We start from the raw sequence: 60948 nt of genomic DNA on the forward strand, positions 1-60948 counted from the left end.
TACCAAACGGACAATTGCAACAAATGTGAATCCAGAGCCACTCTGGAGCATATATTATGGGAAGGCCGAGGGATATGTAACAATAACGAGAACGTGGCCTCTAGCAACAGCGTTCGCGCGCGCTGGGAGGCCGCGCTGCTCAGCGCTGCCTTCGAGGATCAACTGCGGGCCTTCCAGTCGGCCGAGGATGTCGCCAGGATCCACGAACTCCTGGCCGCCACCTGAGCGGGGCCTTTGGCCCTCCCCACCAACTCGCAGGACACATCTTAAGGTTATTTCCTCCTCCTCCTCCTCCTCCTCCTCCTCCTCAGGCAAATTCAGGCGCTAGTGCCTATGGGAGCTGCAAGCATGTGGGTTCACACAGTTCGTGAATAATGGTTCGTACATGCATTTGCCTACTGTTCATCCTTGCTACAAACGACCTTATAACTTCAGATTTTGATAACATTAAACAAACTGTTGCATTACTAGTGTAGCAAGTGCCAATGATCATGTATATGCACGAAGTTTTATTGCTTTCGGCGCTTGGAGAATAGGATTGCTTGAACATTTAGGCCAGTAAACGCAGATTTGGGTTCCGCCCAAATGAGCACATCGCCCACGTAAACACGCACCCGGTAAAGGCCGTCACATATTTTGTTGAGCGCTTTTTGCAACACTTCGCTCGCTGATGAAACACTCCGAAAGTGATCTTAAAACGATTTTGACGATTTTGTACAAAGCACCCATTCGTTCAAGCATGTCCTTCTGATCAATAATTGGCACACGTAAGTATAGTAGGTCTGGGGTATGCTCCGGAGATCTTGACATCGACCGTACACAGCGCCTCCACCAGAAATGTCACCCAGCTATTACAACTAAAACAGTTTACCACGGACAGACCGGCAAAAAACGTCTGCCTTTTGCGATGGCTGGTCCTCGGAGAGCGCGCGCGCAACCACGAACTTCGTCGTTCTCGCCTTAATGGTCCCGTGTCATCAGGTGCAAACATATTTTGCGTCAATATTTATTTCCGAACGTCGGAAATAATGTGATTTTAAAGATAGCATGAATATTTTATGTAGCATGATTTTCAAGACGTTGCCATGTGCTTAATGAAATTATTGAATCAGTTTCTCTATGAGCGAAAAGACAAATCATTGTGCGCCCATTGCTGTTTCTTCGGGCTGTTATGCAGATTTAAATCGAACAGTTGCCTTGTTTATGTGTGAGTACCCTTCTTTCTTTGAAATCTGAAGTATGCTAAGGGAACGGACGCATGCCGTGATTGTGTAGCAACATACAAAAAAATAAGCACTTCATCCGAGAATCGAGTCTGGGTCTGTCGCATGCGAGATGAGAACTAGCGTCATAGCTAGGAAACTTGAGTGCACATATATCCAGGGTGTCCTGGTTAACTTGGACCAAGATTTTTTAAAAACCCAAGAGCTCTAGGGAAATCGTACCGACTACACAGTGGCGGCAGTGGTATGTACTTAGAGCCGGTATTTTTTTCATCGTGAAGTATTATTTAGTTAATTGATTTTAATTAGCGAACTTTTAATTATTGCTTGAATCGCAAACATATTATTTACAACGTTGTAGGGCGCCTTAACTAACCTCCGAACCAAGCATTTATTTCGTGTTGAAGTGGTCCTGGTTGTTTTCTTCCACGAAAAAACAAAAGCCCGCGAAATACGCGAAATACAAAATAGATGCGCACTCGCACGCCGCTCCTCAAGCGCCTACAAGCAACCATTGAAACATATACGACTGCACTCTCTTATCGACGCATCGTACAAGGCTTCGCTACGCTTAACAATGCCTCAGTGGCGTGTTCTCTTGATGCCGCGACCATCACATAGCGTGGAGCCCTGTATCGTGCTGCTGCCGCTAGTAAAGCCGTGTATCCTTGGCTATTCGCTTGGGAGCGCTTGAGTAGCGCGCGCGAGCGCGTATCTATTTTGTATTTGGGATGTTTCGCGTGCTTTTGTTTTTTCTCAAAAAAACCAACAAGGCAAAGCTGAGCACTAAACAAATGCTTGATTCGGAGGTTATTTGAGGTGCCCTACAACTCTGTAATTGATATGCTTGCGATTCAGGCAATAATTTAAAGGTTAGCTAATTAAGAGTAAATAATTATGTAATACTTGGTGATTAAAAGATACTGGCCGTAAGTACATACAACTACGGCTGCTATGCAGTAAGTACTATTTCTCTAGAGCTCTTGTGTATTTTTAAAATCATGGTCCAAGTTAACTGGGACACCCTGTATTTATAGCTCGGAATAGCCTATGAAGGTGCGTAGAGCTTTATTCATATAGCCAACATGCCTCCTCTGCAAAACTTGTCTCGGAGGCCAATGATCTTCGGTGAATGCTACGTGGGTATCGCTGGCGTCAGCGATGCTACACTTCATCTTTCGCACTGTACTCGGAGTACAGTGCAAATGATGCGAGCAAGGAAGAAGGTTAGTCACAAATTGCGTTTGCGGTTTCTGCTATCTTGCCGTCCTTGCATAACTAAAATTGTATTGGGCAGTACCCGTTGGCCATGATATTTCTTTTTTTTTCCTTTTCCTTAGTGCATAAACAACAACAGTTTTACGGTGACACGAACCTATGTACGGCAAAAAAAAGTCAAACTCTGAACCACCTCGAAGTCTTGCAGACTTTTTTTTTAATTTGTTCATATTTAGAAGGTTATGGACATGCTAGGCGTACTCAGGCACATTTCGCTGGAAGATGTGTGCTTATAAAACTGAAGATACAGATCGGAAAGGGTAGTCTCGAACCGAGTATCAGTGTTGCGCATCGCTAGTCATAGACCGCCATCTTGTGCCGGCCTAGTAACGTCGCTATTCTAGAAGGTACTGGCTCCCAATTTTCGCTTGGGAAAAATTTAATGACATGGGGGCCGCGTGTCTCCCTCATGGCAACGTCAACTGTTGCTCTTTTAGACGACTACCGCGGCGTCACGTAGCAAGAGCCACACCATGCATGCGCACGTTAGTTTATATCTTTCTCGTGCGTCACTAGTGGGAGTGTCCAAACTGCAAACTGCACTGGGCCCGAATTCGCCAGTCGTACTTGCGTAGCACATCACACTAGCAAGATGCTCTGCTGGGTTCAATCCATAGTCGAGAAATTGTAACGCTACCTTCGACTGTACTCTCGGCCACGCTTATCATCTCCCATTCACGACTGGCTGAATCCCACTGATAACGCAGGCGGAGCGCCGTTTTGGCCACCGACGAAGCACGAAAACGAGGAAAAGGAATAGCATCAAAGAAAGCATCGCTACAAAATTGACACCCGGGGCGTAATGGAATGGGTTCTAACGCTTGCTTGCGGGATTCAAAACAGAATTGTCGGCATGGCGTCGCCCTCACGCTGTACCATTCGTCTGGCTTCTGTGGTAACACAGAGAATCGCGTTAACAAGACACACGCACACACACACACACACAAGCACCCACGAAGACACACATGCGCACACACGCAGGCGTACATACGTTGCTTGCTTTATGGAGACACGTCGGTTTGTCTGGCAAGTCATGAGGATACCCAAACAGCGCTGGACACCTACTTCTCTGCAAAGTGATTTCTGCAGTGCGTGGGTCTGCATTGTTGTCATTTTTCTGTTTGTTTAAACGTTGGTTTCAATATTACGTTTCAACATTCTGTTTTTATTTGCAAACAGAATCAAGGCGTTCCTCCAAGCAAAAGTGGGCGAGAAATATTTCATTGGGGTATGTTAGCTAAAGGTGCTCCATTTTTCTATGCATGCTCGACCGCTGATCACACCCTGAAGATTTGCCTATATGGCGATCCTTCCTCGTGCAAATACGAGCAAGCACTAGCCCTGGTGAAGCAGGCAACAGATCATTCTCCAAGTTAAGCAGTGCTCAGGCTCAGGCCGTGCTTTTTACCAATAACGGGCCAAAGGATGAAAACAGGTTGTCTTACTGTGTTTAGAGCAAAACGCAAAATTCGTCTCAGACTCTCCACAGCAAGATTTGCTTACTCTGGGCAGAATGACGATTTCCTTCGAGCATTGCTGCCGAGATACAGCGACTTTACAGCCTTCCTGTGTTTCAAGAAAGGCCACTAAGATTTCGAGGAAGTTCTGCATGATGCTCCTAAAGTTCTGAGGGTATCAGCTATGCGGATATAGAATTTCGAAGTTTTAATCCCTTTTTGGATTGAGTCGTCCACATTCTGGGCAAATTAAATGCACATCGATTATCTGCAATTGTAATAAGAATGCGTAAAAACATTCAACATATTTTTGCCTTTCGTTTTCTTTCTTCGGCTGATATTACAAATTGAGAACAAACATTCGTGTACTTATTTTAATGTAATCACCCCTAAATTGCGCATGCGCAAGGACACATATTCGTAAAATGCAAGAATATTGGCCGAACTTTCAAATGCAACAAATTTGGTCATGCGAAACTTAGGAGACCCGTCATCAGTGTTTTTAGTATCAACAGTCCGGAAAATATTTTTCTCTTTATTCAATACGGCAAAAAATTATTTTCGAGGTAAGTTGCAATATATATTTTTTGACAAAGGAATATATGCCATTTTATAACACCTTCCTAGACCTACATCAGAACTCTAGCTTTGCACAAAAGTCCTTAATTTTTTTGCCCTTATGGGCGCAGAGCACAAGCCCCCGAAGAAATATTGACAACCTAAATACATAATTAGAAATTAGACATTGAGGACTATATCATAAATAAATGATTTATAGTAGGCTTTCCCAAATATATAAATTGGTCTCTGCAGCCCATCTCCCCTAAGCCCGCTTGTTTGAATCGGCAGCGGGATTTCAATGAGTAGCTCTAAAGGATGATTGATCGGGAGAAATTCCAGTACCACGGTCGAAATGAGAAAAGTGACATCCCATGCGCCATCAAACTTTTACTTTCCTATAGGCTACACGTAACTATGAATTTTGTACTTCTGTTCAATCATAAACAGGGTTCTCACACATTTCAAGATCCGCCTTTTTTGTATTCCTTCGCTACCCTCTGCCACAAGCTGATGGAAATGTTTTGAAAGAGTGCCGGCGCTTTCTCCGGTTGACTTGTTTACCTTGAATTGAATTCTGTAGTTTTACGTGCCAAAAGCACGATTTGCTTATTAAGCAGGCCATAATGGGAGACTCCGGATTAATTTAGACCACCAGCGGATTTTTAACGAGTCCACAATGCACGGGACACGTGCCTTATTGCATTTCGCCCCCTTCAGAAGGCGGCCACCGCGATCGGGATTTGATCCTGAGATCGTGCTTAGCAGAGCGTTACTATAGCCACTAAGCTACCGCGAGTCGATATCAGCGGCCGAGAAACTTAACGGTAACTTGTGATCCAGAAACATATACTACGGTGTCTTACTTACAGTTTCCGCCTGCCATAAAGTATTATTAGAGAAAACTGTGTTTGGCATAAGACCTCGCTTAGAGGCCGTGTAGTTCTCTCGTGCAAAGGCGGATGCCATCGCTGACACCTTTTATAACTAAGCGTGGCGCTTGTTTATGCTGCTGTACCGTATGTACCCCCTATGTTTCGTCCACTTTGACCAGGCTGCCAAAGCTGGACACGACACTTATAGAGAAATGCACCAGATCGTTTTCTCGAGAAAATACGCGGCGACATTGGTGTTTGCACACGCTTGGCGTCTCCAGCTATCCCTGTGGACAGATGCCAGCTACCAGTACGGACCCCTATGCAAAATGGATCTATGATGCCACTTTTACATTCCGCGAAGCCTCAACAGAAAAGACCAAGCATGCCTTCACCGCATAAGACTCAGCGTGGCTTACAAGAACTACACTCTTAAAAAAAAAAAATGGAGAAGGCTTAAGCTTCGCCTTCAAGAGTGGAACGCGATAGCGTTATCGCACCCCGTTCGCACCGCCTACTCAAACGCGCTACGCCAGCCAAACGTCGCGATCGGCACAGATAGCCGGGCCCCGACGCGCCATGAAGGCGGACGCGATCATGGGGCGAGTGGCGCGCCACGTGTCGGGGCAGCGCCGTACATTGCGAGGAGGGGGTCTTCTCTGTTTGCCGCAAGATGTCTCTGCGTGTGCGCAGAGCGCAGAAGAAATGTAGCGGAAACGTACTTCGCTACTCGTGAAACTACGACTTCTGTAAGTTACATGGTCATAATTACCAATATACACCGCAGTACAACTTTCTACGGCACGTTTCTAAGGCAACACCGCATTCACTAGAGGCGATTTCGTCCCGTTTTGAAAGAACGAACTCGTGGCTGAGTGGTAACGTCTCCGTCTCACACTCCGGAGACCCTGGTTCGATTCCCACCAGCCCATCTTGCAAGATGTTTTTCATTTATGAAGTTCCTTCTTGGATTTATCGCTCACGGCCAACGACGCCGGCGACACCAGTTTTTCTGCGACACGAGCTCCTTAACGCTGTCGCGTTAAGAAAAGGAGCGAGAAAAGAAGAACTCGCCGTTTTCCTCGTGCAGACCGGCGAGTTCCTCCTTCACATGGATGGATGGGTGTTATGAGCGTCCCCTTTGGAACGGGGCGGTGGGTTGCGCCACCAAGCTCTTGCTACTATGCTGCATAATATCCTACCTAGGTTAACCAATGAAAAAAGAAAAAACAGCACTATGAACTACCGCGTCCAAACTTTCTGATCCCCTATTGCTAATTGTGCTTTTGTACGTCTCCGTCTTTTGTCGTTTCCCTACTTTTCTTCCACCAATCCTCCAATCGCCTCTTACTAATGTCTATTGCGGACCTGTTTGCTTTACCACTGCTCCCGCTGAACCCAAGGGCTTCAAGGAGGCCAGTGGTGCCTAAATCAACCATTGGGTAGACGTCTTCACATTCTAATAAAATATGCTCCGTCGTTTCCCTAGCTTTACCGCAGCAAGCACATGCTTCTTCTTCCTTCTTATATCTCGCTTTATAGGTGCGTGTTCTAAGGCATCCCGATCTCGCTTCGAAAAGTAATGAGCTTCCCTTTGAGTTATCATAAATGGTTTCTTTCCTGATTTCGATTTTTCCTCTTAAGTAGTTATTCATAGCAGGTTTCTTTTCCATTGCCGCCACCCATGAGAAAAATTCAGCCTCTCTGACTTTCCGCTTGACCTTCATTGTTGCTGTGTTGCCCACCCCACAGGCCGCATACTTGCTGGTAAACTTCCTAGTTCTTTTCCTCCACTGTGAATCAATGTTTTGCCTGTACAGATACCTGAACACTCTCCCAGCCCAAATACTTTCTTCCATATTCCTCAGCCGTTCTTCATACTCAATTTTACTGCGAGCTTCCCTCACTTCAAAACTAGTCCAGCCCATATCCCCCTGCACAGCTTCATTTGTAGTCTTCCCGTGAGCGCCCAATGCGAGGCGACCCACTGACCTTTGGTTCCCGTCGAGTCCTGATTGTACACGCACTTCACATGTCGCGCCCTCTTGTGGCAGTCAAAAGGGGAGGAACGTTTGTCCCTTGCGTGCGTATTTTTTGTAGCCGCCGCCGGTGATACGAATGTCGGTTACAATGTCTTCTTTTCGACGGAAAGTAATGCTAAGAGCATAACCTGAGATCTCAACCTTACATGACAAGCGACCAGCAGTGTTAAACCTCTAACTCGAACGGGAGCTGCGATACGTGAATAATTCAACTCAAAACAGCGCCCGGCTGCTGACGCACAGCGAGACAAGCCCGTACTGAGGCATCTCGGCGTAGACACCGCGCATGTCAGCGAGCCTTTCTCGCTTTGATGCGTGAAATTAGGATGAGGAGAAGGTTAAGCTATCTCAAATATATGTGTTTGTGGCCGTTTTGAAGCACCATCCGCGACGGCTTCGAAGCGAAAGCAAAATACGTTTGCTGGCGCCGTCGGCACGTTGCTGGGCGGTGTGAGCGCATCACCGACGCAAGCGACGCCGTCAAATCCACAGCTGGAACACAAACCCTGCAACCAGAGCAACGAGGCGGTCGGGCGCATCTTGCAACCAGTTATACAGCTGTATAAGCAGCGTCACCTGCGTGCCGCTTCGCCTGAGTCTCCGCCCGCCAGCGGTGGCTTCTCCGTGATACATTGTGTATCGCGCGCGGCACTACAGAGACAGGAAGCACCGACCAACAAGAGAACACTTATTTCTTAAAAGACGTGGTAGAAGCAAACATACAAACAAAAAGGTTCGAGAAAAAAATTTTGAAAGAGCATTTACAAATTGCTGACTTCCGCACTGCAGTTTTGCGCATACGGCTGTCGGCGTCTCGGAAGAAAAGGAGACACTCTCGAAGATAACATCTAGAGGGACAATTAAAGCTACAAAGTACGAAAAGCCTAATGAAAGGCACTAGGGTACGGGGCAAACGGATATGCCCAGACATGAACGGGAGACCAAGTTATTGGGACACGCATGGGTATGGCAGTGTTGTGCACTGTTTCGAGTGCCGGGATTCTAGAAAGCTGCAGGGCACTGTCGAACTCGAACGTCGGTACAAAGTGAAACCACCCTCTCTCTAGCAGAAAGCACGGCTAGCACTGCACATACACAGCTTTGCACTAGAGGCGTTCGGAGAGAGACAGCATACTCCAAAGTCGGAGCTATCCATCCCGGTCATTTGTCGCCACGGTTACGCTTGAGCCACTGAATTTACACTGTGGTTACAGTAGTTGTAGCCTAGTAGACTTTATCGCAACAATCTTCGTTACCACGACTCTCCTGGAGATGGATATGACACAACAGACAGCAGCAGTTAGCCTTCTGGCGTCGTCAATGGTGAGCGGGGCCAGTCACGCCAACCGTGTTGAGTGATGTTGGGTTCTCGTATGCAGTAGTATCCTGACATCATGGCGAGTAACTTCTATCATAGCCTCCTTGGATGATATGCTAGTATTTACGTCCACTCTGCTCCAATATCCTTACAAATTGCACGCAGCTGCTGAGCGTGTAGAAGCGAACGACGTCCTCGACGTAGAAGAATACAATTAGTCTGTGGATAGGCAAAACATGATTTAGAAGGCGTGGTCGAAAGCGGTGGCTTCAGCGTCCCGGTCAGACTCATCCCTACACTATACGCGCGGCCGGAAGTCCAGCCGCCGCCGGCACACCGCGCGCCGGCTCACACGTACCTGCTTGCAGGGGCATACGGAGGCCGCAGATACCAAACTGTTTGCCATTTCTGTATGAAATAAGGTGACGAAACGTTGAAGCAAATTAAACAGAATATATCTTGTAAACCTCAGTGCTTCTTGAAGCGCCATCCGCTACGGATTTGAAGTGAAAGGCTTAGATAATTTAAAGACGCTAGTCAAAAGCATTCATTATAGTGCGGTTTTATATGAACAGGTATTTGTGGATTTGCAGTGCCTATCAGGTGACTATACCAAACGTTGGATCGTTCCCCCCCTGTGGGAAGTTTTTTTTTTTCATCCACTTTCATCGCCTATAATTCATCTTTTCTTTAATTCATTTTGTAAGTACGAGAAATTTGCTCCATGTTGTCATTGGTATCTTTGTTTCCTGGCTTCTCATGATATGATAAACCAAAATTGGGTCCCTCAGTTGCCCCCTTTCTCGTCATATAATAGAGTCACTCACTGGCACTACAATGAAGCTCGAAACATCATGGAAATATGAGAAGGTTCCAAAGCGTATTAGCATGTTTGGAGTCGGGCATGAAATAGATGGTAACTGGCCCATGCCGTCGTCCAACTTATCCACGCTGAGGACGCTGTTGAACGGAGGGACTTGTTCTCATCGAGAACGAGGAATATTAGATTTATTTACCGTATTCACATGAGAACGTTACAGTTCTTAAGTCTAACATGAGTGAAAGAGGAATGCACCCTGGAGAGTCCAAAACAGCTGCTTATAAACACTCTGTCCTCCCTAGATCCCTAGGTGAGGGAAAACGGCCGTTCGACCAAAGCGAGCGCTCAGACATCGTCCTCAACCCGCCTTTGAGGGGGAGGATTTACACACTCACTTCCGCACAGGTTTCCCTGAACACACTGAAGTGAGAGGGTTTCTTGCAGACAGGGGTCTTGACCCGAACAAGCTCCTCTTGATCCAAGAATTGACTGCGTATTCAGTGGCCGCCGCGTCTGCCCATTGTCCGACGACTTCTGGCGCCCATCAGACAGCAGTTGCAAAATATCTCTTTCCAGGAATTCCCCTGCCCCAAGCAACCTATGGCGCCCACGGCGAATCCACTAACAATACTTGGTCCGCCGACCGCGTTCAGTCATAGCGGCGCCGAGGGGGTGTTGACGCGACACATCGTCGTCCCTACAAAACCAGTCACCGCAGCAGGTGGCGAAGGGTTCCAAGGTCGCTTCTGGGAAGCTCGCCACCCTCGCAGCAGATGCTGGCTGGGAAAACTTTGTAGGTCGCTACCCTTGCATGCCGTTTGTAACAGTATGGATGTAGGCAGCTCGAGCAGTGTTTTTGTAAGTGCCGTGTGTTGGGTGCTGCGGTTGATCTGTTCTGCGCAGTATGTGTGAAAATGCTCTGTGTTGCCCCGCTGTGCATAGTATGTCCATGAAAGTTCTTTTTATTTTATTTTTATTGTTTTAACACCATACTGCGGTCGAAAGCCCCAGCAGGGCAACGTAACAAAAGTAGTGGTCAAAAGATTTTCAAAAAACACAAAAATACATAGTGAAACGGTAGAAGACCCCCCCCCCCCCCCAGTATACTACATTATTATAATCAAAAGTCAGCAGGACAGAGCAAAAGTGCAAAGCACTACCAAACAGATACACAAAATAAAAAAAAGACAGTTCGTACCGCATGGTTACAAACAGAAAGGTACACACATCTCAAAATCAGGATTACCCCTATCACAAAATGCTTCCATCGGTAACGCATTCCATTTTTTTATGGTCCGAGGAAAGAAGAACACATGAAAAAATTTGCGCACGCAAAGTAAGGTTCAAGAGTATGAGCTGTGTGTCTAGTTTGCCTAGAAATTCGGTTTTTACGTAAGTTTCAGGTTTAATGTTAAATTTATGAAAATATAGGTAGTGGAGAAATTCCAACGTAGCAATTGCTCTTCGGTGTTGCAAAACAGGAATGTTATTACTAGCCATGAACGTTGACGGCGAGTCATTGCTCTGGTAAGCATTAAATATAAAACGGACCGCTTTCCGTTGCAACATTTCGAGTTGCCTAATATCTTTCTTGAGACATGGATCCCAAAGGACACTAGCGTAATTTGATTTAGGTCGTATAAATGCGTTATAGGCCATCAGTTTTATTTCTGATGGAGCTGTCATTAGTTTGTGCCTCAAGAAACCGAGCTTTTTAGCAGCGGATGAGCATGTTTTAGTAATATGACTTGACCATGTTAGGTGGTTTGTTATCCTAATACCTAAATATCTATACTCATCAATATCCGATACAGGACCATTATTTAGAGAATACCTGTAATTAAAAGGGCATTGTTTGTGTGTAATGCGCATCACCACTGTTTTATCACTGTTTAGTTTCATGGACCAATTCTTACACCACTTGGGAACGGTACAGAGGTTAGATTGTATGCATTCTTGATCTCACTAGGAGTGATAACGATTTCAAAAAGTATGTAGTCGTCTCCAGAAAGCTTTATACTTATTTTTGACGTATCCACGGAGGTAACAATGTCATTTATGTATAGTAAAAAAAAGAACAGGTCCCAAAACGCTACCTTGACCGACTCCTGATTTTACATGTGGAACGGCAGGCGCGCAGGCCCTCACTTGTACGTATTGTTCGTCATCCGATTGGTAGGAACGGATCCAGTTAACCAGGTAAACCGGTAGGCCTATGCCTTGTAATTTCGAAATGAGTTTGCTATGCGTGACGAGGTCGAACGCCTCACCAAAGTCCAAGAATATGGCATCAATTTGATTTCCCGTATCAAGCGATGCGGAGAACTCGTGAATTGTTGTGACCAGTTGTGTTGTTATTGATAATTGTTTCCTAAAGCCGTGCTGGAAAGACAACACAAATATTTTCTTCAAGAAAGGAGGAGATGTAATGTATGACTATGTGTTCTAATAGCTTACATGTCGTGCAAGTTAAAAAAAAATATAGGCCGGTAGATGCCAACATTCAGACGATCGCCTATTTTAAACACTGGCACTACACGCACCGTACCATACGCCAATCATCAGGAATTAAGGAATTTTTGGAGGAAAGACGGAAAACATGTTTTAAAACATGTGCAACCGGTTCGGCATGCGTACGCAAAAATGTGCTCGGAAAAATGTGTTCTGTACCAGCTGAGGATCTCGTTTTTAAGTTAAGTACCAAACACAGTATAACTTCATAACCTTCATATGTTATAAAATGGGGAGACATTACTGAAAGACAGTTATCATGCGTTGCCTCGTGCTCGGATGTGGCAAATTTAGAGCAGAAGTAATGGTTAAACTGCTCAGCAATTTTTGGGGCATCATTCACGAGACAACCGCCAAGGAATATTTCACGGGGTACAGCATTTGTCTCTTCTAGATATCGCCAAAATTTATCAGCACTTTTTATCAAGAAGTCAGGCCATGATGTAGTGAAATGTCTAACTTTGGCTTTGTGTTCCCCTGCGTGACTTTGCCAAGCGGGAAGTGCAAAGTGGAACGACTGTTTTTTTTTTTTTTTGATGGATGGATGGCTAATATGAGCGTCCCCTTTCGGAAGGGGCGGTGGGTTGCGCCACCAAGCTCTTGCCACTATAGTGTCGAATGTCCTAGCTTGATTAAAAATGACAAGAAAAGAAGAAAAACCCCAAGGAATTCCCACCACCAAAATTTCTGACCCCCTATTGTGAACTTTTCTACGTCTCCCTTTTTTGTCGTTTCTCTACTTTCCTTTCAAGAATATTTCTTTCGTCAGCGTTTAGCGCCATCTATCGGCCCCCGCAGTTACTAATGGCTTAGTAATTTGAAGCATCTCCAGGTGGCACTAATCGCGCTGTTTACATTGTTTACATTGCATTAAGCGCGTTTACATTGCTTGCTGCGGTAAAGCTAGGGAAACGATGGAGAATGTTTTATTAGAATGTCAAGATATCTGCCAGCGGTCGATATAGGCACCACTGGACTCCTTGAGGCCCTTGGGTTCAGCGAGAGCAGGGGGAAAGTAAGCACAATGGAGATTAGTAAGAGGCCATTGGAAGATTGGTGGAAGAAAAGTATGGAAACGGCAAAAAAACGGAGCCGTACAGAAACAAACTTCGCAATATGGGGTCAGAAAATTTAGTTATGGGAATTCATCGTGCGTTCTTTTTCTTTTTAACCTAGGTGGGCCATTAGGCAGTATAATAGCAAGAGCTTGCTGCCGCAACCCACCGCCCCGTTCTAAAGGGGACGCTCATACCATCCATCCATCAACACGTAAGCGTGTGTGCGTGCGTGTGTGTGTGTGTGTGTGTGTGTGTGTGTGTGTGTGTGTGTGTGTGTGTCCCTATGTTTTCGTAAGTTCAATGGCACGATGTTCTAGCGATGCCATTCCTCTTCGCGCTTCGATAGTGGTTAGTGCGTTGCTCCACCCGCGTTATTAACAGGATCAGTCGGCCGTGAACGGTGGGTGATAAGCGTGGCTATCGAGCGGAAAGCACTCGCTAAAAAATCATGTCGTACTTGGACCTGGTTCCTTGTATGCGCCAAAGAAAACTTACCGAGATTATTTGTTTTTCTTTTTTCGCAAATGTCATAACGTACACTATGCTTATGACGCGTACGTTGTTTTCCAGCTGTGAAGTAGCACAGTTCGCAGGCCTAGTCGCATCCGTTGCTTCGCTTGCCTGGAGTCGGCCACATTGGTTTTGAAGAGAGCGAAACCGTTGCTCTCATGCATGAGGGAGAAAATTCGCTCCATTTAAAGACGAACATAGGGGACATCGCCGTTTCTCGCTTTATGGAGCGAGGGTCACTCCTTTTTTCTTAGAGTGTACTTCAAGTGTAAAATTCAACTCACCGATTCGCCAATGTGCTTTGAATGCGACCTCCCTGAAAACCTGCAATACGTTCCGTGCGACGGCTACCGCTACGCGTCAGAGATTCTCTGAAGGCATCACTGCACCTTGAACGGGACTCGAGCTTGGCACTACTGCACATTCTACGTCCACGGGAAAGCACCACCTGCGTGCTATGCACCACAAAGATGCCGCTGACGTTGTTGCGGGCTAGCAGCCTTAACAAAACTTTGTAAATATCTCTATAGTGTATCTGTCCTTGTGTGTGTGTGAGTGTAGGTGCTGTAAAGTGTTTATCACTGTATATATCATAATCATCACCCAGATCCTAGAGTAGCATGTCAGGCTAACAGCCAGGCTAAATCTCCAGCATGTCATTAAAAGCTCGTTTCACTCTCTTGTTTCCTGTTTGACGCGAAGATAAACAGAGATGCTCTTGAATTATTAATGCATTAGCATAACAACACGTACAGACCCACCAATCTCGTGGCGAATGGGTGGGCCTTCAGGAACAGTGACGTACAGATGCTGCCACACCACTGTCTCACCGCTTGCCGCTTAATGTGTTCGCGCCGGGCGAAGTGAATATTAGTTGATATCAAATCGCCGTAGGGCGACAAATAAACTATAACAACGGTTACCTTCGTCCTAACAGCTTATATTTAGTTTAAACTCCACCCCTAGCACGTGTATGAACTCGACGGGGCCAGGCGTAACCCAAGCTGCGCTAAACATGATCAGCATTAGCTCAAACTTCATGTGCACGGTTTGAGAGGGCTGAAGCTTGTGAATTTCCCCCTCAAAGGCATGTCGACGCATTTTGAGCGCGATTAATTAAATGCAGAAGTGAAGACGCTGCGCATATTACCTTGTGGGTTCGATGACCATTCGCGCAGCATTCGGTCTAGCGATCATGGTCACCGCAGAGATTTTGTCGATGCCACCGCCAGAAAGCCCGTCGCGCTAAGACAAACCGCGCCCGTCGATTGAGTCGTTGTCGGCATACTATGATCAAATAGTCTCATCGACACACTGTGCGGAGTAGTCGCCCAATTATTGACGTCTATGTTTTGTTGGTCTCTTATCGACCCAGTGCTGCCGCGCCTCAAACGAGTACGTGAGGTCAGGCAAGCGTTGCCATCACCAGCAAGAGTGGGTCGAGGCTGGAAGAATTCATCAGCAACGTGGTGATTTTGAAGCGTCGCAGAAGTGCAACGCAGCGTTTTATTGATAAATTTGTTAGCCATCAAAGCAAGGCGGCAACTACGAGGTTCCTGGTATATAGTGTGGCGAAGCTATGGCCGCTTTCTGTTTTAAAGTGGAGTTGCCGTCTTACGCTACACCCACTTTGAGCAACGCATCGACGCAGAGCAACATATCAGGGGATACCCAATGCAATACACGGCATGTGAGTGTTTGCTTCCGTGTGCGTCCGTGCGCGTCTTCTTTGAAGGAGGGGGGGGGGGGGGCGAGGGAGACTCTTCTCCCATATAAATCCCATTCGCTGCGCGCGTATCCCTTTCGAGGCGTTTCGCAACTAATCGGCTAGAGCAAAACACATGCGCCGTCGTGCCGTGAAAATGGCGGATTATAACTACGGCGCCTACGAGACCAGAGCATTCAGTTCTTCGTTTTTTTTTTTCTGCGCGGTATACGCGCACATGGTGCGTAGCCGAAATTGCCCTGCCACCTGCGAGGGAGCATTGAACTCTAATAAGGAAATCAGCATCGTGAAATGTCCTGCGTGGTGCAACCTATGCAGAATGATAAATAGCCGATGCGCAAAACTACGGGGGGCACCGCTGTACCTGAATAATGAGTACCCCATGCCTCCTGTTGCAATATAATCATCGTGCAGTGTGGCTGTCTGTTTCTAGGGCTGCTAACAGCGCTGGACGACGCTTCTTTGTTAGAGGTAAGTACGCAGAGACGAAAAAGGTAGTTTGACCTACTTAAACTAAAAAAGAAAGAATACAATGGTGGAGATGTCTGGATCAAGCAACAAATATTTCGCAGTAATAAAGGAGAGCTTCATTTCTTTAATTTCTAACAATACAAACCTCGTTTGTGAATCCAATATTTTTACAGACACTAAATTTTGTGTTATCATCAGCAGCAGAACCAAACGCCCGCAATGGGTAGATAAATTTTGATGAAAACTTATCTACGTTATGCAACAACAGTAAAGAGCCGTAAGACCGCTTTAGTATGGCGTAAAATGCTTGCGCTAGCCCTAGCTTGCTCTCCACGGGAAAACTGTGCAGGACGCAATTTGATAGAGTTTTAGTATATGTTACCTTCAATGGTCAGGTGGCGCAGCAATTGGCTCAGCCGTCAGCGTCACCGTGTCAGTTCCGCGAAACAGCAGAGGGGCCGCTTCTACGAACGCATGCTTCTATGGCGCTCTTTTGAAATATGTCAGTCTTTCTAAATTGTGGTTTTGAGGTACTCGAAAATATCGAGGCCAATTTCGATCACCAACGCTTGAGAAAGGACGCCTGCTTTACGACTGCAACCATGTATATCGTGTGAAAGAAGTAAACAGCACAGACATCGCAGCGAAGTGCTTACACTAAAATCAATTAAATAATGGGGTTTCGCGTGCCAAAAGCAAGACGTGACTATGAGGCACGCGGTAGTAGGGGACTCATGAATAGTATTCGGAGTCCAACATCATAGCAGCCCAACATCCTAGTCACGGGACTAAGTCACTAAGCAACCACAGCAAGTCGCGAATGTTTGTCAAAGCAAAGCAAGCATGCTCACGACGTTGAACTCAAGGTAAATAAAAAAAATCATTATTTTATTCCGCTTGGGTGCGCAAATATCGCCGTAAATATTTTTCAGCTGTCATTTGTAGCTTATCACTTGGAGAGTGCCTTGCACCTCACAATTGTAGAGGTTTTGGTGGATTGAGAGGTAAGTGCTTTTTCTCCGTTGACAAAGTGCCTCGAGCGTATTATGGTATTGTTGTTAGGGCTCCAATGTGAGAGGTCATCGCTGCTGAAACATAATAGAGGGCAATCAGCTGACACTAAACAACGCGAAGATTGAACAAACGTGTGCTAGTGTGCATTAGAGAAATACTAATTTTATAATACTTGATGTGTGCTGCGTTGCACTCCAGCCATAGTTCTGTTGTGTTAAGGGGGAGAAAACATCGGCATGAATAAGCCCGGTTCCAGCCGTCGCGCCTTGATCATGGCGCAAAAAACTCAAAAAGAAGCTGCAGGTTGACTTATTGAGGCACAGCAAAATGTATAAATCTCCAGCACGGAGAGAGAGCGAGAGAGAAGCTTTATAGAGCAAAATAAATTTGAGGTCCCATGTTGGGGCCCCTAGTCCAGGGCACCACTGGTGTGAGCGGCTCGCTGGGTTTGGTCCAAGAGAGCCAGTTGGCTACCCTGATCCTCGCCCGCAAGCTGCGCTTCCCACTGCCAGTTAAAGTGTTGTGTTTTAGTAGTGTGGAGTTTATATCTGTCGGTCTGTTTGGGCAGATCCACGTGATGTGCGGTGACGTGTGGGTGTCACCGCACCACGGGCGTTCGTCATTGTATCGTGTGTGGTGAATACGGCAAAGTGTGTGCAGGTTGGGGTACGTGCGTGTTTGAAGTCGGCGCCAAGTCCTCGCCTTTCGGCGGTTTAACATCGGGTGCGGGCGTCCATATTGCCTCCGCTCCTCTCTTTGGCGTTCGAGGCTGTCGCGCGGTGCCGAGGGGGGCTCGTCACTCGGGTGGTCCGCAGCTCGGATGCTTAGTAGGCGAGCTAGCCGGTCCGCCCTTGTGTTACACTCCATGCCCTCGTGTGCGGACACCCACTGAGGTCGTGGAATCTGGTAATTTTATTCCCCAGAAATTTTATTACTAAGCGCGGCGCTGTCCCGGAGAGATCCAGGCGACAGTCTGTTTGTGAGTCCGTGAGTATGGCCGAGATTCATCAACGTTACCTCATCTTCTTTGTTCGCGAAGGTTAAGTCCGGTGAAGTATCTTTCGAGACACTATTACGGACTCTAGTGGGTTCGTCAAGACGATTAACAGAGTTAAATCATATCTCTCTGTCAAATCGAGCAATAGCTTTCCTTTCGGAGAATCGGCCGCGTATCCCCATTCGGAGTGCTGCGCATTGAAGTACCCCAAAATCAAGACTCTGTCCCGCCTAGACGCTAAACGCATCGCTGAGGAAACCACACCCTCAAAGTACGCCGGTCTCTCTCTGGGAGGGCTGTATGTGTTTACAATCATTGTATTCGGCTTGCCGCGCTTATTTGGCCATACCGTAATTATTTGATGTTGAATAATCTCTCCATGGATGTATTCTACACTTAGCGTGACACCCTTTTTGGCAAAAGTCGCAAGCTGTGGGTAATCGGGCTGGGTGTACAAGTCGTACCGTTTAATGTTTCTCGTGTGCTTTCGTATTTCCTGCAGAATAACGATGTCTGGAGGGATCGGCACTGACTCTACACATTGTATGAAGTTAGCGTGTGTAGTACGAAGGGTGCAGCTGTTCCACTGCCACACATCTAGACTTTCTTTGACGCGTTTTCCTCGTTTAGCCTCGGTTGTTGCCATCGCTGTCGGTTGTTTCCATACCCTTTGGTCCCCGTGTCGGCCCGCCTGGGCTTAGGCTCGTGCGCTGGCGGACTTCCTTGCGAATTGAGGCAATGGAGATCTAAATGCATGTCGCCTGAGCGTGGGAAACTCAGCGAATAGCCTCCGTCCATTTTGGGCTATCTGATCTAGCGTTGTCGTCGGCAAGCTCGTTTCAGCCTGTGTGTGCGCTGTCGGTGTGATCACCTGTCTGTTTGTGTCGGCCGTGTGCGTGCATTTCCAGCGCGGAGTACGTACAAAATTAGATTAGACGGTAACAACCACTGTGCGTTTGTGCTGGAGTGAGACGAGCTAAACGAATATCTAAACTAATTTACAAAAGTGGCATTCAGTTCGCGTGTTTTTATTCAGTTGTTGCTTTATTTGCGTTTTTATGGAGGCTGCATGCTGGTTCAGTTATTTTTTAATTGTTTTTTCGCTATTATGTCTCAGTTTATTTAACACAAAAGGGAAGATGATACGTGCACCCAATAGTATCAACTGCTCGAGCGCTACAACTCTCTCATCTTCCTTGAATTAGTCACCTATCTCCGCCTTGCAGGCTCCAGCAGAACTATTACGTCCAACTCTTGTCTTTTCTTCGATTTGCTGATAAATTCGACTTCACCCTGCTATCTGCTAGCCGCCTGGTTTGGTCAGATGGTAGAGCGGCTGCCCCGGAAAGGCGCAGGTCCCGGGTTCGAGTCCTGGACCAGGACGAATTTTTCTTCCACTGCGAGGCTTTTCTTTCGAGGAACCCGTATGGGTTTCCTTTATAGTTGTTGCTACGATCGGGTGGACGTCTCATCTTCTCTTAATTAATTACTTCTCTCGACCTTGCAGGCTTCCGCCGAATTATTAAATGAAACAATGTCTCATGCTACTATCCTAAATATAATGCGATGACAACGCATTACAGCGCGGGAAGAAAGTCAGACCCAAACAACGGTACTACCAGCACTCATTTTCACCTATTTTTGTGTTTTGTTCAAATAGACGTTACAAGTGTGTAGTCAGACAAAACAAACAGAAACATCAGAAAACATCAGAGATGCAAACTTCCTTAGAGATGCCGTACCGGGTGAATATGGCTCCCACTTGTTTTCATAACACATCTGGTTGTTGTATCGGTCAGCAGTTCCACTTCCGGCAAGGTCGGCATTGAGTCATACGCAGGCAGGTAACGTTTACCGCCGTATGAAACAAGTAATGCCAACACTACACCAAGCTTGTGTGGATGTTGTGCAGAACATGAAGGGTTTCGACTGTTGCTTTGCTTGTACGCATGTGCATGACATGTTGGACATTTCTAGACTACCGTTTCAATGTCAGAGTTTAGGTTGCGCCCAAACACTGTCTTCTTCTAGCTTTGTATTTCAACGGGCCGAAGGTGCCTGCGTGGCCTTACTTTATTGTGTACAGGTGCATGCCACTTGTCACCAGAACCTTCGTTCCACTTAAGAGTATACTATTTACCACAGACAGTTTGGAAGCCAAGCGGCTTTAGCGGTACTTCCATACCACAACAATTCGCGCGCCTTTGTAGTTCCTGCCACTGCGAAAACTCAAATCCAGGGCGCGTCATCGACAATTTTTGTGAAATTTATGGCGAACAAATGTTCTTCGCTACACTCTAGAAGCTAGTTAATTTCTTTCTATAAAAAATTCGCAGTTCCGCCCCAAAGGGGAAGCACCGATTGCAGTAGCAAACTAGTTAATAGCTGTACGAAGTAAGGATAGTAGTTTTTTCGGCCGCATAATCTTGTAAACATTCGCTTACTAATTAGATTAACAATGGCAGAATATGTAAGCGTGACTCAACGAGAACATAGAAAGAAACAGACACACGGAGACAGCGCTGTCTCTGTGTCTGCTTCTTTCTACACCCTTGTTCAGTTGCGCTTACACATTCTATCATGGATTCAAATCAAATAGCCAGTCAACGGGTTTCAACTAAATTAACCAGCACGTCGTAACGCGCACAGGTAAACATGAACACACGTCGCTCGATCACAGCGGAAACAAGGGAGTTAGGAATCGGAGCAGCAGTCGCGAGCCAATTGATCTCCGTGCATCCGTCACTTCAACACGTACGAAACGTCGAAAACACAGCGCATACGAAGCTACCGGCATTACGCGTGTTCTGAAAGCATTGCAAATCGCTTTCAAGATGAGGTCCGCGCGGCCGCGCACTTTAGTCACGTCGCAGACCGCTTTCAAGACACACGAGCGCCGGCGGTACCTCCCTACGGCGTCAGTCAAGGGCGTCAACTACGTCGCCCGCAATTCGCCTGGCCAATGCCGTAGTAGACGCCGTAGCTGAGTCCACTCTGTACGGAGCGGCGGGCGAGGAGGGAATCGAGGCACCGCCGCAGCCACCAGCAGAGAAGAACGCCCCTCCCCCGCCTCACCCTTCTGCCTAGCGCGCCACAAGAGAGGGCACGCATCCAGGCCGCGTTTCTCTCGCGCAAGCAAGATTCAATCGCGTTCGCCGGCTCACCCTCACCCGCTTTCACTCATGCGGAACCTCACGGCGACGGTGACGGTAGAAAATACATCTTGAGTGTCCACATAATTGAGATAGCAATAAAAAGAAAGTAGCAGAAAGAGAATGCACAAGGACAATTTATCACTACGCTTAAGGCTCTCGGCACGCAGCAACTGTCGTCTGCTTGTGTTAGAACGTGCTCTGTGTTGACGAGAGCTCCGCGGACAGTGTTTATATCGATCTTTCCTTTAGTGTGTAGCCCAATTACATTGTGGGCTGCAAATGTAGCGACTAGCAATAGGTCCAGCTAAGACATTGGGTCCCTCGGCAAGTCCGCAGACACGCGGAGTGCCTGCATCGCACCGGACTGCCGGTATCCGATCGGCGCCAGGATTTGCGCATTTGCCGCCGCCGCTTTCTGCGGGAGGATTACTATAATTACAGTGTTTCGCTTGTCCGGTATTCGAGTAAACGCAAGCGGAAGCGGACTGGGCTTGGGCGTTCGACGGGATGTGCGGAGTCGCAAACGTGACCGCTCTGCACCTTGCAGCCACCTGGTGGTACAGAGCACAACCATATAAAGACCTAATATACCAGTAACAAAGTGTGTTCCGCTTTGCTGCTGGTGTAAATTTTTTTGAGGAGCGTAATCGTGAACACGCTGTTTCTCTAAATGCTTAGAATGCTTTATACTTAGTCAAAGTAGTATTAGCTCTAACCAGAGTATCATAGTCGTCGGTCAATTTTTTCTTGGGTTCATACATGACTGCAACGTGTTGTCCTCTAAGGTTGATGACGACTGGGCTTACTCAATCCATGGGTTACTGACCTTTTGATATATTCCTTCTGCTTCCATTCGTTGCAGTTCCGCGTGGAGAGCTTCTCGAAGCGACAAAGAAACCAATCTGCACAACTGAACGACGGGAACAGAATCATTCCGAAAGTTTATCTTTTTCTAGTTTCTTAAATAAGGTACAATTTCTCGATGATGGCTCCCGTGCTGCTCGTTTACACAGCTCAAACAGTCCGCTTAAAGAGCCCTGGATCCTCGCTGGCTTTTAGACCCAGAAGGGTCTTCCGGTCTTTCTTAAGCACGCAAAATTCAGTGCAGATCTACCGGTGGCCAATCGTCACGTATGCTGAAAAATTTCCCAGGTGTTTTCAGGCGCTGCTGCTATACGACCGCAGAGCCGCATGACTTGTCTTTAGTGAACCGGCTTTTAAATTTAAACGTGAAGTTTAAATTCGACGTGAAGTTGTGAACTTCTATAGCCTGTTCACTCGCCAAGATGAACAAAAGTGCTGTCTTCGCTGCCTCGAACCTCAGTTTTTGGGGCACTCCGTGGCAGCCACACAGATATGAAAGTGTTGCCTGAAGAGCTTCGAGGTTCTTCCTCCGTTCTTCGCGGCGCCCAGAGTGTCCGTTGGCTTGACGTACACCACCTCCTTCGTTATCTGTTGCAGGATGCCGTGCAGTTCCTCTTGAGGAGCTTGCGCCATGCTTTATTATTCAGTATACCACTTCTGATAACACGTATTGTCACTGCCGCGGTGGACAGAAGTCAACAGGTCCTTTGTCAAGAAAACCGTGAACACGTCTGTCGATTGCGTCCAATATTTTACATCGGAACAAAGGAAAGGGGGATATTGGAAATATAGGGCAAAAAAGACGCGCGCAGGTCTAGCGCATCGATAGCTTGTGCTCGCTTATCTGATGTTACAGGTTGGCTAACACCGGCGGTTTTCTGCCGGTCTCATCTCGTACATTATTGAAGTGCGACGCCTACAACGGCTTTCGTGACGCTCCTCATCACAGCACTGTCGTGAGATACCTGGTAGCTGCTTATTTCCTTCTACCCAGCAGCCATTGCCTTGCGTGCAGGCTCGCGTGAAACATGCCGCATCAGCGTGCAGTTAAAATGCAACGCTTGCGATTGCTGATAATACTTCGCTTTCAGGTGAATGTTTGCGACGTTTTAAGGATGTTCTGTGATTCCATTACCAAGTTTCAGAGCATATCTGCTGCTGCTGCTATTTTCGGCAGCCCTGTAGCTTGAATTTGGACAAAGCTGAAGTCGTTAGATGTCATCGCTGGTCATGTATTTTCCCCTCACATTGTTACTTTCTTTCCATGTCTTACCAACAAGCCGAAAGTCATGTTTTACGTAATTATGTTGCTTTAAACATCCTAAGAAAATTTTCAAGCCGGGAACACAGTGTACAGGGCAAAAATACCAGAAGTCACTTCTTGTTCCATAGAAGCAACATTGTTCTACGTGTAAAAACAGCTAAGCTCTGTTTTCCTTTGCAGAAAAGTGCAAATTGAAGACGATGGGCCCTTTTCGCACCGTTTCGTGCGTCATCTTGTTCTACGTAATGACTCTCTGCTCTGGTGAAGGATTTGTCAGTAGTTTGCTGCCGGAACTGAGCGTCTATCAGGATGCCACAGAAGTGAGTATACATTATGGACTGCTGGAACGTATGTATAAGTTAATGTGCATGAACATTAATTCATGATGAATACAAGAAAGACAACTATTCCATAACTAGTTGAAGAGAGCAAAAGAACTACAGCTTCCAGAATCCCCAACAGGGATTCTACAACGACTAAAACAGTGGCTTATTCGCTTTTCCAGTGATTCCTTTCCAAGTTTCTAATGTTGCAATAAACAGAAAGATGAAGTGTGCAAAGAATATGATGACTAGGTAGTTTTTATTTGCATATTCACTTAAGGACTATTTCAGGCCACACCCTTCCGAGAACTCCTCGGACTTGTTTTTTACATTATTGACATTTAGTAGGTGTAAATAAATTTACTCCCAAATTATTTCGCGCTAAGAAAATAGTTTGCCACTGGGTCTTTGGAGTTTTGCCGACAAAAGCAAAGCACGGTCTACACAATATGCTTCAATGTTTAAAACTAGCGCCAACTAGTTCTCTTCCTCCGTTTCACTCCCCCACTCTGGGCGGCCAGCGGGGCCTTGACAGTGGCGCCGCCTAAGTCCACCCTTCTGCAGCAGGCGACGGCTAACGCGCTACCGGAGGACACCCGATGTCGAAACGTCTCTTCGGGCCTACAAAGGAGTGTGTATGCAAACTAATAACCCTTTTAAATCCTGACACGTCATTTACGCTTTTTTTGTATTGCAAATGATGTCCTTTTTTATTCGCAACTGTTGTGTCCTGTTAGAACTCCTCAACGCGTACAATGGAATGGCTCTGCTTGGGCCCGTCCCAACTCCGACGCGCCGCGTTTTCCAGCGGGTGTCTTTCTGCGGGGAGCCCACAGCTCGCCCTCCGCACGGGTGGCTGTTTAACCTCCGCCTCGAGCGATGTTCGACGCAATAAACAAACCTTCAATCATTTTCGGCAATGTATGCCTTCTTAATTTTTTTTTTAATCATGGGGTTTTACGTGCCAAAACGACTTTCTGATAATGAAGCACAGCGTAGTGGGGGCTCCTGAAATTCCGACTACCTGGGGTTCTTTAATGTGCACCTAAATCTAAGTACACGGGTGTTTTCGCATTTCGCCCCCATCAAAATGCCGCCGTCGTGGAATAACCTTTATGACCTGGAAGATTGGTTTCGTCGTTGTTTCTCTCTGTAATGGAAGCTGCACATTATCAGCTCCATATCAGCACCTTATCAGCGATATCACTTCGCGTTCTGGTCAGAGACATGCATGGCGTCCTGGGTTTTGTCATTGCCAGGCACTTCTTATTTATTACGTTTACATTATCATTGATAGGACACTTCCACACTTTTGTGCTGCTTTATTCTTTAGTTATCGCTTTAGAGCGAAGCTGTTAGACTCTAGCTGGTCGGGATGTTTCGCGGCGCGTCCTCAAGAAGAAAAGAATAGCTTTAGGGATTGACGCGAAAAGTTCGTACAGTCTTTGGCATAACACATGCCGCATTCAGCAGAGCATTAGCTTTGATAAAGGACAAGCACAAAACAAGCATCCATATCACATAATTGATGACAAGGCGTTCCTGATAACAATGCTAAGCATGTAGCGCTCGCCGCATACGCTTTTCAGTAAAAATTACTGTTGCGCTAGCTGCCTCGGTAACGGCAGCTTGCGACGTGGGGAGTGACGTCCTTGGCCCTTTATATATAAAAGAACTTGCCTAGAAACTGATTTTATTGTTGTTGCAGCACCGCTATGGGTAGGCAACGTATAGTCAGGACACCCGAGGAGCAGCGCGAATACGAGGGATGGCAAATGGAAAGCAGCGAGCTGTATAAATTATCATTACTATAAATTGCCATTACTACCACTACCGTATAGCCATAAAAGATTTCATACCTCCCTCATCGGTTCTAGCGGTTGTTTTCAGCAGCTTCCGTGGACATCCACTTTCGCAGGGCTGCGATGGCGAACCCAGCTTTTTTTTCCCCCATCATATCGCTATCTACGTGGCCAATCTTCTGGTGTGGGTAATAACCCTTGTTTGAGAATAAAAAAAGTGTTGCGCACAGATGAGTCTTTTACGTCACACTAAATTATCGATACCAAACTAGTGATACACAAAAGTACGCAAGTTTCGGGGATAAAATACTATGTACGGGAGAATAGGACAGCCGCTGGGCACAGGATACGAAGAGAAACGCTTTGATACTAGTTATCTTCTTAGGTCGCACGCTTTATATTAAGTCCGCTATTCTACATACGACCCACATATGCAGGCAAACAAACCAACCAACTAGCTGGTACGTTTCATGCTTAGCAAGCAACGCTGCGGATGCAGTGTTGGCCGTGCGCTCGTAGAAATATGCTCACTCCGCGCGTTTCCTATAGAGAACTGTTTTCGAATTGTGACGTCTTTAGCGGCGAACTTCTCGATGCATTATAACTCTAGTAGTATAGAGTTGATCATAGTGTATCTCACTATAACACCTAGAGGGTAATCTGGCGCCACCGTCTATGGGAGTTTCTTAAGGGGGCACCGTGCCGTCATGGGAATGACGGTATATGTGTCTGCGAGGCTCGAGTTGGCTGGTGTTGTAAGAGGCTTCGTCTAAAACGTGGATATGGCTACGCAAATAGCGCGTTCTCAAAGTAAAATCTTCATAAAATGTTTCCATTCACGCATATTACATCTTTACTCATCCACGGCGCATGACCAAGCGAAGAAGAGCAAGAACAGACGACCAACTATTTCAAAGTGAGCGCGAACCTTGTCGTCTGTCCTCCAACTTTTGCGGCCCGCTGATACTTTTTACGTAACATGCAGTCGTACACACAATAACAAGTTCTCATAGTTAAACAAAACATGTTTTCGCGTAATAATAAAGCTAAAACAGCTTTTCACATGCTGTTATAGTAGAAAATGAATCATTGTGACAGACGGAACAGTACTTGCCAAGCGCGTCTTCAAGGTGTCCTGTCTCTACGAGAACGATGCCAATCCGAATCCACAATATACCGACATTCCCATGCATACCACAGCGCAGCAGCGCCAGATTTCCCTCTAGGTAATGTAGTGATAAACTCTATGGAGTTGATGTTACGTAAGATAGCCGTATGCATATTGTTTGAATTCCTTCAGCTTTCAGCACGTGGTCGCGAATTCATATATTTTTGTGTGACCAGAGAAACGTGTCACTCTGCTCGCCTTGGTTTATGGGCTCATATACAGGGTGCCCCACGTAACTTAATCCAAACAGTAAAAGTATGCAAATGCCACCTAGCCGGACGGAACCAAGGTAATGTTTGCCGTCGTTTGGAGATACTCAGATAATCTTTTGTTTATACCTAATTAGACAATCACTCTTAATTAATTATTCAACATCCTAAGTATTATAATTAGATGAAAACTGTCTATGAGATAAATGCACTGCAACATGAAAGACTCCCGATACAGACTTTCTCTCGCTCAACACGTGCTACATAAAAGTGCTTCTCCGAGCGGAAAAGAAGCCCGCGAAAACACGCAATGTGCCTCCAGCCGCCAGTCACGCGGCAGTATACTTATATATATATATATATATATATATATATAACACTAAAAGAACCAATAAACCTCGCCATCTAATTTCTATGTATACGCATGTGTTACTGTTAGGATTCGACAAACTATCATTCTGTTTTAACATCAAAATGTAGGCAATGCTTCATCTCCGGCACGTGCTATAGTTTTTAAAACAACAACAGCAGGGTCTCACGGAGCACACACTGCAGTTGAACGTGGAATGCGCGACGCAGTCTTAAGACGGAAACAAGACAAGGACGAAGGGGAAGTGCTCATCGGAAATTTAGTTTTTATGATCATTTCTTATATCTACCTTTGTTTTGCTCAATAACCTATTGTACAGTGCGATTTGGGACAAGACAAGTAAATATAACAACGAATAGCGCGCAGAGGACGAGACACTAAAAACCACGAACACGGGAACACATGAAACACACGAACAATACGAGCGCTAACGTCCAAGAAATTTTATTTTTCACACACAACATTTGACACGCCCGAAGAACATATTGTTACGTTGCAGAAGTCAGATATAAATAAGTATTTACGGTGTCTACAAGAGAGACGACGATGCATATAGAGGGTTGTTGTCGAGGCCGATTCCACACCTGCACGTCAAATCGTCTTTGTCTGACTGGCGCCACTCTTGGTTGCGCCGTAACATAACACGCGCCTATAAAGGCGCAGCCTCGGCGCTTCATATAAGAGATGTGAACTCGCGGCAAAGTAAGGCTTCAGCCGGCACACATGGACAACGTCCGTGGGAACACGCGAGTCCAGCCGAGCGATTTCGTAGTTGACATCGCCAAGCTGACGCAATATCGTCTAGGGCCCTGTGTAGCGCGGCTGCAGCTCTTCAGACAAGCCGAAGCGGTGACATGGCGTCAATAGGAGCACAACGCATACAGGGTGAAATCAAACATCCCGATGTCGGCTGTCATACCGGATATTTTGCGCGGTCCGAGACTCAGTGAGACGAGAGCCGGCAATCTGGCGAACCCTGCGAGCCAGGACGAAGGTGTCTTGAGCGTATTCAGGGGAAGTGTTCCTCTAGGAAGGAAGCAGCGTGTCAAAGGACAAAGAAGGGTGGTGGCCGAACAGAAGACAAACGGGCGGAAAGTCAGCAGTCTTGTGGCGGGACGAAATATAAGCGAAGGTCACGAATGGTAACGTGCCGTCCCAATCCCTGTGGTCGTAAGAAACGTACATAGACAACATTTCTGTCAACGTGCGATTGAGCCGCTCCGTCAGTCTCTTTGTCGGCGGTTTGTAGGTGGTGGAATGCTTGTGGTCGGCACAACAGGAGCGAAGTAGGTCCTCAACTACTCGGGACAAGAAAGTGTGGTGATCAGTGAAGAGCTGCCGTGGTTCGCCGTGACGGAGGGCGACGGCATGTAAAAGGAAATCTGCTACATCAGTTGCACAGCGTATGCGTGATCACGTACCGGCTCGCGTAATAAGTAGCGAAAACGACCCATTTATTGCCAGATTTCGATGTCGGAAAAGCATCGAGAAGATCAAGACCGATGGGTGAAGAATCGTTCTGAGGGCACATCGATGTGGTGAAGGCCTCCAGCGCGCAGAACAGTAGGTCTTTTGTGGCGCTGACAGAGTTCACAGGCCGCAGCGTAGCAGTGCGCAAAGCGGTAAGGCCTGCCCAACAGATTTGACGCCGTACGCGGTCGTAAGTATGCGAAATGCCGAGGTGGCTCGCCGTAGGGGCGGCGCGCAACTGCTCAAGAACAGATGTCCAGAGATAGCGTGGTAGAACGAGTAAATATTCTGGTACTTCAGGGCGTAAGCTGCGATGGTAAAGAACGTCGTCGAAGAGCACGAACACGCGCAGCATGGGCCCCGAATGTCCAAAATTGAGACGATCGATGAGAACACGTAGGCAGTCATCACGCCGCTGTTCAGGGCGGACGTCACGCAGATCAGAAATGGCCAGGACGCTAGAGTTGGTGTCATGCGTATCATATTCAGGGTGGTCGACAGGATCACGGGAGAGGCAGTCGGCGTCCTGGCGCAAAGGGCCTGACTTATATAAAGCAGGAAATTATATTCTTGTAGCCTTAGCGCCCATCTACCCAATTGTCCAATGGGGTCTTTAAGCGAGGAGATCCAGCACAAGGCGTGGTGATCGGTAACCACTGAAAATTTGCGGCCATACAAGTTGCGGCGCAATTTGGCGACTGCCCAAACTGATGCCAGGCACTCCCGTTCGGTAATGGAAAAAGTCCTCTCGGAGAGTGACAGGAGGCGGTTGGCTTATGAAATTACGCGCTCTGCGTTACGCTACCATTGAATAAGTACAGGCCCAATTCCATGGCAACTGGCATCCATGTCGAATTCATGGCGGCAGATTGATCATAATGAGCCTGCAATGGGGGAGTCGTGAGCAAGCGTACGACGGCGGAAAAACTTTCGCTTGTGCAGGGCACCATGTTGAAGCTACGTCCTTCTTAAGTAAGTCGCTCAGTGGGCGAGCGGTTCCGGGAAAATTCTTGATAAAACGACAGAAATGTGACCATAGCCCAACAAAGCTTCTTACGTCTACAGGTGGAAGAAGGAACAGGAAAGTTCTGGGCAGCGCGAATCTTGTCAGGGTCGGATCGAACGCCAACGGTACTGACGAGATGGCCAAGATCGATAATTTGACGACGTCCAAAGTGGCACTTGGATGAGTTCAACTGCAGGCCGGAACGTCCCAAAATAACATTAGCCGATTTACGCGTTTGATGACTCATGAAAGTTGGCTAAAAGGCAATGACATCGTCTAGATAGCAGAGAAATGTGGACCATTTATAGCCACGATGTAAGGAGTCCATAATTCTTTCGAAAGTTGCCGGTACATTACAAAGGCCGAACGGCATAACCTTTAATTGAAAGAGGCCACCAAGTGTAACCAAGGCAGTTTTCTCACTGTCCATGTCATCTACCGAGATTCGCTAATATCCTGATCGGGGGTCTATCGGTGAATAGTGCTTGACTCCGTGGGAGCAGGGGACGACATCCTTGCGTGTGATTTTGTTGAGGTGTCTGTAATCCACGCAAATGCACAAAGTGCCGTCCTTCTTGACAAGGACAACAGGGAACGCTCACGGACTGCTAGATGGCTTGATGACGCGGTGAGTCAATATCTTATCTACTTCTCATTGTGTCACTTGTCGTTCAGCACGAGAAATATGGTACAGCAGGCGGCATATCAGGTTGGCCTCTCCAGTGCAAATACGATGGGTGAACGCCGACGTTTGGCCTAAAGGGCGGCCATGCAGGTTAAAAATGTTGCGGTAAGTTTCGAAAAGAAAGGCGGAGGCCAGTAGCTTGAGCGGGAAGAACAGGTGCAATAATCTTGCTAAGTTCATCTGTGAGAGTCGGTGAATCGGAGGTTCCTGTAGAGGGTGGCGGGATTTTGGCGCCGGAAGCCGATAGCTCGCAATCGTTCACAGGCGAAATATCGCCCAAAGACATGCCTCTATGAAGAACTTGAGTCGAGCAGTTAAAATTAAGGAGAGGGAGCGAAGTCTTATTGCCTGTAACAGTGACCATAGTGTGGGGAACGGCCATATTTCTTTCAAGCAATATGTCAGCGGTGGGAAATACACACATAGACGCCGCAAGGAACAGATGGGAATGACAGTAGAGTGAAATACGTAGTGGCTGCACGCTATAGGCAGATGTGTTCGGGAAAGCATAACCGTGGTTGTGTGTCTGGTGGATGATAGCAGCCGTGGGGCAGTTGAAGCTGAATTAGAGCAGACGCGCAATGAAAGAGGGCTCAATGGGACGATAAAAAGTCTATGTCAAGTGTTATGTCATAAGAGCACTGTTCCCAAACTGCAAACAAAACCTTCGTTAGGCGCCCCGCGATGCCAATGCGAGCGGTGCACATAGCAAGCAGGGCAGTCGTTTCTTCGTCTGCTACGCGAAGCGTTCGTGAAGCAGCGGGGTTGAGAACTTTGCTCAGGCGTCGACGCAATTGGGCACTCATCACGGATACTCGCATGACAGTGCCAATGAGCGTTCGGACACAAACGCCATCGTCTAAAACGTCCATCAAAGTTTGCTCGATTGGCAATGTCATCAGAGGGCCTTGCGGTCGAGTCGTCAATGCAGCTTCACCTCCGGGAGCTGTATCGCTTAATTTACTGGAGACGGGCGTCGGAGCGGCATAGGGGCGGTGGGCGACGAGCCTGCGCGGATAGGGACGATTTTCGATGAGCTGGTTGCGAACGGGACTGGTGGCGTCGGAATGTCGACGAGGGACACTTCCAAGGAGCACGAGCGTCAGTGTTTGGTTGTTAAAGTGCCAATGGAGGCTAGTAACGACGCTAGCTCTGTTCAGAGTGATAATAACCGGTGGACTGCGGTCGCAAAGGGGGGGACACAGTACGGTGGTTACCATGGCGATCAACGTGACCGACACGCCGGCAGGTAAAACAGATTGGCCGATCGTATGCGGTTCGCCATTCGGCTGGATTTGGGTAGCGTGCAAGATACCGTGGACCAGTCTATGGACCTGGAGCATGAGACAGCTGCGAAGCCACAATGGCACATACAGAATAAACTTCAAAATTAGCGAGTTCTTCGTGGACTATTGCCTGCACAAATGGTGCTGTAGGCAAGTTGTTCGGTTCACTGGGACGGGAAAAATAGCTGCAGGAGCCATGGCTTCAAGTTCTTGCCGCACTATTCGTGTCAGTTTATCTGATGATGGTCGCTAGGCTCCTAGCGTGTCGTCAGAAGAGGATACCGCAGCTTTGTTCGGCAGATGGCTGAACAGGGTTGCAAAGCGGCGGCTCTTGTCCTGCTCAAAGCGTTGACATTCTTTTATGATGCCCTGTGCTGTTTCAACATTTTTGCATATGAGCAGGTTCAAAGCGTCCTCAGCGATCCCCTTTATTACCTGTCCAGCCTTGTCTAGCTCAGCCATATCGCTGTGAGCCTTATGGCACAGAGGCAACACGTTCTGGATGTAAGCGACGTACGATTCTGTGGACATCTGGGCGCGGGTCGCTAGTTCTTTCTTAGCGGTGCTATTCCGCCCAGCGGGACGGCTGAGCAAGTCTCTCAGCGTTTGTTTGCACGTGTCCGAGTCGTTAAGCTCGTCCTCGTGGTTGTCATACCATATCTTCGCCGTGCCTTGTACGTAGAAGACGAAGTTAGCCAACATAATCGTCGGATCCCATTTGTTGTGGGCACTTACACGCTCATACGTGGCGATCCTGTCTTCCACGTCGAGATGGTCGGTTCCGCAGAACGTTCCCGCATATCGCGGTTGACCCAGCACAGATATCGCTGTTTTAGGCGTTGATGTGGGCCATGCCACGTCCGGTCCTGTTCCGTCCGTCATGTTGTCCGTTCCGAGGTGACCACAACTGCGGAGCTCCGTTGTTGATCTAGTGGTTACCCCGCACCTCCTCCAATTTGTTACGTTGCAGAAGTCACATATAAAGATGTATTTAATATATTTACAAGACAGACAACGATGCATAATAAAGATGGATGTCGCGACAGATTTAACACCAACACGTCAAATCGTCTTCTTCTGACTAGCGCCATCCTTGGTTGCGCTGTAATAACATCAGATAAACAACCGGCATCAGCGTCTCGGAAGGGCTAGCTCTTTATCGCAAAAGAAGAATAGAAGGTGTGCTCGCACATATCCGTCCTGCTCTGCTTATTTTTCAGCTTCAGTTATTTCTCAAGTTACCCTGTCTTTACTCCTTACTATGACATACTTCAAGGAGAGATCATAGAAGCTGAAATATTATGCAGAGCAAAACGCACATGTGTTAGCACACCTTCCATTTCCCTCTGAGATAAGGAGCTAATGTTTCTTAGACACTGACCCCAGTTGTCTAAGCGTTGTCTAAGCGTATGTAAAAAAAGTGTTGTATGTAAAAAATAATATTTGGATCATGTATCAACGTCCAGCAGCATGATAGAAACCGATACGCTCCTACGTGCTCTCTCTACATAGTGCGCACGGCCCGGGAGACTCAGAGCCATCCCCATTACAGTCAGAACCACAACCTAAAAAGTTGTCATCGCTCTTGCTCCTCTAAGCACCGCCAACACAGCGAGGAGACAGAATACCACCGGCAAGGCAGCGTTCGAAACAGCCGCCCCGAAGACAAGCCTATCGACAGCCCCAAAGGCCTTCAAGACCGTCTTCAATAGCAAAGAAGATACAAGCTACCACAACAACCGCCACAAGAATGACTGCGTTGTCATTTGGAAATACCGCTATGTTCAGTTGCCCTGGTTCAGGCCGTCCCAGTGCGAGCGCTATTGCATTGAGAACGTCCCCACCGTGCCGATGCACCACCCGACACTTTCGTGGAGCCTACATCGAGAGCGAGAACGACGACGTGAAAGATCTTTATATGATACACAGGCCAAATGAGGTAGAAAACAGGCCCCTCAGACGGCTGCTACGCCGTCGAGTAATTCATCGGCTACCGTTCTAGCTTGGTGGAATGCCAGCAGGAACCGCCGCAGCTGGCACCGCAGCCAGCCTGGCAGGCTGTTGCACAACCAAAAATCAACAAGAGTACCTACAAACCAAATCAACCGCCGCCAGCAGGAAAGTTCGTCTGCAACATGTTCGTGGTCGATGTGGGTAGCGAGCGATAATTGTAATGCTGCAAAGCGCTAACGGCGGGCTTATTTTTGGGGGGGGACGGTTGCACTTTTTTGTTAATTGAACATGCTTAGTTTCGATATGGCGAGTTGTGATCCTCGTTTAGCTATGTCTAATGCCGAAGCTTTTTTGTAAAAGTTAGATGTCTTGGCTTTGCTGCCCAATTAGTACGGCCAGTCAGACTGACATGGGGATCATGGGGCTGCAAAACCTTTCTTGAAGTGAAAAGAATGTCCCCCTCTTGATTACTCACACTGGCGGTCACGAATTGTTCCGTTCTAACATGTGTGTTCACTGTAAGTACTCTCGCAGTGCTTCCCAAATATTATTTGACACGCACATATCTACTAAGGCACACTCGTAATGCGTACGCTATCGTAAGGGGGTCGAACTCTAGGCCTGATGCACATTTCGCAGGGCGCCATAGCCACTGGACCAGTGTGACTCTTTTGTTTTGTTTTTCCTTTGCTTTGCAGTGCGTCGTTGTGAAGAAGCTTTGGTACCTGACTTATACCTCACACCATTTATTGGAGCTTCCGAGCAATGCCACGTGTGTGCGGTTTGCCCTCGTTACACCAATCCACAGGGGCAAGGCTTTATCTCGACTTGAGTATAATCCAAACGGAACTGTGTAAGTTGCACCTTTGAAAGAGAAAAATTGCCATTGACAATAGTTCGAAGCTAATAATAAAAGCCCATATGACGTTGGAAATACTCTCGGTTGACGAAAATATTTTTCATGGGCCGTAGACCGAACCCGGGACCAGCGATTTTAGAGGGCTTTGCCTTTATCTTCTGAACTACCACATCCTTTATAGCCTCGTGTTACTGCCTAATAAATTAGCCTTTTTCCTCAGAACTAGATCTTGAAGAAGAAGAATCTAAACGTCCGCATTCGAGCGGGCTGGCCACTGAGAAGAAGGAGACAAAAGAGTATGAAAGGGTCTGCCTCCGCCATGGTCTCTATTTTCTAAAACTAACTCTGGTAAATACTGTAAATACATTCTTATTTCGTGCTGCGCCGACACAATTTCTTTTAAACTACCAGTGTGTATTTAACTTTTTGCTTTTGGAGAGTACTTTTCCATCTACCGTATTTCGCCAGAACAGGAGCCGATTCAAAAACCTTTTAGTACCTAAAAGCTGTATAGAATTGGCCTTCACATTTGTATTGCCTTCGCTAATTATGTGTCCAGCATCAGCGGTGGATGGAATCTGATTTTAGGTACATGTATATGCTAAGAACGTTTTGCGATTAGCGTCCCTGATTTGCCAATTTGCAGAGTACGCATGACGTTTAAACAGTCTGTAGAGCGGGACGACGAGCGCAGTGAAAATAGACGTCGACACCCTTAAAAAGATTGCTTCCTTTGGGACTTATCACACAACAATAATGGTCACCTATTGTGCGCGTCTTTCCTTTCTTTAGCGCTGCGCGCCCGGTACTTCCAATTTACGAACGGCATCGGAGTTATCAGCCTAACATAGCATTCTGGAGAAGAAAGTAGCGAGCGCAATGTTTTCGAAGGAAACGCAAGTAAGGCATATGGCTTATGTTGCGATGGGCCAAGATAAGCCCAATAGGGTGCAAACATTTTAGGAGCGTAGACCCAAACATGTGGGTAAGAATTACCGCGCGAGGCATAAAGGCGGTGGCCCACTCTATAGAGCAAGTTTATCTCGACTGCCGTATGACGCCTGCGAAGCAGCTTCGGACACACTGTGGTCGCGTGATATTTGTTCGTGCGGTATTACAAGCCGCAGCTTGGCCTGGAGTTTCACTTTCAATGTGAATTTGAACAAATCTCGATTGCTTTATTTAGCATTAAGGCTTCAGTTTAAACCTTATTTTTATGCTAAGCATTGGGCAACTTGTATGCATATGGTGGTTGTAGCCTGCGTCCCAGCTCGTCTTGAGGACATCTCGGTCATCGGTTACCCAGTGGCTAGTGGAACTAACAAGTCACCTATTCTCTTAAACTGCTGTCTTTCTTCAATTACAAACTGCAGTTCTCGTACAGTAGTTTCTTTTTATTTCGGTAGCAATAATATCGACACTCCAAGTGAGTTTTTGCCGCCGTTGTCGCTGTGAGGTTCCATGTATATTTAGGTATAGGTATGTTATAATGCCATGCCATGCTTTATGACATGCAGTATAAGCGGGTTATATTGACATGCCACGACATCACTAAAGGTGCTGATACCGTGTTTTATATTCCAGAAAAATGCGCAGTTCCACCCGAATGGCGAAGTACCGATTGCGATAGCAATTTATTAGATAATTGTACGAAGTAAGGATAGCAGTTTTATAGGCCGTATAAACTTGTAAACATTTGCTTACTAACTAAACTAACTATGATAGGATGTGTAAGCGTGACTGAGCGAGCAGGCAGAAAGAAACAGACACACAGAGACAGCGCTGTCTCTGCGTGTCTGCTCTTTCTACGTCCTTGTTCAGCCGCGCTTACCAATTCCACCATGGGTTCGAACCAACTAGCCCGTCAACACATTTTCACTAAATTAACAAGTGTGGTGTCACGCGCACAGTTACTCAAACACATCTCGCTTGAGGAGAGCCGATAGCGTCTGTGAAAATGCCGAAATTAGGAATTAGCCGTGAGCCAATTGCCCTCCGCTCACCTATCGCTTCAACGCGAACGAAACGTTGAAAGCACAGCGCATACGAAGCTACGGGCACTATGCTCACTCTGAAAACATCGCAGATCGCTTTGAAAATGAGGCCCGCGCGGGCCGACACTTAGGCGACATCGCAGATTGCTTTCGAGACACACGAGCGCCGGCAACGCTTCTTTGCGACATCCGCCAAAGGCATTTACTATGGAGTCCCTGATTCGCGTGTTCAAAGCCGTAGTAGACGCCGCGGTTGTCTCCACTCTGTACGGAGCGGCGGGCGAGTGGGACATCGAGACACCCTGGCAGCCGCCGGAGAAGAGCGCCCCTCCTCCCTCGCCTGGCCCCCCATGCCTCCCACGCCACAGAAAAAGGCACGCATCCGAGCCGCGTTCTTCGCTCGCGCACCCAAGATTGAACCGCGTTCGCCTAGTTCGCCGGCTTGCCCTCACAAGCTTTCCGTCATACGGAACCTCACGGCGACGCCGACGGCGAAAATGCGCCTGGAATGTCCAAGTCATTGCTATCGCAATAAAAATTATTCCTCAGAATTTTGACAATGACAGCCCAGACACAAATGCCATAAAGCAACACAGCGACAACGGCGACGCTTGATTTTTCTCTTATATCTTTTCAAAGTTAAAAATTAGGTGTGCGAAACAATATAAGAGTTGAAAGCTGAAAGTGATGTAATTTTATTAGCGTGGCTGTGCAAGACTTCCGTGATTGGCCATACAAAGAGGTTTTGAACATACGCGATGCGGCAAAGTGGCGGTAAATTCGCTAAGAAAGGGGTTGGCTTTAATTATTACACATATATGAAATTGTTTGATGGAAGGATTCAAACAGAGGGCCCCTAGCGCAACTGCTTGTTTTTAATTAGCCTACGTTTACTTCAATTCATAGTGCCGCTACAGCTACCGGTCTTACACTTCGTGTAATAATTACGAGTAATAACAGGTTGCCATTGCATTCATTGTTACGCAACTATCGCAAAAATTGTGATATGTTCTCTTAAAAAAAGTTCGTTCCCGATTACTAGTGAAACGACACAAGTGATTGAGCGAGCGCTTTGAGAACGACACACATGGTTTGCAATACATGTGGCCGCGACGACAAGAGATTCAAAATAGGGTTAGGTAGCATATGCAGCCTGTTACTGCATGCAGTTAGGAAGCTGTTAGAAACTTAGCATGGTGCCGTCACATTAAATGCTCTTGCTGCAGGTAAGCGAATGACGAAGCGACGAAACTATTGGACCTGCGCTCTTCTCGCTCTAAAGAGTGTTCTCACGTGTGCAGGGTGCAGAAGCTCAATCCTGAGAAATACAAATTGGAGTTTTCCGTTTGTCGCATAAGCAAGTTTGCGGCGGACTGCCTAGCAGTACCAGCATGTACAAAAGCAGCAGTCACACATTCAGCCAAGGTGATAAATGTAGCAGATAATTTCGAAAGCTTATTTCTTGATTAGTTGATTGCTTTATTGTTAAAAGGCCACGATCTGTCATGCAGGTAAATCCAATGGACAGGCAACGGAAAAATTTATTGTAGCTTGACGTCATGTGTCTTCCACTGCGCTCGAAATCTGCAGCATGGCGAAACTGCGCCCACGACCTGTATTCCACGAACAGATTCATCATAGGGGTCTCTTTTTTTTTGACGGCATACATTCCATGCGCCGACGCTTCCCGTGCATAAAATTCTCCAAAATTACCATTGCAGAGTGGTTCATATTCGCGCCGTGCACGCCGACGGACGCGCCACTGGTGGCGGCCTTGCGCAGAACACGTGGGAGAGGAGCCTGGCGCGCGCCGTAGCTTGTTGTGTCGTTGATCGTGCTTCTCTGTCTTATTCACGTTTTCAGAGCAAGATACGCAACACCATTCGCACGTGTGGGGTGGCCAAAGCTTCAGGGAATGTCGAAGAAGAATTGTTGCAGGGTGGGGGGGCTCAAATACCGGTGAAAACGTGCCGGCGATACGGTTCTAATCATTCCCGGCAAAGCCTCATCAGCGGGAGCAACTGTAGCAAAAATGGATCGTCGCTTCGAAGGGAAATTTCTTGTTCTCATCCTTTTCTTTGTCTCGTCGGTGTTTTTTTCCACTCAAATACCGGTGAAAACGTGCCGGCGATACGGTTCTAATCATTCCCGGCAAAGCCTCATCAGCGGGAGCAACGGTAGCAAAAATGGATCGTCGCTTCGAAGGGAAATTTCTTGTTCTCATCCTTTTCTTTGTCCCGTCGGTGTTTTTTTCCACTCGATCATAGACGCGTGAGCAACGAAGTTCGTCTGCAGTGCAGCATGAGGTTTAAAGGCATTTCGCTAAAGCTCGGAATGCTGTTTGCCGCTTATATTGTTTTCCGCTTCTTTATCGCGGTACGCTAGCTAGGCAGCACGACTGCACGAGCGCATTGCGTTGTATGTTAAAGCTACTGAAGTTTGCAAGAACTGAAATTGTTGGTTTCATGTGGCGCGGTAAATCCTCGCACCAGCTGTCGCACACTTCATGTTTTTACATCTATTTTATGCGTGGCTTTGCACATGTTTGACTGTTGCTAATTGCTCCATGCATAACTCTTGTCGATTCCTTTGAGCTGCGAAGTTTTCACCCTGCCTTGTTTGGAAAGGGTATAAATCACGCTGTGTCTTATCGGAATGATACCAAGGAAGTGCTTCTTTAACAGCTTTATTTTTCGCCCGAAGGCATCTTAAATATTGTTTGCGTTTTTGGAAATGAGTTTAGAAAATAGGTAGTTCAGGGCGAGAATTGCTAATAGCTGCTGCATATGGTATTTTTGTTCCATTTCTCGCTGAAATGTTCGTGTCCCGTTTGGGAAGTCATCACACCTCGATGCTGCCTGAGCAAACTTAACACGCCGAGTGATTTGTTTGTTTCACAACGTAGTCCATTCATGCATGTGAGTTTTGTACTCAACTGAATTCTTTCTTATACTTACGCTGCAGACGTCTGAACCGGGGCTTGCCGCCAGCGCTCATCAAATTTGGCTGGCGCTGCTCTGCCTTTAAATATATCACGTGGCACCTCTCTCTAGTAATATAAAAAAGTACTAAAAAGTTAGTCAGTCTTTAGCTTTGTACGTTTCCAAGCAGCTCCCTTGGGGAATTTAAAATTGCACAAACTCCAGCGGGACCGGTAGTTCATCGGCGTATGCAGCAGAATCGCATCGGCGGTACAGCACTAACACGCGCTTTTATTAACGCGTGTGTTTGGTGACTTCGTTGGCTAGTGTACGCATTTCCATCAATAAATTGGCAATTACTCTTCTTGAGGCGACTTCCACTGCACTTATTATGCGATGTCACATGTATTCATCGGCATAAAAATCACAACGGCATATGCAGACATTGCACCGTGCGGATTTGTTTGATATAAGTTTGCACTAACGACGGGTGTTTATTATTCAGGTACAGAAGCAGCATTGCGGCAAGGGTAGAATACAAAAAAAACCATCGAGAGATCGCATCACTCAACAGAAGTTATCGGCTAGTGAACATGATCTCCACGTCATGTAAATGGGGTTCATGGCGTTTGTCTGCGGGACACACCTTGCACGTATGTGGGCCTTGTTGTCTCAAACACCGGTAACATCGTGTTCATACCCGCTCGCACAGAGGTCAGCATCTTCCCTACAGCTGTCACCGCAGAAGAAGCAGCCTGGCACCCTAACAGAGGAGAAATCGCAGCCGCGAACTTCAGCCTTCCTTGCTGCAAAGGGTTGCCGTTTGCTACTGCTCCCGCGTGTACTGTCGGAAGCGTCCGCTAGATGGCTTTCAGTGACGCCTCTATAGGCGGCGCACGAGGACTATATACAGCGGTTTCGCGTGTTCGTTTCCAGTCACTGGATTCGCACATTCGGAAACCAACTACAGTGTCATTTCAGGCGCTTTCGAACCACATTTCGGAAACCCTGCTTAGACAACGTTGAACAACCACTGAGCAAGGGCGCTGAGTGTTCATGCTAACTGGAATTCACACTCCCAGGAAGGATATAAAATACCCGACTGCATATTTAGATTTAACCATTAGTTACATGTACATCTTTATCACTAATGAATAATTTGATAGCATGAGCGATAGGGCAAGCTGAAGACCAGATATGCTTGATCCCGCTTCGTTTAGGTCAAGAAAAAGTAAAATGCGGAACATGTGCTGTCTAAGCTCATGCAAAAAAAAAAAATATTTTTGTTTCCGCGCACGGTGGTTCTGCGGAAATCCGCAATATGGAAGAAGTTTCATAAGCGGTACCCACGGCAAAAGATCACCCAAATACATAGGTAACAAAATCTAGTTGCTCTGAAAGAAAATTGTAACTAAAGTAATAGTTCTGAGCCAACCAGAGACTGTCATGTCTTGAGGCGCGGTCACTCTACCGTCACAATTATGCAAAAAGCCAAGATACAGCAGGGGAAGGCCAAAGTATTCGGTTACTTGAAGTGAGAAACAGAAATTGAGCCAACTACCGTTAAAGCAGAGGCTTCTTATATTCTCATTCATTTCAAATTATCTAGCGAGGAAGATTACCCGTCATTTTGTCAAAGAGCTTTTAAGTTCAAGTTCAGCTTTCCAGCACTTCAAGTCATGGTTAATCCGGCGTCGCACTGTAATCACCTAACGTTCTGATTAGATCAGATAGTACAGCAGCTGTCCCTCCCTGATAGGCGTTTGAGCCGGATTAGAGCCCCTCACGACCAAAAAGTTTTTATTTAACTGCGAAGCCTTCTTTTGAGAACAGAAACCTGTATGACCTTTCATTTGGGCGTCACGACTTTGTCGAATGAAAACATTTATCCGCCTTGAGGACCTGCACATAACTCATCGCCTATTGCGTGTTTGGGTGCGGCGCGTTCTCGATTACTGTAGCCTCGCTCAGTGATCGCCTAGCCTCCTGGATGGCTCTAAAGGGAGAGCGACTGTGCGAGAAAGACGAGGGTCCTGGGTTGGCCCAATGGCTGCACGAAGGGAAATTCCTCAACGGAAAAACCTTCTTTTTATTGTGAGGAAGCTGCAGTGGTTTCGTTTATGAATTCGTGCTCCTGTTAGATGTATGACAATTGGACCGCATCATGCGACGGTGACCTACATAGGAATCTGTTATCATAGGCGTCAGCATAACTTAGCCACTTCAACGCGAGCAGTATCGCGTCTGCCTTTGTTTTAACATACATTTCGTAATCTCCCGTGCTCTTAGAGTACACTTCAGGTCACAGCTATGGTTCGTTTACAGCGTCTGACCTTCTAAACGACGACATTGGTTTCTAACGACGTTCAATTACTGTCCCAAGAACTTCGTTATAATGATGTTTTACTATAATTATGTCCTTGTTTAGAGACGGGGGGGGGGGGGGGAAGGCAATATTTGCTGATGAACTCAATGTGAAACTGAATGGTAAAGTGTTCACTTTTTTACATATTCGGTGCTAAAGATCCAAAGTGATGTTAAGCGCCAGAAACAACTTTTCGCTTTGATTTTCGCTAAAAAATGCCCACTGTTGCAGCACTAAGATTCTATTTGGACGTGGGTGGCACAAATTCTTCTTAAGAAGTTCATAAAAATACGGTAGTGAAATGCCAATAGAATATATCTTTTAGGCGCCTATACATTGAGACAAACTTACAGACGTCCATTAAGTCCACACTTCGCGTGTTCGGCGAAAAAATGCAAGGGAATTTCAAGGTGCGTGACAGAAATGAATTGTGTTCTTACTTGCCGTCTGTAGTAACAAACCCCTGAAGTGTTCCCTTTGAATCTCCAACCCTGCGACTCCTTCGAGCACATGGCCACACTTTCAAAAGAGTGAGTTGCTCATTAGTCATTACTGGCTTGTGCACTGCTAACATCCAAGGAAATAACGTCCGAGTATTGTATGCTGCAGCCTGCACAATAAATATTCTTTAAGACCTATTGACAACGGTGTTATCAGAGCGATAACAGCGAATATACTATAGTGGACAAGCCTTAGAGGAAAAGGGGGAGAGGGAGAGAGAGCACATAGCACAGCACACACACATCGTCCGTTGGAGTCCATCAATCTGGCATGGTACGTGACATCACTCTCACAGCCGCTTGTCCAATCCAGTCTCTTTCAAAAATCGAAGTAGTCCCTTTGTCGCCTTCACCTGCGATGTCTTCTGTCGGCGGCATGTGAAAATCGTGTCGAGGGACAATGGTCTACTGTCAAGGTGCGCTAGAACAGATGCCAGGTACTGTCGCTGAACATTATATTCAGGACAGTCGCACAGAATATGTTCCAGCATCTCCTCGCAAAGACAGGCATTACAGAGAGCGTTGTCGGCCATTCCAATGCGGAAGGAGTAAGATTTCGTGAAAGCTACCCCTAGCCATAAGCGATAAAGCAGGGTCGCCTCTCTTCGGCGGAGTCCAGTTGGCATATAGAGATGCATCAACGAGGGCAAATGGTATTGACGGTTGCTCTGGTTGGTCTGGCTGTTTGGTGTGCACCATAGAGATAGCGTGATCTCCTGTGCAAGCACTCGAAGTCTGCTAGCTGCGTCGGATCGTGAAAGCGGTATGGCCTCTTCTTGTGCGTCTTCAAGAGCTGCCCGAGTGGCATTATCCGCATCTTCGTTTCCAGTGACGCCGCAGTGACTTGGCAGCCACTGAAACGTCACGTGGTGTCCTTTCTCCTGTGATGTATGTAGTAGGCATCTAATGTCGAATACGAGCTGTTCGAATGGCCCGCGACGCAGAGCTGATAGTACAGATTGTAGGGCTGCCCTTGAGTCGCTGAAGATTGACCATTGTCGAGGTGGCTCCCGATTGACGAAGCGAAGTGCAGCGCGAAGAGCAGCTAGTTCAGCAGATGTCGATGATGTTGGGTGGTCAGTCCTAAAGCTGATGGTAATAGCTTTTGCTGGGACAACCACAGCACCGGACGAACACTGCATGTTTGTGGAACCATCCGTATAAATGTGTTCACTGTCCGCGTACCTCTCGTGCAGAAGAAGCAGAGACAGTTGTTTCAGCACAGGCGACGACAGTTCAGACTTTTTCCCGATTCCTGGTACACTGAGATGGACTGTGGGGCTGATAAGACACCAAGGGGGTATCGATGGTTTAGATGCAGCGGTGAAGCCCGATGGAAGTTTGTCGTTGTATTTGATGATAGTTTTAGAGAATGATGATTGGTGCCTGTCTGAAGGTAGTGCTGCAAGGTGGTGATAGGTGGCACGTGCAAAATGTCTGATGTGCGTTCTCAGGGCTTCCACCGTAATGTGAGTTCGCATTGGATGGTCCCGAGCAATCGCAAGAGTTGCCTCTTTTGACGTGCATCTGGGCAAACCAAGGCAGACTCTGAGTGCTTGAGCTTGTGCTGCCTGCAGAACACGAATATTTGTCTTGCAGGTGTTGGTCAGTACAGGTAGACTATATCTTAGAAAACCGAGAAAGAGAGCTCTGTAGAGTTTAAGCATTGCGTCTACTGACATCCCCCACGTCTTTCGTGTCAAGTATTTAAACACCTGGGAAGTTGCTGTCAGGCGCTGTTTCATGTAGGCCACGTGCGGGCTCCAACAGAGGTCTCGGTCAATAATTACTCCAGGGAATCTGTGGGTTCGGACATAGGAAATGGTCCGCCCATTGATTGAGATGATATATTTAATATCCCCCATCCTTCTCTAACGTGTAGGGTAGCAAACCGGTTAAGCTAAACTGGTTAACCTCCCTACCTTTCCTTCTCCACTTTTTCCTTCCTTCCTTTCTTCCTTAGAGGAAAAAAAGAACACGTTCTTAGTGATGCACCCTGACGACGTTTGGTATCAAATTTTGTTTACAAGATGCTTCCATACCGCTAGCACATATGGTACCCTGAAGTTAGTGTGCCCTGTGGTGTCCTGTGTAGGCAAGCTGTTCAGCCTTGAACTATTGCCTTGATTCCAGAAATGTACCTTTGATTAAGAATTTACTATTGATTAAGGCGGCTGGTCCTTCGAAGAAATGGTGGTAAGGTTTAACTACGCATATTAGCGAAATGGAAGATGCACAATTTTTTATCCTTTCGTGATGCCACACTGAGCAGCATCTGCTCTTGAATTAAACCTATAAATCGCACATATTCTATCACCTTTGCAGTTACGTCGACAGCACCTATGAATCAACTGGTGGAGAGCGTGCCAAGAATGTCATCTACTCACGACACCTTCCTAACGGTAAATGTTATATATGTATGTTACGACCACCTCTGGGCAAAGAAAATTGATTTATTGAAACAGTATGATCTTGATGTAATATATTACACACACTTAAGCGGGTAAAATGTAGACGAGAATGTTGTTTGCAGGGGTGCTACAACCAAAACCTATTCCAAATTTTTCTATTCCAATTCTGCAATCTGTTTTTCATGATTGGTCAAAAAATCTCCGGGGCACCTCCACTTCGTCTGTCTCTCACGCGACGTCACGAAAATGGCGAAAGCACCCGATCTGATGTGATGTGTGCACACTGATTATGCATGATTAGTCCAAAGGAAAGAAAAATAATTATTTCTGATTCGATGCCTTTTTGGCCATAATACTCTGCCATTGATGAAATGCTTTCGGGCTGCGCCCACTTTACTTGTTTGCCACGCGACGTCACAAAACCGCGAAAACTCACTGCGTCAAAGTGGTGTGTACACTTTAAAGATGCATTAATAAGCCGAACAAAACTTAGTTTTTTTCTGAATAGCCGTAGGCTGCCTCGTTCCGAAAGGAATAGAAGATGGCTGTCCGCCAATGCTCTGACGCTAGCGCAAAGCGGTCGGAGAGGATGGGTTTATTTTCATATAACAAACATATTTTTTTTTTCATTTTTCCGTGGAAGTATAACGTCATCGAGCCCTTTCGGCACGTATACGACGTCGCTGTGCCAACACTTCTTTGCTGAGGAGCCGTTCAAGAGGAATTTTGAGCGTTCCGTTTCTGGCCGCCGCGATATTCTAATAGCCACCGGAAGCTAAGGAAGCGGAAGCGGGCAAATCGCAGACGCCGGCATCGCTCTCTTCATCCAGTTATCTACTTTCACTGTGCTGGTTAGGCCCTACTGAAACCCTGTCCAGTTTAGCGCGCTCGTCGACTCTTTACAGGCGATTCTACAAGAAAATCCGCTCAATGTAGGCGATGCTATTCGCTTAAAAACAAAAGAAAAAGTGGCGTCCTATAAACGAAGAGCGCGTTTCATTGGGCTTTTCAAACAACGCTGTGGGTTACCGCCCGACGGTTGCATCGGTGGCGACGTAAATTTGACGTCAGGAAATTGGAATAAAAACAGACTGGAACAGTTTTACATTATCGGGCCCCTGGAGTGTAATACAACATTCGCCTTCTTCTACGCTAAGGGAGCAGTGAAAAATAATAATATCTGGCTCGTTCTTCGAATAGGAAGATGCAAATCCAAAATGAACAGAAGCAAGAAAAAGGAGCGAGACACGCTCACGTCATTCGCTTTCTCGTTCGCTTCCTTTTATGACGAAGGCTTTCTTCTGCACTTGACACGTTCGTTAGTTTTATATTGGACTTCAACATGGTTTGAGACTTAAAGGGCCCCTCACCAGGTCTGGCCATTCTGATCTGGCAAGCAGGGTGCATACAATGCGCGCTAACGATCGTCTGTCTTAGCCTTTCATCGCTACGCGCCGTCGCAAGAGCTTGAAACCCCGCCGTGGTGCTTTAATTACTAGCTATGGCGTTGCGCTGCTAAGCAAGAGATCGCGGGATCGAACATCTGCCGCGGCGGCCGCATTTAGACGGGGGAAATGTTAAAATCGCCCGTGTACTGTGCGTTGGGCGCACGGTAAGGAACCCCAAGTGCTCAATATTAACCCGGAGTCCCCCACAACGGCATGCATTATAATCAGGTCGTGTTTCTGGCACGCTAAACAAGAAAACTTATTTTAATTATTGAGCCTAAATTTCTAACCGAACGCCGTTCGCCCTTCTCCTCGCGGGCGCGGCGCTCCCAGCCCGGAAGTTGACGGTTCACGCAACAAGTGCACCTACGTACATAGTAGTGCAACGACTTCGCTCACTCTGACACGTGACTTCGAGAGTTATTCAAGGCAACATAAGTTATTTGTTTTTATTCTTTTGCTTTAATACACGAACTAAAGTTTAAGGGAATGATCAAATATACAAACCAAATGTCTTCGTGATTTTCTTTTACGTCTTACCGTAGCAAGAGATATCTACTTCCGTTTCGTCTGCTTGTTCCCACGTCGTGCAGTAGCGAACCCAGAGAACGAGCCTATGTCACTTTCTCCGGCATTCCAGTGCCGCCATGAGTCTCCTTCGTCCTCTCGCGTCGGCCCCAGTGCTTGTGATTGTGGCAATTACTCAACTTGTACGTGTAATCAGGTGTTCTTTTTCAGAGCGCGCAAAATCTTCCGTTGCGCTAAAGGAGACAAACGCAACCACTCGCGCATGAGACTGTCACTGAAATTGCGCCACCCAGTAAAAGCGCGAGAAAAAGAAAAGAATAGAATGAAGGCGGAGCCCATGACGCATGTGTCATTAAATCTTTCGGCTACGCTATTGGAGAACGCAGGGTAGGCATTTCGCGTACGGAGGCTACATGGGACATGTGGAGACAGCGTCTATGATAGCGGTGACCATAACCTCCTGAAATCATGGGTTCGTGGCACTTCAAATATTTTGATCTCTGCTATTAGCGAACTATCTTGAAAAATTCTTGCGGCAGAACATTCTTTAGAGGGCACGTAACAGCTTCCAGCGTATAACCGAAATTTGCTGTGTGGCATGGTGAGGGGCTCTTTAAATAAAGAATAAAAACCACCGATCTAGACAGCCTCTTGCGACTGGATGTTAAGGTTAACATATCGCGTGGGCAAACAGAAAAACAATGGTCTACCGATTTGCTCTCCGACCACGTGGGTTGTGCTCTCCCTCATCGACCTGAGTGGCCGTCGCACTGAGTATATAGAGGCACGCGATGCCAGGAAACAATGATCGCGAACACTCTCCACCATGAATCGTTTTGAAACTACGTTAATTCTATTCACTGTAGTCGCCTACAAAACGTTCACGAAATTGTTAAGCAAGTGCACGCGTTATTTCTATTGACCTTCTAGCAATCAACGATGATAACCAGGTCTAAACAATATGATTTTGCTAATTTGCTCGGCATAACTACTTCTGTTCTTCTTTACGACAGCAGATTCATTTTGGGACGTTGACTTCTTCTTTACCACCATAAAGCGTACAACATACTCTGCATGATAAGCGTAATACGGGTTCTCGTGTAAAGACGGAAAGAACATAGGAAATGGAAATAAGCAGCATTTATACCACAGTAACAAAATGATTTTTAACATCAGATCGGAGAAGTTAAAAAAGCTCGTGTAATCATTATATATGACCTGCGCAAGAATAAGATTTTCTGGTCGATACCATCAGATAAAGAATGGAAAATAAAACCACCACCTTGCACAACCGAGGTATCTGCTGCTTACGCTCTGCGGATGCCATAAAAACATAAATGTGACGCTCTTAGGTGCATAGTGACTTGTTTACCATAGTCAGAAATGAGGAGTGCGCCGCAGGGCAGACATTAGCGAAATGGCGCTCATCCGCAGAATCAAGGGCCTCTGTAAGGATGGCGAGCGATAGCACGTGATCTTCATGGTAGGCGGCAAGTTTCAGACCCTGTGGTAGTATTGCAGGTTCACTCGAACAGTTTACGGCCCATAAGTTGGTGCATCCCTGAACAACTGACAGCGTGCAATAGGGTATCAGTACATTCCTCTTGATGCAACTCAGGTGAACGGGCTCCACGGTAGCGTCAAACGTTCCGTCGGTGGTGGGGAAACAGGCGACTGAAACACACGTTGCGGATAACGGAGGCACAACTGTATCACGGGATACACAAAGCACACTTTCACGATACGGTGGGGCTTCCATAAACGCCGCAGCAAAGCTCGTACCTACACTGATTTCACCCGTTTTGCAGTCGACGGTGGCACCACACAGTTTCAAAAAATCAAGACCCAGGATTACGTCATGCGTAGAATGAGGTAGAACAGCGAACTCCGCGTTAAATATTTGACCACCCAAGGTAACGTCTACATTACACACGCCCACAGGATACAACAACTCCCCACTCACTCCGCGAAACGTATCGGCACGGTCCCAGCGAAACATCACCTTTCGTCCTAGGAGGCTTTTAAACGCAAGACTCATCACTGAAACGGTTGCTCCCGTGTCCACTAAGGCCATGGATGAAACCCCGTCAATTAATACAAACACCTTATTCTTAAACATACAAATGGTTGGAGGTATCTCTGTCGATATCGAAGATTGTCCAGCGACCTCACCTCCAACGGCCGCGCTGGCTAGTTTTCCGGAGGTGGCGACGGGTATCGACGCCGCGGAGAGGGCGACCGGCTTACACGAGGAGCGGGTGGTGGTGTCAAGCTGCGATCGGATGCTGGAGAACGGTTCCGTAGCGTCTCCGGGTGCTGGTGAGGCAAGCTCCCTAAATATGTGTGCGAGGGCGAATATGTTTCGCCCAGAGGAGCGCGGTACCGCCTAGACATCGTCGATTGGTCGAACCTCGGTGGTTGGCGGCGATTGCAGTACCTGGCAATGTGACCCAAGTCGCCACAGCTATAGCACACAGGTAAACGACGACGATCGATGAACTGCCCTTCGAAGCGCTCAGCCGTGGGGGGTCGTGTAGCAGAGCGGAGCGGCTGAGCCTGCTGCACAGGAGGAACGGTCGGTCTGCGTGCAAACCTGCTGGGGCGAGGGTGTTCTGCTGGTCGGTGTTCGGGCGTAAATGTGTCCTCACGTGGCCATGGAGCACCTCTGTGGTTGACGTCTGTGACACATACCGCCGGTTGCCAGGAAGCGCAGGGTGCGGCAGGCGCCATGTGTTGCGGGTAATAAGCGTCAGGTTGTCGTATGACGTCGCGCGCAAGTTCCTGGTGCCGCAGCAGTTCTTCACGCACGATCTGCCGTATAGTAGACGAAAGATCGGCAGACGGGCTCTCATCGACGCTGGCAATGGTTGTCACATTCGCCAGGCGTCCAAACTTTGGCACAATGCGACGTGTTTTCAACGTCTCAAACGTACGGCAATGACGCACGACATCTGATACGGAATCAACGTGTTCCCGACTTATGAGGAAATTGTATACATCTTCTGCAATTCCTTTGAGGAGATGTCCGACTCTGTCTTCCTCGGACATCTGCGGATTTACGATTTTGCACAGCTTGAGGATTTCCTCTATGTAAATAGTGCATGTTTCTCCAGGAGCTTGAGCTCTTTGGGCAAGTGTCCTCTCGGCGCGTTTCTGTTTGGCGTGGGTGTCGCCAAAACACTTCTTAATTTCCTCGACAAAGTGCTCCCACGTTGTTAGGGAGTCTTCGTGGTTTTCATACCACATCAGCGCTGTCTCACTCAGAAAGAGTGCAACATATTCAAGCTGAGTGACAGAATCCCAACGGTTGTAGCGGCTCACCCTTGCGTAGTGCATCAGCCACTCGTCGACGTCTTCACCCACTTTTCCCGCGAACGAGCGTGGTTCCATGTAGTGCCGCAAAGGTCCAACTGGCGCTGACCTTTGAGAAGGTGAAACTACTGCTGGCATTTGTCCACCTCCGTCCTGAGCCATAGGGAAGGTCGTTGGCAAGAGACCGGCAAGACGACGGCTCCGGCGAAGTTCTAGGTGTTGCGACTCCGTGGTACGTTCTGTCGTACCTCGCACCTCCACCACTCTGTTACGCCCACAAAAGGCGTTACTTTGAAGCCGGGTAGAGTTAGAAGCGATGGCCTTGGTCAACTGAGCGCCTGTCGAGATTCAGCCAGCCAGCCACACGTCGTCGTCCTCGTTCACTACCCTCCGGTGCCCCCGCATACTCTTTTTTGAGGCGTGAACCCACTATGCACCTAAGCGCGTCACATTCGTGAACCCACTATGCACCTAAGAGCGTCACAATATTTTTCTTCTGTAAAAAAAAAGATGAGCACGAGCAGTTATTCTAAATTTCGTGTATTTTATGTGAAATCCGTATTTTATCTTCACGTAAGGTAATACGTAAATTCATTCATCTTGTGGATCACGGCACACTTTTGTTGGCGCAAATACACACACACACACACACACACACATATATATATATATATATATATATATATATATATATATATATATATATATATATATATATATATATATATATATCAACGAGTAGAGAGGGGGTTAACCGAGGGTCCCGATTTTTATTAGTCATACCATCAGAAGCCAACAAACACTGACACCAAGGACAACATAGGGGAAATACTTGTGCCTAATAAATGAAATAAAGAAACAATAAATTAATGGAAATTAAAGTGGATGAAAAAACAACTTGCAGCAGGTGGCAACCGAACCCACAACCTTCGCATTTCGCGGGCGATGCTCTACCAACTGAGCTACCGCGGCGCTCTTTCCCCATCCACTTTCTTGGGTATTTATGTGTACTAGTAGAACCCTGGGAGTGTTAGCCAGCGCCACCACTCAGAGACCTTGGCGGCGGGCGTGGAACGTTCTTTTTCACCCCTTTAATTTCCATTAAGTTATCGTTTCTTTATTTCAGTTATTAAGCACAAGTAATTTCCCCTATGTTGTCCTTGGTGTCAGTGTTGTGTGTATATATATATATATATATATATATATATATATATATATATATATATATATATATATATATATATATATATATATATATAGCAATAGCTTGTTTTACATGGCTCTAATCTGTTTTCGCAGGTGCCGTGCACAGGTTCGACGTTTTGTACAACGACTGCGATAACTGCAAGATCTACAGTAGTCAAAGCTCTACAGGTGGTAAGCATGGATGCAAGGCACCGCCGCTCTTCTCTATACTCTACAATCTACTATCTGGTTTATTAGGCGCGATTCTGGCTGCTTCTTAACTGACTTTGCCCATGATACCAGTTACTGTAAAAATAGAACCAACTATCCCTGTTCCAAAGCAGGATCATAGAGGTAACATTAGGAATACAAAACATGCCTAAAAAGCTGCTGTCAACCAAGCGCTGCATCGCAAGAAAACCGTTGAAGTGTAATGTGTGCTCGGAGATAGATGCTGGAATATTTGCTAAGTTGCACGTGCGGCGTCGTTCTTACTTCAGCATAGCTACAGGCAGCTTAAACGGAGATGTTTAGGCATGTTAAGGTTTAGGAAATTGCTATCAGGGACGTATGCGCCATGCATTGCACGAACTCGTAGGAAACCGTTTATGAGTGGCTCGTGTGCGCCCTCTCCTGTTTTGTGCAGTGCTTATGGAATGATCTACTTTGATAACATACGCATCTTTAGAAGAGGAGGTTGATACCTGGCTACTCATGCATACTAAGTTTTGGAGGGAACTCGTAGCAAGGGCCGGAATCATCACGTGCTGTGTCAGCCATGTATCAGCTACCATTCTTGTGTAACCAGAGGCGCGAAGCATCATTGGCGTTCCCTCGATTCGTGAGCCGCTGTCATCGTGGCTTCCGCCACACTACGCCGTGACACTTCACGCAACATACCTAGACGGCGCCTGTTGGCAGACCGATCACAAAGCGCGAAGGCCAAAACGTTCTGTGTACACAGTGCTGAAAATCTTCCCCTGACGGAAAATTTTCAGTTCGGCAAACGATGAGTCAACATGGACGATGACTCGATGTGCCGACGTCGTGTCAACACGAAACAACAAAAAAAACAGGCACCTAAACGGCAGACTACAGGTAACGGGTAAAAAAATGCAATTCTTGGAACCCTCCTTCGTTAGTACCGTTAACAAAGCGCTGTGGTTATTTGGCACATTTGTTAGCTAAAGGGCACGCTCATCGCCTCAGATTCCTTAGCAAATTAGACGCGATGTCGTGACTAAATGAAAAATTTGTGGCGGTGGTTCCTAATAAAGTAACAGTGTTTTGCCCACATATCGTTGCTCTTCGTTCTCATGCGTTGTAATCACTGCGGGATTGTTAACGAAAGATTAGACAATGGACCAAAGCAACTCGCCACCCGTTTTACTGACAAGTAGCGATTCTCACTCCTGCGTGAACTTTCTTGAAGAGATCAGCAAATTGCGCAAACAAATAAAACACCGTTCGTAAGGGTACTACGAACACTTCACTTGCTATATAAAGTTCAAAGTTACGGAAATTAGCAACTGTTCAAAGCTGTTGTATTTTCCTCGTGCGAAGCTTAGTAGTTTCATTGTGCTGACGAAGAAACGAGGCTCTCCTAGAAAAGGCTAAACATATTGTATTCGTTGCATGCCCAGCTGCGTCGAGTGAGCTATGCTTTCTTCTTAGCTAGAAGTGATCAATGCTGAGCATTTGCGTTTTTTTACACGGTACTGAAAAGTTCACATAACTTTCACCAATCCATCGTGGTGGCTTAGCAGCCGAGGGGCTGTACTGCTGAGCATGAATTCGCGGACTCAAATTCCGGCCGTGGCGGCCAAATTTCGGTAGGGGTCAAATGCAAAAAGGCCAGTTTGCTGTGCATTGCAAGACCCCCCAGGTGGTCAATATCCTCAGAGATCTCCACAACCAAGTGCTTATAATGAGATCGGGATGCGGCCACATAAACTCCACAACTACAAAAAAGAAATAATAAATTTGACCAAAGTTTCAAATACGTCGCGCTGAGTTGACAGATGAAACCAACAGCATGGTTTTTAAAATTGTTCTAAGCTACTCAGACCAACAATATACCGCACTTGCTAATGGATCAGTTAAGACCGATTAGTTAAATTCTTAGACGTTCTTTTTTAAGAATAAGGGACCAACTGGAAACATGTTACAGCTGCAAAACCCACGATATGTGCTGCTGCATATTTAAGTCTCATTTTCGATAATGAGCTTAAATTATGTTAGCGAGCGTTTAAAAAAAATTCTTCGTCAGCGAAGAAAATGAAAAACTATGTGCGGCTGATCTTGTGCGTGCACGAGGTTACTGCATTTACTCTTTGGTCGAAGTTACATAAAAAAAGACTGCAGTAAGGTAACGCGATTTCCTTGCATTGCTTACTTTGAAAGCGATCTTTCACTCCACTCAATTATTCGTTTGTTTGTTTTTTGCAGCAAAAGAATGCTGGGTGTATATTGCTCAAACTGCCATGAACAAAGAAAATATCCACTGCCACTTCATTTTTGACTTGTTGTGTGGGCCTTCATACAGATACATTCGATCAGACGCCAGCTGCCTTGCGGCTAAAGGAACCAAAGCTCTGTAATGTTTGCTTGGTTTCAGCAAAAAAAGTGTACCTTCTTTTATCTTTGTGTGACATGAAAAATGTTTCTGCTATGCCTGATAAAGTACATAATAAAATACATAATAAGTACATGATCAAATTTCTTGTCGTTTATTTACTTTTTACAAGTACTAATTCATTTCAAGTAAATAAGTCAAGAATAATATGTTAAGTGCGAGTCTTGTGCTTCTTACCACACATACTGCGTTTCATTGTAGTCATATAAATTCCTGCACAAATGTTGATTGGGCATTTCGCCTATATAAAATACCGCGGTCCAATCGCACATTTAGAAGTTATCTTCTGGGTGTGCTAAACAAGATGCATCGGCAGGTGAGACACACATTGCAAAGAAAACTCTTCTATTTGCGTGTTCACTTTGTACGAACTTCGATAGTGTTGTATGTACCAGTTTACGGACAAAATGCTTTTTTGCGGTATATGAAGAGGGCAGCGATGGGCTCGACTAATTACATTCTTCCAAAGCCAATCAGACCGTCATTGCAATGGCAATAATGCAGTTTAGAAAATGTAGATCGTAAGACGTCAGAGCGGTCAGCACGGAAAGAAGAGTTTTTCAGCTGACTTTGCTTGGGGATCTGCGCCAACGCATCCTAGGCGCTCCTATAAGCTAAGCAAAATCGCACTACTTCCGTTACAGGAAATAGCTGCAGTTTAGCACCGATGCCCGTTATTGACAAGAAAGGCATGGAATACAGCGGATGTGGGGAGGTAGGGGCACCATTTCCACAATATTGAGAACAAGCAACTGTCGTGAACCGAGAAGTTGCAGCGGATCGCCAGGACCAGAGGCCCAGCGCAGCAAGCTTTGAGAACCGACCAGTGCGTGCCGTGTTTGCGCCGCGAGCACGAGCCGCCCAATTTTATTTTCGTCATCTTTTTTGCATCGGCGACCGAGAGCGCCAGCCTTTAGCGTCCGCGCCTAGCGGCGTCGGTGGGCGCTACAGGGCCCCCACCGCGACGGAACAGCAAAATGTACTCGTTGACGAAGTGAAGACGGTGCTGTCTGAGTTACGTTACGTGCGGATCCGCTGATACGCCGGCGACATCCACGGGGAGCTCCGTGAGAGGCTTGTCGAGGCGCGCCGGTTTGAGGTGGTCTAATGAGACTACCCCTTCGCGACCATTTAGCAGTACGGTGGCTGACTTCGGCGTCTTGTGGAGCACACGGTACGGCCCATCGTAGGAGGGTCTAAAAGCGGCCTTTATAGCGTATCGTTTGAGAAAAACGTGGGTCGACGACGCAAGGTCCGGGTGCACCAAAATACTGTGGTCCGAAGATCGAGGCGGAACGGGGCGCAGTTTCTGATTGCAGTCTTGTAGGCATCGAAGGTACTGCAGAGGCTGACGCGAGTGGTCCGCACTAACGAACAAGTCTCCAGGGAACCGCAGGTGTGCATCACGGACGAGGTCATCCAGAAAAAACCAAGGTTCCGACCAAGGACAGCGCGTATATGACGAGAAGCAGCATAGGAAGGTGGTCGACCCAGTGCGCCCGATACGGGCGCGCAGTGAGGGCAGCCTTGAGATGATGGTGTTGCAGCCACTCAGCCATGTAGTTGGCAAAGGGGTGATGTGCAGAGTACAGCAATGTTTAGCGCCTAGCCGGCGGTTGAGGGAAGTGACGAAGGTTCAGTGAAATTGCCGGCAGCGATCAGTGGTCACTACGCTGGGGCATGCTGAAACGAAGGATTTGGCGACCGTTTCCGCAGTGATGTGTGGAATGGGCACGGCTTTGGGCCAACGAGAGAGGCAGTCAATCATTGTTAGAATGCACCGGTAGCAGTCGTAAGAGGGAGGAAGTGGTCCAACCAAATAAAAATGGGCGTGACCAGAGCGACAGCCAGGTGGCAAGTAAGACTGCGAGGCAGTCTTCGTGAGGCGGGTCACTTCGGCAGTCTGGCACGTGAGGCACGAACGTGCCCACTGGAAAACATCAGTTTGAATGCTTGGCCAGACGCAGAACTTTGTACCGAGGCGCTACGTGGCACGAATGCTGGGATTGCAGTTGTCGCGATGGGATAGGAACACAGCACGACGGAAGGCAGCCGGGATGAAGGGGCGAGTTGCAGCCGCTGACACGTCCCACCAGCCAGGCAGAAACGGGTGAGGAACAAGTTCTGGGCGAAGGGAACCGGGATGGTCACGCAGCGCTTGCAGCTCAGGGTGCTCTATCTGCGCCAGAGCTTGACATTCCCAGTGAACAGTTGATGTAGAAGTGCCGAGGGAGGTGATGCGGGTGCGTGCATCAGTTGTCTCGTTTTCGGTGCCTTTGATGTGCCGGATATCCGTAGGGAACTCCGATATAAGGGGCAGCTGACAAAGTTCACGTGCGACGTACTGAAAAAAGCTGACATTGCCAGAATGGTTGACAGACACGGTTGTAGAAGGTTGCCTATATTTACCGCAGGATCACATTCCTAACGTTCCCATCCAGCCAGTTTCAAACAGGAACGCTGCGTTGGTGAGGAGCCCGCGAAGCCCGCGAGAAGTGCTGCGTGAGTAGCCCTCCGGCACGCTTTTGTGTTTCGCGGGCTCTTTTCACACCTGGAAAAAATTTATGCACTACATGGTCTACAATACCCTTCTTGGCAATTTTGCTCTGATTGTAATATTTTAAAAGGTAATCCTAATAATAACATAGTGTCGGCGAATCACATGAACAGTCTGGCTTGCTCCATGGAACGGCAAATGATATTACCCTAGTTCTCTCTGTATAAATGGCACTCGCATATATATATATATATATATTAATATATATGTAAATTTTGGCACAAGTGACGTGTCAAACCCTTCATACAGGGTGACCCAGCTAACTTTAGCCAGAGTGTACATATAGGCAAGAGCCACGTAGGTGGACCGAGCAAAGGTAATGTTCTTTGCGTTCCTTAGAGATGTTCAAAGTATCTTTTTTTCATTCCGCATTATTCGGTAATTTTGCGTAATTAGTTATTCCATTTCTGAAATATTATATTTAGATGAAAAGGGTCTATGAGATAACTGTTGAACAGCATGAGAAACTCACGATGCAGCTTTCTGTTTCTCAATACGTACTATAAAAAATGTTTTTCCGAGCGTGACAGAAAGCTGGAGCATGCACACAGAATTGCTGCTCAACTGGCCGCTCGAGTACACACCGTTGTTGCTCAGTGGCTATGGTGATGGGCTGCTGAGCACGAGATCGCGCGATCGAATCCCGGCCGTGGCGGCCGCATTTCGAAGGGGGCGAAGAGCGAAAACAGTTCCTGACCTTCTGCATGTGGAAGACCATGTATCCCTACACTTTTTTGTCTCGAGTACTGCTCAGCACTTTTAACACATTGTCTCAGCTTTGAGATTTCTCTTCCTCTTTGTGTTTTATTGCAGTACTTGTGAGGTTTTCTTCAATACAGCAATTTGTCTTTGCTGCTTCTCGACCTGTGTCAGGAGGTCTTTAAACTTAGCTGCTCAATATTCTATTGGCTATTCGATAGTCTCAGTTGTGGCACAGTGCTTGTCTACCTTTTTTTCTTTCAAGGTTCTTAAGTCTACAGAATTCTTCCGCTAGCATATTGCTTAGATTGTCGATTAGCACAGCCAAAGCGCCCTGCCCTCTTCACTGAGTTCATTTCTTTCGCAAGGATGTTTACCTGCCAGTGCTATCAGAATCAGTGTCACCATCTTTTCTTGACATTTTGCACGTGTCGCATTCTCACCTTGAATTCATTCTCATTCATTTTCTCGAATTTATTTTTGTCGACAGCAACACATTTACCAATATGGTACTCTTTACTGCATTGCTTGCAAGTAAAATAATGTTCGTCGTTTTCAAGACTTTTCGAACGTGTCAAGCGATCCTGCGGCATAATTCTACCATAGAGAAACACAGTGTTAAAGAGCGGACTCTCCCGTAGGACCCTGCGGCCGAGCTACGGCACTGCCGCCAGCGCACCGGCGTGTCAGACCGCTAATTTTGTTTTCCGAGATTTCAGACGCATGGTTTAGGTCTCTTTTGGTTCCGGTTTCGATAACAATGCTTTCCATTCTTGTTTTAGTATGGCTACAGAAATGTCCAATACGTCGTCTCTTTTGGAGCGCAAGAAATTTATTATTTAATTTTTAAGCATGCCGTACAAATTTACGTAATTAACACGCGGATCGCAAACTTGTTACTGAAAAAAACGCTAAGGTTCTTGGAGAACCACCAAGACTGAAGCAGCCTGGAAAATTAACGCGATCAGGGCTTTTTCTGTTGGAATTCCTTTACTGTTTCAGGACTGCTTTTATCAATTGCACGCATAGGAAGCAGTGCTTCATTTCAAGAAAGTTAATATTTTTTCTTGGTTACACAGGGAATTGGACAGAAGGAATACTGGATCACAGACTTGACAAATACTCAAATTATATGAAGGACGTTTTTGCAATGACAGGCAACGCGTCAAATAAAAGTGGGACTTGTGTACCGGGCGAGGCACCTGGCAGCGTGCGGTGAGGTAAAGATTCTTGACAAAACGATGCCGAAATGCGCTTTACACTGCTCGAGCCGCTCCAAATGAAACGTTTTTGGGATGGTACTGGTTAGCCACATATAACAAGCTCTGTGCTTGAAACCGGAGGTCTTGTGAGTAGATTTTGGAATATCACGCGCTGTATGTAACGCAAATGCTCTTCCGGAAAAGATGGGTGCTTAAACTAACGCGTGGCTGCACGGTGAACAGATGCCACGGCTCACATTCTATGCTACACGTGCAAAATACGCTCACCCTCCATAACAAGTGTCTTGCTAACAATGTTCTTAACGGAAGAAACAGCAAAATTTTCTCTGCAGACAAAAATAAACACCTTACCGCACGAGCGAGGTGGCGCGTGGAAAAGCGTGGCATGGTGGGCGTAACCAATGGCACATTAATAAACCAGCATCAACGTCTCTACGGAAACGGGATACATGGATGTAACGCCGTAGACGTATGATAAGATGCGCACTTTGAGGTAAAGTGCGCATGAGCGTTCATGAGCGAAAGGAGCGTTCATGAGCATTCACTTGCTCCCCTCTTCGCCAAAACTAACAGCTTTAAATACAGTTTTTTCCCTAGAACAGTGCAAGATTGGAATTCATTACCGGCATCTGTTTTTTCCTCACTAAATTTTTATCATCCGTTACATCGTCTACTTACCTGCTAATATGTATATTTTGTATCCTTGTGCTGCTAATATTGTATAAATTTTATTCTCTTGATTATGTAACAATGTAAATTCATTCCTGCTTGGGCCAAGCAATGGCCTGCAGTATTCTGAAATAAATAATAAATAAATAAAGTGGAAGCCCAAATGGCTACGTCATCGGGCAGGTGGTCAGACCCTTACTTGCTCGGCTATGAAACGGCTCAAACGTACGCTCTTTACGTAGGTATCTCTCTCTATGATTGTACTCTAAAAATAGCGCAGTCCGGTGGAGCAAACAACACGGTAATTCTTCGCCAAAAGCAGCTTACCTATTATTAACGAAAAGATTTACCGTGTCCCTCGCTGTACCACCAGACTGCGGGCTGGCATCGCAAGCGTTGTCCCATTTATAGCCTGGATTCATGACGTCACCCCGCAGTTTGCCGCAGCGAAGGTTCCTGCGTTCGTCTGGCTTCGCTGCGTCGTTCTTGATCAATCTTGAGCATTCAGCCGGCAGACAGGTAGGCAGGGGAGCTGAGCGCAAGCAGCTAGGCTGGAGGGCCGTAGGTGGCGTGACAGAGGCTATAAGCAAGAAAGACATTTACTGTGTCCCTCCATGCTCCACCGGACTGCGATCTCGCCAACTTTAATTCGTCAACTTAAAAAAAGATCCCCGCACAAGCAATCCGTACAGGTGGTTAACTAGTCAAGCTGAGACGTGCGGCCCCGGTGTTTATCACTGGGTAATCACAAAGGTTCATGAAATACGGCTTCGTAGGCTGCATAATCCTCGGTACGCCGTTGCTGCTTGCGCTAGGCTGCACAAGCCTAATCCCGTGCCCGGGCTGCCGCTTAGGCACGGCTAGAAAAACTCGTTCCCAGTTCTGATCGCGGCGTTGCTGATAGAAGGCTGCCTGCTCCTCAGGAGTACTTATGAAGCGTGGCCTACCCATTTCGGAGCCAAAGAGAAAATGCTGCGCGGCTGCTCGGCTGCGACGGCGAGCAACGACATCACTACTGGCGCACCCAATCGGGCGCCTCTCTTTCCCTTTTTCCAGCGTTTCGCCCTTTTCCAGCGTGTCTACAATGCACAGCGCAGACACGGCGTCCGCCATTTGCACACGCCGGCACGTTAATATCACAGAGTCCACGGCGCGGCGCGCCAGCTTCCCTGAAACACTTCCAGATGGCGCTCGCCTCCACCGCATCACGGTCAATGCAAGATGCCGAATTTCGATCAAAATCCGCCTTCATGTATAGCGTTCCGCCGCGAGCATTTGTTTCATTTGTTATTCAGTGAGTGCCCCGCTTTGCCAAAAAGGCGTTACAGCAGGGGGGTCACAGGCCTAAATAAAACACTTCTTCATCTATACAGCACACTTGCATCTCTTGAAGCCAGTTCCAATCTCCGATAGTCATCACAAAGCAGGATTTGTAAAACATAGTTGTCCTTGCACGGTACTCTTTCACTTTGTGCCGGTGGTCATTTCTACTGGACATCTAATTGGGTTCGTCAAAGTAGCTATCGCAAGCAATTCCAGTGTTACCATGAATAACACGAAAGAAAACTTGAAACGCAGTTTTTTTTCTGCGCAAAGAAAGTGATTCCCAACCCAATTCCCTTTTCATAGCGGTACAGCTGTATTTCTGCCTGTACCGCCCTAAAACAAACCGCGCAGCTTTATTGTGAATTTTTTCAAACTTATCTGTAGGCCTGGCCTGCATCGGGTCCCATACAGGGCATGCGTACTCCGAAATCGGCCTAATACATGCGAGGTAGGCTGTGTTCTTTAAATTCTGGGGTGCCCATCTCAGGTTCCGCTGGATAAAGTTAAGAGCCCTTGCTGCTTTACCAACAACATAATCAATATTGGCATGCCATGAACAGTCGTGCGATAAAACAACGCCAAGATATTTGCATGTTGGTTCGGTAGTAATCACATGCATATTTATAGTGTAAGCTGCTATTATTTGTTTTTTTTTAAACGCGCATGTGCGCATACTTTTTTGGATTCAACTTCATTTGCCACTTGTGGCACCACCTTGCAATACAATCGAAATCATCCTGCAAGGAAACGCCGTTACTTGCGTTCCTAACCCGCCGATATAAAACACAATCGTCGGTAAACAAACGCATTATGCGCGGCGAAATACCCACAGAAATATCCTTAACAAAAATCAGGAATAAAAGCGATCCAAGAACGGAGCCTTGTGGCACGCCTGATGAGACA

At 46.9% G+C, this 60948-nt stretch overlaps 1 protein-coding gene across 1 annotated transcript; it reads left to right on the forward strand.

Moving 5' to 3' along the window:
* Positions 1 to 23327: 23327 nt before the first annotated feature.
* LOC129382927 (uncharacterized) lies at positions 23328 to 53654 on the forward strand. The gene is made up of 5 exons (XM_055067145.1): positions 23328 to 23461; positions 34112 to 34266; positions 44378 to 44454; positions 51051 to 51128; positions 53385 to 53654. Exons 1-5 carry the CDS (start codon positions 23342 to 23344, stop codon positions 53534 to 53536), a joined length of 582 nt encoding a protein of 193 aa, XP_054923120.1. The 5' UTR covers positions 23328 to 23341; the 3' UTR covers positions 53537 to 53654.
* Positions 53655 to 60948: the final 7294 nt, after the last annotated feature.

The sequence above is a fragment of the Dermacentor andersoni genome, chromosome 3, assembly GCF_023375885.2.
Source record: "Dermacentor andersoni chromosome 3, qqDerAnde1_hic_scaffold, whole genome shotgun sequence".
In the NCBI taxonomy this organism is placed as follows: domain Eukaryota; kingdom Metazoa; phylum Arthropoda; class Arachnida; order Ixodida; family Ixodidae; genus Dermacentor; species Dermacentor andersoni.

Bases quoted from the DNA above. Each gene is read 5' to 3' on its own strand.
- LOC129382927 (XM_055067145.1), top strand. From the start codon at position 23,342: ATGGGCCCTTTTCGCACCGTTTCGTGCGTCATCTTGTTCTACGTAATG. The intron at 34,267-44,377 runs GTAAGTTGCACC...TCACCTTTGCAG, and splicing joins TATAATCCAAACGGAACTGT to TTACGTCGACAGCACCTATG. The intron at 51,129-53,384 runs GTAAGCATGGAT...TGTTTTTTGCAG, and splicing joins TAGTCAAAGCTCTACAGGTG to CAAAAGAATGCTGGGTGTAT.